Source organism: Alosa sapidissima, chromosome 12, assembly GCF_018492685.1.
Source record: "Alosa sapidissima isolate fAloSap1 chromosome 12, fAloSap1.pri, whole genome shotgun sequence".
Classification (NCBI taxonomy): Eukaryota; Metazoa; Chordata; class Actinopteri; order Clupeiformes; family Clupeidae; genus Alosa; species Alosa sapidissima.
In genome coordinates this window covers 9634615-9706703 of record NC_055968.1, presented here as the reverse complement: position 1 = coordinate 9706703, position 72089 = coordinate 9634615, and the positions used below count along the sequence as shown (strand labels likewise).

Here is a 72089-nt window from a genome sequence, read left to right as displayed (position 1 = left end):
GAGAGCAAGTGGACGGAATGGGGGTGGAGTTTACTTTAGAGATAATACAGTTTTCAGGCTGAACCTGTAAAGTCTACTCAGGCCTTGAAGGTAACCACTCCGCTGTCTTGCCGCCCCCGGCACTAGCTTTCTGTCCCCACCACACCCTCTCTTGGGGTTGGAATGGCTTGAAAAGCCTACCGCCTCCCCTCCCGGACGTCGCCCAGTGGACTTCAGCCTGAGAGATACTTCGCAACGGTTTTGTTATGCTTAGGAATTTATTAGACAAATGGTGTATGGTGGTGTCCTCAACATGTCTACGGGTCCAATACTCTACAGTATTCTGATATATATGGTGAGTTTATGCGGTTGGTACTAACGAGTTCGTATTAAAATTGTCAATGTTTAGCTTGTTTTAAATTAATGGTTTATCACAGAACTGTAGGCTACCCGTCGGCTACGTTGGCCGTTTTATTTGTCCGCTCAGTACACTTTGGGAAAGTACTGGGCATTTTTTTTTTATCCTGTTACGGTTGTGGCCGTTATTTAGATATTGTCAGCTTTGTAGGAATTGTCCGCTTGTCCACTTTAATCTTAAACTGCGTTTTCCCTACAAAGTTTGGACACACTGGAAAGTAGCCTACCTACCTCCAGTTGGAGAGTGGCCAGGTCTGGCCTGCTGATGTTTCAGATGGACTGGAATGTAACACTGGACTGTTATAATGCTTTTCTGACGGGCTACTCAACCACTTACGTGCCAACGGGTGACGCTATTCTGATGAATATAGGGTCTGGGCACTCATCGTTCGCAGTGCTCAGTCCGAGGGGCGGGATAATCAGTTGTCTTTCAAATTCCCTCTGCACGCAATAGGACAGCGGCGCTATGAGTCCCATGCGTTTCCCACCAGCAGAGCTAGTTGGCTAGTTCAAACGTTTGCCAACTTAATAAAAGCTTAACTCGTGTCAAACTGTTCGCCAACAGCAACATCTTATTTGTTTTCAAGTAGCAGGGAATTCAAGCCAAACCGTTGCAACTCTGCCATCAATCATTATGTTAAGCCCACCTAACGACTCTATACACAATTGCATTGGCCTGATTGAGTTTCGATTTCTGGAGTTCACAAGCCAACGGAGAGTTGCTAGACTAGCCCTGACAGCAAATGTAATTTTCTGCCGCTAGGGGCGCGTCTAGATTTCTAGGCTAGTTATGATGAGCAACAGTGCAAGTCGTTGAAGCACTCTTAGAGATACAAAAGGATGCAGGGTATCTGTTCCAGAATGTATATGAATGTGTTTTGAACTATTTTGGTTGGTGCGTGAAGCCTTTTTCCTCATGAAATCTTGGTGAATGGTCAACTATGGGTTTGTGTGTGTGTGTGTGTGTGTGTGTGAGAGAGAGATAGAGTCCAAATGGTAAAACTAGAGCATTATTATTGCATGGTTGTATCATCATTCTTTTACATGTTGATGCTTAGTCAGTAAAGGCCAGGCTCAAAGTAGCTCCATACTTCATCGGTAGACTTCCGAGGGCCTTGACATTTAAAACGAGACATGGAGAACTTTGAAAAAGCACTGGTAGTTTATTTACAAGACGATTTATACAGACAGTACCTTAAGGAATTTTACCGTTCGACGCCATCTTGAATTTAGTCACGATAAGTCGAGCGACGAGTACGAACGAACAGGTATGATAAGGGATCAGATTCCAAAAATAATTCAGTGGAAATGCATGGATTCAGTTGCTTCCAGTAGCAGCAACTGGAATCCATGCATTTTTACGGAATTATTTTTGGAATGAAGTATGGAGCTACTTTGAGCCTCGTAAATGGTGTAAAACAGTGATTTATTTGCATGGCTAGGCCGATGCCCGAGGCACCACAACGAAACACTGCGTTGGTAGCATTGGCTAACTAGCGCCAGATTTCTGAGTGCAGGGGACAAGCCGAGGTGAGCTATGAGACATACGTTCACACTCGGTATCATTGTGAAATACTATCAAAGCATGTCAGATGACATCATTCATTCTAGATGACATGTAGCAGCTAAGTCTATGCTCAGCTTGGGTCTTAGTGTGACAATGAACTGAATGTAGCATGATGGGAAGAATAAGACACTGTTAAAATATTCTCCTAAAAAGTTATCCAATTTACAGAACTCTCTCTCTATCTCTCTCTCTCTCTCATACACACACACACACACACACACACACACACACATGCGCAGGCATGCAAGCAGACAAGCTGTAGACTTGTAGACAAAAAGATAATCTGAAAAATATTGTAAGAGATTACCTGCCCCCACACTCAACCACGTCAGACAGACACAGAAGATATTAGTTTGATTTTTACAGTGAATGACAGATGCTCATAACCACACAAACCTCCTGCATGCATACTTTCTCTCTCTCTCTCTCTCTCCCCCCCCCCCCACCCTCTCTCTCTCTCACACACGCACACACACAAACCAATTTAAACAATAGACTGCAGTGTTCCAGGTTTCTCTGTGTTTTACTGTGCATGGTGAACCTTATCTGTCCATGTCTCTAATGCTTGTTCTGGCTCCACACCTAATGCTACAGAACAAATTAGAGTCCAGTTGCTTTAGAGCAACTGCTTTAAAGTCCAGATGCTTAAGTTTAAGAGGCTTGTGCCCAGAGTTTAGGGGTGAGGGTATAGGGAGTTAAGCAAAGTGAGGCAAAGCAACCTTTATGTAGTGCACAGAGGGAATTCAATGTGCTTCATATAAAAAAAAAAAACAATAATTATAAAAAATAAAAGCCTCAAAGGGACAATAGCTTTAAAATATAGCTTAAAATCAGTTTGGGTGAACCTAGACAAACCTGAACCCAACATGAACTAAATTTAAAATAGCTCTACAGGTCCATCTGGGAAGGATCTCATTGACTCCGGTTTCACATTGTATGACTTAGATGTGTAAGCAGCAGTGAAATTAAACTTAGATTGGTACATTAAACTCTGTAAATTAGACTAAACCAAATTATCTCAGAAGTGCAACACATCATTTTTGTAAGTAAAGGTTATAAACGCAGTTGTTTACTGAATTCCAAATAAAATACACGTCCATATCTGTCGCCATCAGCACAGCCACTGGTTGTGTCGAATACACACAATTGAGATTGGATCCTGGGTTTTTGGTAATTCGGGACTGGACATCAAAGTGATCCTTTCCAGGCTGACCTGCAGAGCACATTCAGATTTAAGTAAAGTGTAGTTAAGTAATAGACAGCTTAAGTAAAGCTACTTGAGACAAAGGTTGTCGGCATGCTCAGTCCTAAAAAGTCTTTGTCTTCACTGGTCTTGCCAGACCAGCTCTTTGGAGTCAAAATTATGAGTTAAAAGTAATAAATAGATATAAAAGTCTCCAGACCAAGACACTTCAATTAAAGATAATCTGTCTGTAAAGGACTCCTTCAGTCGATAAAGACTTAGGTAGCCGCCATTCTGTCAGAAGATAAAGTTAATTTTGATGAATGACAAAAGGCTGTGAGAAAGTGTACCTTGCTTTTTAACAGATGACAGACAGCTAATAAGGAGAGGCCTTAAGGACAAGCAGAGTATGTCACTCTGTCTCCTATCATGTGTGTGTTAATACCGGTGTGTCCTACCAGAAAGAGAGAGAGAGAGTGTGTGTGGGTGTGTGTGTGTGTGTGTGTATGCATGCATGCTTTGCACATCTGGGCACAAAAGAAAATAAAAGAGAGATGAAAGTCTCCAGACCAAGGCACACAGGTAATCAGTCCACACGTCCAGTCAGTAAAGACTTTCATTTAAGGAGTGCCTTTGACTTAGCCTGGCCTTGGCCTGTCTACGTACTTCCGGTCGATTTCTTTTCCCTACAGTACTCCGTCTGGAATAGGTTGATTCACGCTCGTTTACTTCGGCAGTTGGGCAGCCGACCAACCAGCGAACAGTGGGCGTCCCTGAGAGCGATTACGTACCCAGGCATGGTGTTTCAATTACTACGTCCCCGCCCCTGAAGCAGATCGCTTGGAAAACATCAACGTAGGGAGCGAAAATGACTTATACTTATGAAATCTTTGAGCAAATGTAAATAATAGTTTAGCCTATTAACAGGAGTGTCATGAACGAAGTCACAGTGGAGTAGGATGTTATATGTCAGCTAAACTTTAGTCATAGATTTTGTCACTAAAGGCTACGAACGTACCCGAGTCAAACTGTAGTTTAGTAGGCTACATGGTCGGGTCAAAATCGCTATTTTTCAAACACTAAGAAGGCTCGACATAACTTGAAACTTTGATCGAAGCATCATCAGTGTCTCTACATATGAACTCGAGCATTAAGAACATTGTTCGTGTACACATAGTTTACTAAAAAGAAAGATTTTGGACAACTCACTCCTTGCAAGATGGCAGCGAGCAGAAAAAACAAGTGAGTTGTTCAAAACCTCTCTTTTAGTAAACTCTGTGTACACCAACAATGTTCTCAATGCTCGAGTTCATGTGTAGAGACACTGATGATACTTCGATCAAAGTTTCATGTTGTGTCGAGCCTTCATAGTATTTGAAAAATAGCGATTTTGACGCGATTGTATCAAAAAAGTAGTAGCCCTATAGGAATCCCATTCAAAAGGTCATTTCACCCGAAAACGACAATGCATACAAGCTTAAAAGTGGCGCTTTGGACGTACTTATGCATTTAAATGAAAGTTTGACTTGGGTACATTCACAAAACACTATATGATGCATTTTGGCGAGAGTTACGCAGATGAAACGTGTGATTGTTTGCTGATAAGATGCACCCGTGCTTGTTATGGGCGTGCTGCAGAGAAACTTCTCTGTATGACGAAACGCCGGTTGTTAGTGATTGGTTCAAAGCGGTTCAAAGGAACTCCAATGATTTTAAACCTCAAAACTCTGCCCTCCCACCCGGAAATAAACGAACGCCTATAGATCTAGGCCAGACTCTCTGCGAAGTCAGAGAGTCTGGTTTCCAGGCTACCTTTGACTTTGTCAGTGTCATGAAAGAATGGCCTGAATAGAAAGGTACATACTTCAGAGACAAAAGAAGTTTTTATAGGGGCTCCCATAGTAGCTGATTTCATTGAGTAGATTAAGCCTGTATTATTTTCATTCAACCAACATTAAAGGCATGCCGTCAGTTTCCATTCCCTCTGTTTGGCTTTAGGATTTGTATTTATTAACCAGTGTCTGTGTGTGTAGTGAAAGAAGAATTTGGATATGCTAATGGTTGTTGTGAGAGTATGTTTTGTGTGAGAGTATGGAGGTAGAAAATGTTGAAGTTTTTTAAGCTTTTTAACATGACAGACAGCTAAAGGAAATGCCTTATAAGGACAGGCGGTGTATGTCGCTCTGTCCTAACGTGTGAGTGTGTGTGTGTGTTCATTCTAGGGATATAATGGTATGAAAATGTAACCTCATGGTTATAGTGACCAAAATTATTTTTGCTTATATTTACCAAAAATATAGGCAAAACCTTGTCAAAAGAGCAACTTTTTAACCAGGGACACTGGAACTTATTTTCACCTGGGGGAAAAAATTGTTACTGAGTAGATGTGATGCCTTTATTCTGGTGCATTTTAATGTGGCCTATTGCTACTGGAGAAGGGCATATTTTCGGTCACAATCATAGGCCTACATCCTGACTGCACAAGCAAACCTGGCTGAGCTGAGCATTCTTAATACATAGCATAACGTTTGTGTGTTGTCCCGTTCACTTCTTCCTTGGTCATGTTTAATTGACTATGTGCTTACATCTTAACTTACCCTACCATGACATGAAGTTTGCTATTTCTGTTATTTGGATCCAATGAGTGAGACCCAGTAAGTGTTCAAAATAAAACTTTAGGCTATTGTATTCTCTTGATAACGTGAGTGGAATGGATTTAATGTGGATGCGCACATAAAAAGACGCAGAGTGGCTACATGATACAGCGCACGTTTTGCGGTGAAAATGTTCCGCCTTTTAAAAGCAGCTGTAGCCTAATCCGAATCGCAGTTAAATCCATCAATTAGACAACAGAATCAGTAGAGTACCAGTTTTGTTTCATTGTACCAGGACTATGTGAAAAGCAGGCTCGGATGAAGCTGGGAAGGATTAAACACACAGTTTCCACACCGTGGTAATTAACCGTGATAATTCTGATATTTGAAATGAAAACGGTGATTGTTATCGTCAACATTTACCGTGGTGTACCGTTTCACCGGTATTCGCTACATCCCTAGTTCATACCAGTGTGTCCTACCAGCATGTGTGTGTGTCTGTGTGTGTATGTGTATGTATGCTTTGCACCAGTGTGTGCATGAATGTTTTTATGCAAGCATCAGGAGCTGTGCCCTGTGTGAATGTGTTAATTGGAAAACCTGTGACTGAGAAATTCAATGTCACATTTCCCTCCCTACAGTATGTTATCTGCTGATAGGTCTGAGCTAAGAGCAGTTACACCCTGATAAATGAGTGGCTCCTCTGACTCAGTGATCTGTGTTGTAAATGTATAGTCTAATACTGTGCTGTTAAAGCTGTCATGAGTTGTTCAAATCGTTGCTAGATGCACTCACATTAAGTCATATGATATAACATCACTCTCTTGCTGGTCCTCCTCCTTTCTCTACCTCTGTCTCAACCTCTCTCACTCTCTCTCAACCCCCCCCCCCCCCACTATCTCTCTCTCTCTCTCAAATTCAAATTCAAAATGCTTTATTACATGCATTTATTCAAAATGCATGACAAATAAGACAATCGTGTTGCCAAAGCAGTCATACAAAGTATGGAGGGAAAATGGAATAAGACACAGAAAAACTAGGTGTCTATGTGTAGACATATACATAGGTGTACACTATATCACAGTATAACAGTAACAACACAGAAACATAATATGTGTATATATATATATATATACACATATTATGTTTCTGAGGATATATATACATACACACATATATATATGTACAGATAACGTGAGTGGAATGGATTTAATGTGGACGTGCACACTGTGTGTTTAACTATGTGTTTAATCCTTCCCAGCTTCATCCGAGCCTGCTTTTGACATAGGCCTGGTACAATGAAACAAAACTGGTACTCTACTGATTCTGTTGTCTTATCTCTCTCTCTCTCTCAGGTCCTGATCCAGTGTGCACAATGCTGTGTTCCCTCCACTATCCAGGCGCAGGTGCCAGTTGAGGTGAAGGCAGGTTATGTCGTCTCTAAAGGTACATCTCAAACACCCTAACCTGCTCTCACAGCCCTCAAGCACAGCTGAATACTATGGATCCATTGTTTGAAACTGATACTATTTTCAGATCTGTGTCTGTTTAGTTCAGTGAGAGTTTGTGAATGGACATTCTCACATGTATGTACTGTATGTGTGTCTGTGTGTGTGTGTGTGTGTGTATTTTTGTGGGCAGTCAATGTTGGTGACTGCGGCGCGAGGAGATTTTACTTTTCCGTCTGTGACCCTGACTTCGCCGTCTTGCCGGACGGGACCATTGTGACGGCACGGGTCACTCGGATCACCTCGGAGGGCAAGTCCTTCTGTGTGTGGGCCCAAGACCAGAGGCACCACCGCTGGAAAGTAGATGTCACTCTCACTCACACTGAGCAGGTATGAGAGCCGTGGGAGGTGATACATTTACTGTAACATGGTGCACTAATGAGAAATACTTACATTTCTATCCAAAGCAGTGTTTTCTTTATAACATTATAAAGATTTCCCCCCATTTTTTACGTGTGCTCCAAGGCTGGATTTTGTCAATACCAAACATCAGGCTCATCACAATGGGAGCAAAGGAATTGGAACATTAACATTAAAACCATCTTAATAAACATTAAATTAATGCATAATGACAAAAAAATGTAAAAAAGCTGTGGTTCAAGAAAAAAAGCTTCTGAAAATCAAGCTCATCTTCATCTTCATTACAATTTTTTAGTCCATCTGGTGCACTTCTCAGATCTGAATTGAAATTCTACATCATCTAATCACTTGTGTACATCATAAAATAAAAAACAGCCAATGCTTTAACACTAGATAGACATATAGATAGATAGATAGATAGATAGATTGATTGGGGGCTTGAAGAGACATGACTCAGTGGAGCTATATGGCTTGTCTGCTTGGCCAGACCGCCGTGAGGGAAAGTGGGAGGTATGGCAGGAATGCTGTTCCTAAAGACTTTACCTAAACACACACAGATAAGGGCCAACGCCCATTGGGGGCGGCATTCTCGTCAATGGATTTGACGCTCAAGAGATAGAACAAGTTTTAAACTTTGGTGTTAACAGTGGACGTTGGCCTTAAGACTGAGGTGTGGGGCTCCAATCTGTAGAAACTGTTGCAGTCCCTTTTTGCCTGTAGGCACAACACCAAGCGCTTAGCTCACTAAAGCACATGTGTAACACATTTATAGATCTGCCACTGATTAACTTCCCTGGGCTCAGCCTATGGAGAGATTGCTGATGTTGACTAACTCTAGACACCAAGACCATATGCCATAGGCACTATATGCAAGTGTGTGTCAAACACGCAGGGGAGCTTATGTTTTGTTAGAAGCAGTGACACGATTTGTGTGTGTGTATGTATGAACTTCAGAGTTTGTGTGTGTGTGTATTTGTGTGTGTGTGTGTGTGTGTGTGTGTACACATGTGTATGCTCATGTTTGCATGTGGTTGTTTGCCTGCATGTTTTTGCATCTATTTGTGTTTATGCATGTCTCCCTTTGTATGTCCGCACACACACCCACACATGTGTGTTGTGTTATTGTCTGTACCCCCACATATTTATGTGTGTGTGTGTGTGTGTGTGTGTGTGCTTATGTGTATGTGTGTGTGTGTGTGTGTGTGTAGCCTCACGTGCCCCAGCAGAAGACTGGCGTTCTGCGGCGCTTCAGGAGACGCTGGAGTCCTCCTCCTATCTACTTACAGGAGAACGCTCCGCCTCCCTACCCTAAGGACCTGGAACAGGTGAGAGACCAACACAGCCAGCCTTACCACAGACGCTTACAGTAACAACCTGGAGCAATAGCACTGCTGGATTTGTCTACTTGTGTTGTGTGGTTGTCTGTGGTTGTTTGAGATTTGTATTTGTCACTCAAGTGTCACTCAGTGTTAGCAACAGTTGGCTAACTTTGCTGGGGTCAGTGGTTTAGCCCTCCTGACACATCAGTGCACTTTAGGTCATTCTGTGAACAGTGTCTTCCAGAGCACATGTGAAAGTGAATGTGCAACACTCCTAGCTGAGTCAGAGACTCTCTCTCTCTCTCTCTCTCTCTCTCTTGCTCTCTTTCTTACTCACCCACTTCCCTCTCTCTCAATCTCTCATTCAAATGGTGCTATACAATGGCCTGACACTGACACTAACATCTTTTTAAAAATAATAATAAAATACTCTAATGAACACATTTCTAAACTTCCCCATCTCTCTCTCCCTCTGTTTTTCTCTCTCTCTCAGATTGGGTCAGATTCCAGTCAGAACCAGACAGTGTACTACACCATCAGCGGACCGGGCGTGACCACTCACCCGAAGGACGTCTTCTCGTGCGATGAGCGCAGCGGCTTGTTGAGGGTCCACCGACCACTGGACCGTGAGGAGTTCCCTGTGGTTGTCGTGAGTATTGCGTCCCATCTCCAGATTCTGATTCTGCTGCTAAGACTGGATGCCTCTACCCCCCACCCACCCCTTCTCTCACTCAAATGAATCTCTAAGCTAACTCTCCAGCTAAATATGCAAGTTGTGTTGTGCAGTGTGCGTGTGTGTGTGTGTGTGCACATGCAGGAGAGAGAAAGAGACTCTTTTTTTATCTATTCACACACACGCGCGCACACACCACCCCACTGCGTTGAATGTGTTGTGTCTTTATTTTACTGTAAGAGTTGTATCATGTTTTGTTAACTCTATTTCAAACGTGTGTGTGTGTGTGTGTGTGCATGTGCATGTGTGTGTTTGTGCGTGCGTGTGTGTGTGTGTGTCCACATGTGTGTGTTTGTGCGTGTGTGCTTCTGTGTTTTGGGTTTTTGTGAATAAAGTGCTGTCACTGCTAGGAGTGCCCTGCATGTTTTCTGTTCACTGCTTCCATACCTGAATCAAATCAGTGTGCTGACGCACACACACACAAAATGAGATACGGATGGGAAATACATTCCCATTGATTGAACATCTGCCATGTGGAAATTCTCAATTCTGTCATCTTCAACAAATGGAGCATAGCATGAGTTCAGGCAGGCCACCGCTTTTCACTCACTTTTTTATTGCTGGACATCATTCAGGGCGCCCTTTGTAAGCTGCTGTAGCCTGCCTAGTCTTGCCATTTTCTCTGCAAGCCTTTTTGCAACCCACCTCCACCCCATACATCTGACTTATCAGTGTCTAGTGCTGCCATTGATGTGTGATTCTTGAATTTCCCCTTGGGGATCAAATGAATGTGTGTGTGTGTGTGTGTGTGTGTGTGTGTGTGTGTGTGTGTGTGTGTGTGTGTGTGTCCTGACTGAATTGCTAATTGAAGTTATCACTAAAGCACATTAGACAACATATAGTATATTTGTAATTATCTGAGCAACACCCCAGCATTCAGCATCCCCACTGTTTCAAACAGGAAAAGCTGAAAGCTGAAAAAAGTTCAGAGTTTGTTAACACCATAGTTCATGTGATATTGTATAGTGGCATTGTCAGAGCTATTGTATAATAGCATCTCATTCTCCCATAGTTTACAGCTCGAGTCTTCAACGTATTTACCCGCAAGGAGACAGATCTCCCCCTGCCCATCACAGTTCACATCGAGGACGTCAACGACAACGCACCAGAATTTGTTGGGTCCCTACTCTACAGTGTAGAAGAACACAGTAAAATCGGTGAGACCTTGTTCAAGGCAACACATAGCACAAAATTAAATAAATATTTTCATGCACACCCACACATATGCAAGAGAACTCGAAATCTCGAGTATTCAAGCACAATCATGTTTCCATATATAATCCCGTGTGTGTGTGTGTGTGTGTTTTCAGGTACTGTGGTTGGCCAAATAAATGCCACTGATAATGATGAGCCCAATACGTCTCATACCAAGATCAGATACATCCTGTTGTCCAGCACGGATCTGTTCTCCATACACTCCTTCACCGGAATCATCTCTATCAAATCAGCTTCTCTGGACAGAGAGGTACACACGCACTCTTACACACTCTCGCTCTTTCTCTCTCTCACACACACACACACACACACACACACACACACACACACACACACACACACACACACACACACACACACACACACACACATACACACACAAACAGTTTTGTCTGTACACAAGCTAAAATCAAACACATAATATAATCATGATTCTGAATTCTTTTGTGTCTGCCACGGGGGGAAAAACTCTGGCCACATAGTGCACAGAAGTTTAGAAGAGCACTTACAGTAATGTAGTCACCACAGTGAGCACAAAGCCCAACCCAAAACCAAGTGAGCGTAAGAATAGAAAAAGAATGTCAAATAATCTGGAGAGAAAACTCAAAGAATATTCCAGAGCTGGCCCTTATTGTACAAATGCACAAAATTCTGTGACATGGAAAGCAAGTCATGAATCTTGAATAAGCACACACATTTGTCTGTTTGAAAAGATGTTTTCCAGAAGCTGATTGATGAATATGTGTGTGCTTACACTCCCAGTCCTGTTGTTCCTCTGTCCCAGACTCAGGAGAAACACCTGGTCACCGTGGAGATCCGAGACATGGGTGGAGCATCCAACGGTCTGTCAAACACAGCGACTGCTACCATCTCACTGACCGACATTAACGACAACGCCCCTACTTTTTCTGAGACAAAGGTAAGTAGATACACCTCATAAACGTCAAAATACACCTACAAGAAAAATAGAGATGCTCTCATGCCTAGTATCACAACCTTACTTAAAAATCAAACCATATGAAATGTAAAAAAAAAAAAAACATTCTGTGGTTGAAAGTGGTTTGTTTCCTGGACATGGAAGAATGCTGGTCCTAGACCATATAGGAGAATTAGAGTGAAGATCTTTAACCCTAGGACTAGGCTTAATAAGTGTCAAGGAAACCCTTAAATTGAGTGAAAGCTGGCATTTTGAGTTATAATTACTTCTGAGGGCATTCATGTCAAAACAGTTCAGATTACAGGAACAGTACATTGGATTGATTCCATTTTGGTGTGTGGTAACACATTCCAGTTGTGTTTATTGCAGCATTGTGTCATATCTTGATTTGTGTGCATTTCTCAGTGAAGTTTTGGTTGGCAGCACAAACAGCAGTTCTGAACTAGAAAATGTAATTCCAGGGAATTACCATTGCATGTAAATGTAAAAACTGTTGTGTATAACATTACTTACAGTATGATTATTCAGATTACATACATGTAGACTTACAGTATTTTTGAAAACCACTTACTTGGTTAGATGTTAGCTTAGAGTATATGACAGTTAGTACAAATAAATTGTCAATTCAATATTGATCAACAATTCTTTGTTTTAATACAGTACTGCAGAAACAGCAGAATGATACTCAGAACACACTAATGAACACTTAACAACCAATGCAAGCTTGAAGTCAAAAAAGTTGTTGAAACCAATTTTAAAGTTAACCAATAATGATAAGGGAGAAACCAGATGTCTGAATTTGCATTCTTACAGAACTTGATGATGCCAATCATATTATCCTAAGACAGATCTATTTATCAGTTTTAATTCTGAACTGGCAGCAACAGCTAGAGGCCTCAGTTAATGATAATAGGTCAAATTTGATGGTGATATATACTGAAGAATAAAAGAGTCAGCCCTTCAGATGATCCGTTTTAGACAGAACTTAGGTTAGAATCTTAATGTTCACACAGCACAGCTCAGGTCTAAAAACAGAGGACTAACAGCACAGCTAAGTTTCACAGATGTTACAGCACAGGTATGATTCAAAGGTATGAATGGTTGACAAATATGATTCACAAGTATACAAGTTCAATATAGTTAGTATAGTCCTCACACAACAATATAGTTCTCAGAATGTCTTAGTGTAGATCTTGGATAAGTCTCAGTATGGTTAAATGGTATGTGCACAGATATGTTGAGATATGGTCACATGTTTGTAAGAATGTATGTTAGTAGGTATGTTTCTAGCAACATTGTCAGAGATTGGTTGACAGGTGTGCACAGACAGGCACACACAAAATGTCATACACGGCCATCACCACTGGTCTGGTCTGGAACCTAAAAGACAAAAGCAAACAAGTTTAACAGTTATACCAAAACAATACAAGGAATGTCTGCAATTGTACAATTGTTTAATACAACTCATTTATTTAAGTGAAGTTGTTACATTACATTAGGCTGACACATTTTTAACCTAATGACTAACATGGTAAACAGTTTAAGCTTTTTAAACAATTATCTCAACAATTCTAGGACAATTAAAAAAAAAGGTAGAGTAGGCCTACAATACAATTGTTGCACCATCAAGCTACTGGTAGTTAAATACTAGCCTATAATATTAAATTGCAAACAAAGCAGAATTCTGTGTTTTATTGTTTTCAGTTTTAGTAAAGGGTCTGTTGTTGCTGTTGATAATCATATGAGTAAGGACGGATCATTCTGATACTAAGTATCTTGATAACCAACTGCTATAACTTAAACAGCTTGCTAGGTCTGTCAGCCACATTTTTTCCTACAGATTTACAATGTACTACAACTGGAAAGTTTGATTCACGTGCCAGGCTACACTTTAATTTATAGACTAGAACAATGCAGAAATGAGTAGGCCAAGTAAACATTGTAGCCCATGTTGACAACACAAACATTATAGCTCAACTTCTGTTATGTGTTTTAACAAGACTTTAGTCGTATTGTCCATTTCCTAGCAGTAGCCTATTCATGGCTTTCATACGGTCCCTTTCCACAGGAGTATTAATAAAGCACCAATGCATTCATAATCTAGGTGCTTGATTGTCTGTTGAAAGGGACCTGATGAAACCCATCAATAGACGAACTATAGTATACCGTGATAGTGTTTACTTAGGCTACGTAAGAATCAGGAGTGTAGAATGAAACGTAGCCTGGCCTATTTGATACACAAACAAGCGGTGTACAACGTTAAACATTTGTTAAAATAAAAACAGGAGCATATATTTGTTAACTTTAACTAAAATGAGAACGGTAGAAGCTATAACGTTATGACCATCAACAAGTAACGTTAGCTAACGTTATTCATGCCATGAATGAAACCCATGATGGGTTTCATCAGGTCCCTTCACACAGCCTAGCCCTAGGCTATAATCAAGCACCACGAAGTCTGCATTCATAATCTATTCTAGGTGCTTGATTCTATACACCTGTGGAAAGTGACCTGATGTTGAATAGAACCAGAGCCTAGTATCTGTAAGCCTACTTCTCTGGTTTACGTTAACGTTCTAGTTAAAACGCTCCTGGTAGGTAGGCCTAATGAACAAATGTATCTTAGTGCATTACGTTTGATTGTCGTTAGCTATCGAAACCTACAGCTAATCGGTCACTGTAAAGTTGACGACATATTAACGTTGGTTAACAGTGGGTTTCCTTACATAATACATATCAACGTAGCAAGGTGCTAACGTCAACTATTTCACTAACGCTAACGTTACCTAACGTTATAACGTTAGTTTAGTTATTTGTGACCCATCATTTAGCAGTTATGCTAACTATGCTAACCATGTTACTTAGCTAACCTAGCTAATCATTTTAGCAGTTATGCTAACTAGCATGCTAACTATGCTAACCATATGACTTAGCTAACTTAGCTAATCATTTTTAGTAGTTATGCTAACTATTCTAACTAGCATGCTAACCATGCTAACCATGCTACTTAGCTAACTTAGCTAATCATTTTTAGCAGTTTTGTTAAAAATGCTAACAATGTTAGCAATGCTAACATGCTAACTAGCTACAGTGGGTAGGAGTCATAGTTGATGACAAGTAACAGTTACAATGGCTGAACAGTTAAAAAGTTCAGTAGTTTAAAGGGTTAAATTGTTTAACAGTGAAATATTGTAGTGCAGACTTTTATTTTGAAACAGTTTTTTGACAGAGGAAGCAGTTGAACAGGATGTGTAGTCTTAATAGGGCCAGTTTGTATGCTTAAAGCCTGAGACTGGCAGTTGATCCAGGTGGCCGGAACACCTGCCATAGGATTCTAATTGCTTAACGGCTCTATTGTGATGTCATCAGCCAATGTTAAGTCTATGGGGAAATTTTGAGTACCGGTAGTTTTTAATTAATAGTTTAAAAAGTATAAAATTACAAAGATGAAAAATACATTGCCCGGGTGTCTAAAGTTTGAATGAAGTTTCTACGTTAAGCGGTTGAAGCTGCATTAATTGCGTTAGAAGAAGAAGAAGAAGAAGCCTAGGAAGAACAGTACAGTGCATTTTCATGCACTGTAATAAGAAGAACAGCGATAATAGACCATTGCATTTACATGCAATGCAATAAGAAGAACAGCGATAATAGTCCATTGCATTTACATGCAAAGCAATAATATTAAGAAGAACAGCGATAATAGTCCATTGCATTTACATGCAATGCAATAATATTATTGTGTGTTCAACAAAGAGTCGAGATAGAAACTCCCTCATGGAGATTTAGGAAGTGAACCCTAGACATCTTTCTTACTGTGCCATCCATTTCAATTTGCTAATTTGGACCACCTGCAGGCATAATCAACCGTCAGCCGATAGACTTTCAGAGTCAGTGATTTACACTGCACTGGCTACTGGGTTCGCTGCAAAATTTTACTTGCCACAGCATCCTGCGGGTCAAGTTTAACAAACAGCAGCGTCAAACCATCCTTGTGTGTGTGGTGCAGGCCATTGGACATAATTGGTTTCAGAAGGCAACACTGTCATTGTTGTGTTGTATTTGAAAGAGCCATTTAGCAGATAAGCTAAGAAGCTTTTTCAATGAGGAGATACAATTAAACAATTAGAAAATACAATTGGTTTCAGAGTAGACATTTATCTGACAACACTATCTATCTGACTCTCACATCTCTGTGTGCGCTGTGTGTGTCTGATAGTACAAGGCCCGAGTTGAGGAGAACAAAGCGAACATACTGGTTCTGCGGATCCCGGTGGAGGACAAGGACCTGAAGGGAACACCCAACTGGAAAGTAGTCTTAAAGATCGTCAAAGGAAATGAAAAAGGATATTTCAGGGTGGACACAGACCCTAAAACCAATGAGGGCCTGCTCTACGTCATCAAAGTGAGACATGCACATACACACACTCACATGCACACGCATGCACACACACACACACATACACACACAAATACACACACATACACACACACACACACAAAAGTTACTACTGAATTACAGTTTCTGGTTTGATGGAAATTCTGATTTGGGGTCTGGTTCAGTGTTGACCTGCGCAGTTAAAAGCCCTGTTCAGCTGTGACTGTCTGCCTATCTCTAATGTACTGTCTGTACTCTTAATCACCGTTTGCGTTTCTGACTTAGCTGGCTACAGCTAACGAATGTACAGCTCTGTTATGGCTTCAGAACACCCGTTATTAATAGGTCCTCTCTCATCTCGGACGTGCATGCTGAAATGAGCTCACCTCTCACACCCTGCTCTCACACACACAGACGCAGACACACCCTGCCCTCACACACACAGATGCACAGACACACCCTGCTCTCACACACACAGATGCACAGACACACCCTGCTCTCACTGCTGTGCTCAGGATGCCATAGCATTGCAGCTCGTTCATCAAAAGTGAAATTCACTATCTTCAATACATGCCGGTGACGCTTTGGGTTCCTGTTGATTTGTTCATGAATTGTTTTGGCAATGTTCACCACTTCCATTTTTACATCATATAAAATATTTAAGTCATATAAAATCTCTCTCTCATATAATCTCTCTCTCTCTCTATCACCCCCCCCCCCCCCCCCCCCCCCCCCCCCAATGTCTCTCTTCTGCCCCCCTCTCTCTTAGCCTCTGGATCATGAGGAAGGAGGTCACCTTATGCTGGAGATTGTGGCCGAGAACGAGGCTCCTCTGGTGGGCAGTGGTGCCTGGATGCAGGTCCCTGTGGAGCTGACGGTGGGGGACGAGGACGAGGGGCCTGTGTTCTCGCCGCCCCTCCTCCGTCTCAGAGTCCAGGAGAACATCCCCAACGGCACACTCATCGGCACCTACACGGCCGTAGATCCAGAGACTAGGAACAGCAATGGCATCACGTAAGGATGTGTGTCTGTCTGTGTGTGTGTGTGTGTGTGTGTGTGAGAGAGAGAGCGAGAGAAAGAGGAAGAGCAAGAGAAAGATGGAGAGAGAAAGAGTGTGTAGGATATGTGTGAGTAAAGATTGTGTGTGTGTGTGTTTGTGTGTGTGTTTGAGGGGAGAGAGTATCAATCATTGTGGAATATTCATGATCATGATATTCGTATCATGATATTCTATCTTCTATTTAAGCAATAAGCCCCAAGAAGCCGTAGGTTACAGTGATTTTAAAACAGCTAAGGGGCTTTGTCAGTACCTAAAACCCCCCTTAGCTTTTCTAAAAATCACTGGAACCTACAGACTCGAGTTGCTTATTGCTTTTCTAAAACGGATACCACATATACCAGGCAAGATTTCACAGAATAAAGGAATGGCAATGAGAAATGTAACGATTTATTCATAGATAATCATTCTTCTGCCAAGCAATGTCGAGATGCAAAATCACTTATGAACACAAATCACTTAATTGTGAACATTTTCAACCATATGCTTTTTTATAGGTCAAGATCACTAACTACTGGTGTGATTTAATTTCCCTGTCCAATCAGATACTATGAAGACACCGATCCCGCCTCATGGATAAGTGTGGATGAGAACACAGGAGGGCTGAAGACCACAAACACGATCGACCGAGAGTCTAAATTTGTCTCCAACGGCATGTACAACATCACGGTGCGAGCTGTGGACACAAGTGAGTAAGGAATGTGTTAGGGCTGCAGCTATCGATTCTTTTTGTAATCGATTAATCTAGCACTTTATTGATCGATTAATCGGATATTTTTTTTTTTTTTGCATTTTTAAACAACCAAAACAAATAATGCATAATGAAAATGACATTGCTGTAAAATGATCAAGCAATTAGCACAGAGGTATTTATTCTAACTCCCAACATAGGGCTCCAAAACTAAGCCCATTTATTGCAATTTACCCATTTAGTGTTTATAAGTGCCAGTGCCAACAATTAAATAATGTTCAAAATGCTCTCTGTAAAATTGCAACCTCTTGTGCATGACTTTTCATGCTGTTTCCTGACATCAAAGTAAATATCTGTTTTATGTAGATTTCTACACCTGCAGCATTTGGCATTAGGCTACTAACAAATAATTTTACCATTACTAAAAAATAGCCTACCATTAGGCTACTAACAAATAATTTTACCATTAGGCTACTAAAAAAAAAATTCTGGAGTGAGCCTATTTGCTATGGTAACCTAGCAACCTGTGTGTGTACGTGTGAGGGAAGATGAGGGTACATGCATGTGTATAAGAAGGGGTTCTTTTTTAGTCATAGGCTACTGTCTTGCAATTGAACGTGAATAAGTTTACTACTTAAAAGCATCAAAGCTAAACATTATATCACGACATCACTACAAATACAGTATGTGATTAAAATCAGCCAACATCAATGTAGGCTATAGGCTACGTACAGTAGATAGATAGATAGGCTAGATCAGTGGTCCCCAAACTTTTTCTTCCGAGGGCCAGCTTACTATGCCTGGTTGTAAGAGAGGGCCAGAGACTCAGAGTTTATCAGTAACCATAAATAGCTTAGTGCTGTGAACAACAGCAGTCTACCTTAGTTGAATATTCCATTACATTTAATCTATAGGCTATTGCAATTTAATACCATTGTTAGCTGTGTTTATATTGCCGTCATGCCATATCGGTGTAAAATGTAACTCAAATTAAATAATACTAATAAAAAGACTTTTGCATTCCCAAAAGTATTAGCAGGTAGTCCCAAAAGTATATTTAATTAAAAATGTGTGAACTCTGAATTTTATGAAGTGCTGAAGTGGTCTGAAATGACCACCATTTTAACTTTCACTCACCTGAACTTGTGAACATTGTATGAACATTTGAACCAATAAAAATAATTATCCCAGAAAGTCCCAGAAAAATGACTTGAATATAAGTTAGTTAGTTATTAACAATTCATTGATAAACTTTTAGAATACTTTGAGCACTGATGCAGTCAGCATAGGCCTCTTACATTGTTTGCAGATAGGCCTACACTTCATTCCGTTTTTGATGGCAAACGCGAAACAGCGCCAAAACAACCACCAGTGGACAAAAGGAGTATTACATGTGTACTGTTAAGACTCGCCATAGAGAATGAATGGGGGAAATTGCGGAGGTTATAGTTTGACGATGTCGTAGGCCTACTCCCGTGCAGGCCGGTTGCTATATACCACGGACATGTTTTGGGGGGCCACCCAAAATGAGGTGGCGGGCCGTAGTTTGGGGACCACTGGGCTAGATAAATTGATAGATAGCCTACTTTATTGACGCTTGGTGAAACAGCATGGAGTGGATGTTTTCGGTTCAGATGCTTGTTCTTTTCCTTTTTGAGTATGTAATGATCCCAAAACTTTATTTGAAAACTTTTTCTGCAACTCTCTTACACATTCTCTGACATTTATGGACATCTTGACTCCGCAATCGCGCCAGCTAATAATAATTCAGATGTATCACGATTTACGCGCTAGTGGTGTGCTTCCTGAACAACGGTCCGTGTGGAACAATCAGATCCCTGCGCGTATAGTGCGCGTCATAGGAATTTAAGGAGGCTTCGAGGCAGGGTTTTTGCTTCAAGTAATTTTTGTAATCGAGTTATTCGAGTAACTTGATGAATCGTTTCAGCCCTAGAATGTGTGTAAAAGGGTCAGCCCCTTGTAAAACTGTCAGAGCACAAACAAAGGGGACTGTGTCTTTTCTTTCCAGAATCTGTCAGGTGTTTAAGAGGTGTGGTGTGGTTGTCGCTGTAAAACAATTTCATTTGTTTGTGGAGAAATACATTCAGTAGGCTTTTCTCCTTAATCACCCTTAATCTATGCACATTTCTACTTTAAAAACTACTTAATTATAGAAGGGCTTTAAGGTCAAAAGTAAGACATTTATAAGGGGTGAAATGAAAGGGTTTTGTTTCAAAGTGATAAGAGTAAAGGGACTCCCTGTTCTTTACGTGCCATGCGCTCTCCCTCAGTTAAAAAACAAGGCATTGGGACAGTGCTGATTGTGATTGACGATGTGAACGACAACAACCCGAAGATCACCACCCCGGACCAGATTCTATGTGAGAAGGAGGGTGAGCTCGGGTCCATTACACTTCACGCTGAGGATGCTGATGCCAGACCATACGGGGAGCCCTTCACATTTGAACTAGGAGAGGAGGCAGATGGCAAGTGGAAACTGAAGGATGCCAAAGGTAAGCTGCAGGTTACCATGGAAGCAAAGTTTTGATTTAGGCCCTTTTGACAAACTGGCAAACAGATGAGAAGCTTTGACATTGTGACTTCTACATTCGGTCACATATTTTTTGTTGTCCAACAATGACATTACATTTCATATGATTTGGAACAATCTACACAGGGCATACAACTCAATTCCATTCACATTCCAAAAGCATTTCATTTGTGAAGCGTAAAAATCGTTTTTGAATGTGTGCAGTGCTCTCACATCTGGTGTCGCCAGTTTCATTGATTGTAATTGAAACTAATTCATGCAAACTAATTCACTCCGCAAACACAATGCTTCATTTGTGTGCCCAGTGTATGTCACCAGCTAGGCAGGGCCATAATCTTAACAAGTGTATGTCACCAGCTAGGCAGGGCCATAATCTCAACAAGTGTATGTCACCAGCTAGGCAGGGCCATAATCTCAACAAGTGTATGTCACCAGCTAGGCAGGGCCATAATCTCAAGAAGTGTATTATATGCAAATGCTGAGAGATGCGACAGCCAATCCAAGTGAAGACAACATGACGTACGTTGCTTGAAACTTACCTCAAAAAAATTATCTAAGATGGTGGAGCAGCTCATAGATGGTGGCATTTCTATATAAAACAAATATGTTCAGGGTTTGTAGAAATTAGCGAGAAAGAAGCACTATGACAAAAAATATTTCGGGCGTGATGTACAATCTATCTAGCCTGGCAAGCCAAACTCAGTGAATAGAGGTCAGTATAATCTGGTCAGTAGAGGACCGTTTTGAATCGTTTAATAGCATGGTGACAGGTGTAGACATATTGTTTACTTTGAACGTTCACTGTGTGCTGTTTGTGTTTCACTAATTCACCGATTGGGTTAAATGCAGAGATCAAATTTCCCTCACGGGATCAAAAAAGTATATATACTATACTATACTAATCACATTGATCAGGGATTCCTGACTTTACTTCCTACTTTGCCTAAACTTTACAAACAGACAAAAAACACCATTGGTAGTCAGGAAACAATCAATGTGAGCCTACCTTTGCTGTAAATAAATGTACACATTCTTCCCACTGCAATTTTTGATGTTTGCAGGCGTTGCTACTACCTTTTACTACAACCTCTTTCGGTTTCGAATCTATAACGTCATCTCCTCTTGTCGCTGATTGGGCAGGTAGTCTGCTGACCTAAGGGAAGCATTAGTGAACTGTGTTCCAGACTAGTACAGACTAGTATCTCCCTAAAAGGAGAGTAGGTAGGCGTGGCCAGGCTACGATCTATCTGCCATCTATCTGCACAGTCTTGTTTATAAGCTAGGAACACCCAGTCAGCAGCAAGTTGCTGGTTGTCTTTGTCTCCTGTGACTGCAGGGAAATAGAGTATATATTGTGCCAACATGGGACCTTGTTGCCCTCCATATAAAAACAGTTGGCCATGAGATAATCCACCATCCTCACCAGATGACACAGTCTTTTGGACTGAGATCGTGACCATGATGGATAGAAAGACAGATTGTAAATAATCAATCACTCTCCTCTTTCTTTCTTTCTTTATTTCTCTCGCTCTCTCTTTCTCTGTTTCCCTCTCTCTGCATTCTCAGGCACTTCAGTGGTGCTTCAGCAGGCCGTGGCTCTGCCTTTAGGCCTCTACAACGTCCCTGTGGTGGTCAGAGACCTGCAGGGCATAGGGGAGGTCCAGATGGTCAACGTGAGAGTGTGTGAGTGTGTGACAGACACGCCGGGAGAGGAGGTGTGTGCAGCGCAGAAGCGGTCAGCTGTTTTGGGGAGCTGGGGAGTGCTGGCCATGCTGTTGGCCCTGCTACTGCTGCTGCTGCTTGGTGAGTGACCCTCGCAGGAGACATGTACTCAAGCTCACACATACACACACACACACACATACACACACACATACACACCACTCAAACACACACACATAAACACACACACACACACACACCCCACTCAAACACACACACACACACACACACACACACACACACACACACACACACACACACACACACACACCACTCAAACAGACATACACCACCAAAACACACACACACACGAACACAGAAATGCATTGCACACACAAGCACACACACACACACACACATGAACACAGAAATGCAAATCTTTAAAGCAAACATTCGCCTCACATTATAAATACTTTTGTCATAATATGACATTTTGGATACATCATGTACACACTGCTCAAAACCTAAAGCTATTCTGTCTTTTATAGGCATTATATATGTATTTCCATAGAAGAGTGAAAGTTATAGTATCTACAGAGAGAAGTTGAAATATACAGTAAAAATGCAAGCAATATTGAAACCAAAAATAGTGATTTCCCCCAAATAATTTGCTGTTGCGAATACAGTATTTTACAGCCAGCAAGAAAAAAACAAAGCAAAATACAATGACCACCAGATGTAAATGGAGTTTTGAAAAAGCTGATTTTGCCTAAGACGGAAATGACTGACTACTATCAAATTACTTTGCTTCTTCCAAAGAAAAGTGTGTGTGAGTGTGTGTCTGTGTGTCTGTGTATGGGGGCGGGGTAGGTCTATAGAAAAATGTATTGAGCTAATTGGTAACTTGGGGAGAAACAAAAATAGAGTAAAAAAGATACGTTTTACATAAAGTCGACTTTTTGTAGAACATTACTGTAAGCTAAAGTCCGATTACTGCAATTTTCCTTTCAAAGTATAGCATTGGTTCTGAACATTTCAACCGGAAATTGAGATTGAAAGGGTCCATACCAGGGCTTGAAAACAAAATTATTTTTCAAACGTTCCGTTCCGAACGGTTCAGGTAGGCCTATGTTTAACGTTTTTGTTCTTGCATGCGTTCCGCCACCAACATATCGGTCCTGAACCGGTTCGGAACGCAAAATATTGTTCGTTCTTAAACTTCCGCCAGTGTTTGGCGGGCCTATCAAGTCTATTTTTGTGGACTTTACCTTAGAATAGACGTACTCATTATTTCCCCTTGATTTAGCCTATACCGTAGCTATGCCCAAAAATAATAAATCACAGGCGGCATCCAAAAACATTCAGATGGGCTATCCATCCCATAGCCTACAGACTTACTCTAGGCCTAACCTATGCCTATAAATAATTTCTTATCAAAAATATTTCTGGATACGTGCTAAACTCCTTACCTGGTTGTAGCCTAAGTTTTATCCATATGGAGATCTTCAAAGGCTTGCGCTATAATGCCAACCCTGTTTATAAACGAACCTGTCTGTTGCTGACAAGGCCTATCTCAAATTTCCTGTTTAACTCTTCTACATAGAATAGGCTATAATTGCGTAAACATTTCAAATCCCGACTTTAAAACTACAAGGCGTGGACAGGCAAAATAGGCTATTACGCATAGGCTACAAACGATATGCTTTTGTGAAATTTTATAAAATATATAGAGAACGGAAAAAAACGTTATTAACCGGTTTTGTGGATTTCAGAATAACGGTTCTGTTCCGGAACAGTTGAAGACCATTTTGTTTTCGTTTCCGCTCCTCGTAAAATTCCGTTCGTTTTCGTTTTTCGTTTTCGTTCCTTGAATCGGTTCGGAGCCCTGGTCCATACCTATACTAAGCCAATGATTGGATGGCGTAATGAGTGTTTACACATGTGAAGAGAGAGAGTGAAGCACTGTTGATTTAGTGTGGCATTTTGATGGGTTGTGTTTGAAAAATGAAATCAAGTTACTTCCTGTTAGATTTTTGTGTGTTAAGTAGAAAATTGCGTGTGGTGTTTTGCAAAATGTTTTTTAGTAAATTGAAAACTGATTCAAACACTGAGAATTAGTGTATGGTTTTGCAGATTTGGTGTGGGGTTATGATGTTTGGAAGACATGTTTAGAAAATTGTGTGACAAGCAAAGATTTATATCACAAGCAGTTGAAAAAAACTGTAAATGATCAGTCTGATTGTTCCATGTTGTAGTCCTGCTCTTCGTCTTCATCTGTTCCACTAAGAGGGAGAAGCTGTACATCGATGATGGTAGCGGAGGCATGCTGCTAAAGTCTAACATAGAAGCCCCAGGAGAGGAAGTGGTGAGAGAACTCACACACTTACACACACACACACACACACACATGCACTTACACATGCACAAACACACACACACACACACACACACACACACATGCACAAACACACACACACACACAAACACACACACACGTGCACTCACACACACACATTCTTGGTTTTAAAGAATCTGGAAGGTGTAGGTGTAGGTACTGACAGGTGATTGGTGTTAAAGAATCTGTAATCATAATTTGGGTCTAGCACCAAAATGTGGGAAAGCGCATCCTTTAAAACAATTAACATTTTCTGTTTTGTCATATCACTTCTTCACTATCTTCTATCTGATGACTGTTAACTGTGCTGTTGTTGTTTACACATTCAACAGAAGACAGACCCATTTCTGCTGGTTTGCCCCAGTCCCGTGGAGGCGGTGGACAGCCAGTTAAAGGGGCAGGGGGTCGGCCTGGGCGGGGGAATAGGCGGAGGTATGGGTGGGGGTCTGGGCGGGGGTATGGGTGGGGGTCTGGATCAGCAGCACATGTACCAGGAGAACGCTTTCCAGACCTCCAACCGGGAGTTTGTGACCGAGGGACATACCAACATCTACACCTCTGGACAATATGGCCAGGGTTTCTATGGGGATGCAGGCTTCGTCAACTACTCTGGGGCGCTTGATATGTGGAGGAGCAACGAGCTTTACCTGGACAAGGTGAGCAAAACTTTCACATGCTGCACGTTGCAGTCTCCAGTAACAATTTTGTACAGTTAATACAAATACTCATCCCATACTCATTTAAAAGGGAAATCCGATGTGAACATTCATTGGGGAGCAATAAAACACTAATCCGATGCTTTCTAAACTAGCATGTTTTTAGCTGATGCTAATCATGCTAAGCATGTCCAAAATCCATTTTACACCGGATTTTTCCTTTAAAACAGACTGTGATAAAGTTGATAAGAGGTTGACTGACTGATGTCACAAGTTTGATGAAGTCGACAATAACAGTGTCTTTCTTTGCTCTCTATGATGCCTGAGAGGGCAAAACTGACCTTTCAATTCTCTAATGGACACAGTTTTGACTTGGCAAGATTCTATCTTCTCTGACTGGGTCAATTCTAATTATCCTATTTAAAAGTGTTCATTATTGTTTTTGCAAATAGGTCCCCTTTCACGTAAATAAATATACAAAAATGAATCATGGACAATGACACTGGGTCAATGGGCAAAAAAGTCCTAAATAAATGCCCTGTTTTGTTGATTGTCTTTGTTGATGTTTGTCTTTGTTGTTGATGTTGTCCGGCAGAAACTGGTCTACTTCTATGAGGAGGCGGACGGGCGGTATGCTGATGATCTGCTGAAGGATTATGGGTATGAGGGGGAGGGCTCGTCGGTGGGGTCGCTGGACTGCTTGAGCCAGATGGGCATCGAGGAGGACTCCCTGGACTTCTTGGACACGCTGGGTCCTAAGTTCCGCCTTCTGGCACACGCCTGCACACGCACGGCCGACGACGAGGAGGAAGAGTGAGGAGAGAGGGTGTCGGAGGAAGGGAGCAGAGGGAATGAGTTGGAGGAAGGGAACGAGGGAGTGCATGATGATGAGAAACAGATGAGGCGTCTGTTTTCACGGAAAACGACTGCGGAGGTCAGAGAGGAGTGATGTCACCGCGAGAGAGATATCGGGACGCTTTCTAACCAACATGCTGACACACACTGGATTCAACAGGCTGCCTCCTCAAACTACTTGCTTGTGTGTGTGTGTGTGTGTGTGTGTGTGTATCTGTATCTGTAAGTGTGAGTCAATGAACAAGAGGATAGAGAGAAAGAGTAAGAGAGCATAAAGTTGTTTTGAGTGTACCTTTTACTGTTTCTTTTTTTTCCCCATGTGAATGATATTATGTGACTTACTGACTTTAATGACTCTTTATTAGTGCTTTCTCCAGAGAAGTGAAGGAATAAATCATGATCAAATAATTGTCACTCAGTCCCAAGATGATCATCTACTCAAACATTCAAAGCTATTCAAAATAGCTTGTGTGTGTGAGTGAGTGTGTCTGTGTGTTTGTGTGTGTGTCTGTGTCTGTGTGTTTGAGGGTGTGTCATGCAACTCTTCTCTATTTGTATTAGATACATGAACACCATCTGTGCATGTGTGTGTGACTACTATGTGTCTGTGTGTATGTGTAATCTGTGTAGGCGTGTGTGTGTGTGTGCGCGCATATCTGTGTGTTTCCTCATAAGAGTAAGTCTGCTTGAGAACACCATGGGAGTGTGTACTGTGGGAAGGGGGAGTTTCCTGTTCGAGACGTGCGAGTACATTTAGCTCTCATTGGTGTTACAGTCATGAACTTTGACCCCAAGAATCCCACCTTCTTCGTTAGATTGAACTTTAACTTTAGCTGCGAAGCCTGCAGTTTTATGTGGGGGAGAATGTGGTGTGATTTGGCTGCATTGGTGTGTGCTTTTTCCTTGCCTTTTTATACAATAATACTTTCACACTGGTAAAGCAGTCAATATATGTAGTTTTTTTTCATGCTGGACTTTCAAATAAAAAAGACAACTTGGTTGATTTCGAGCCTTTGTATTATTTTAGTAATCAGAGACACTAGCTGCATTTATGAAAACTTCTCACTATGTGTAGTGAGACTCAGCATGCTTGCGAGGGAGTCATTTCTTAAATAAAAACTTTGATGTTATAGAAATGTTATTTATTGACCAATAGATTGATACATAGATTGATATATTAATAATATATAGATATAGATAGATAGATACTTTATTGATCCCCAGGGGAAATTCAAGGTCTCAGCAGCATACAGACAACACAAACACATTCTTTAAAGGTGCCATGTGAAAGAACTGAGGTAAGAATATCCAAAAAAAGAGCTACACACATCAAAAGAATGAGAAGAAATAAGGGTGATGTCATTAAAAAAATGACAAGGTATAGTGCTGCAGAGATATCAACCTGAATTAGCATGCTAAATTACTAGCCACAGCCCGACAGGTGTCATAATACCAGTTTCGGCCATGGGAGGCGGTATGCGGGCAACATAACCGCCAGCCAAACTGCAATACACGTTTCTTGGTTGTTGTGCATAGTAAGGTATGGTAAGGTGCTCTGTGTGAATGAGTGTCATGGTGGTAGTGCAATGGTGATAGTGCAAATGAGTAAGTCCAACAGTGCAACAATGCAGAAATAGTAAAGTAAAGTCTATATATCTATATATGTCACAAAACTCCTCGATAACTGGAAGGTCCACAATCCAGTCGACTCATGACACTTAGCCTTACATTATGACTCTTGTCGCTCAGCCGCACAACACCAGTTTGTTTTTCTCTGACCTTCTCTTCCTCTTGGAGTTTGGAGTAACCAGATAGCCTGTCCACACCCTGAAGGTTTTCTACTCCACACTCAAAACTCTTCTCTTTGGCACTCTAGTGTGACTCTAGACAGTATCAGGCAATGAAGGGCTTCTTTCCAATACATACTGTACATGCTAGTGTGTGTGTGTGTTAGAGAGAGACACTGTGACATGACCATAAAGTACATGTCTGATGCAGCTGTTTCTGTACTAACTCTGCCCTCTAGTGGCTCATCTGTGTACAACACACAGCACTAATCCACTGCATTTACCTATACAGTTCTCTTTCAAGCATTCATTTGGTATCTCACTATGGGACACGCCCCCTCGAGTTCCCCAGAAGCCATTATTTCATTACGCCAGCCACCATTGGCTGGACGACTGACGTATGCGACGTGGAGGAGGTACTTCCTCCTCCCTTATATTCTACGGCGCAACGTCATTGCTAGTGTTAATTTCGTCAGACGAGACGAGAGGAAATATGTTCGTCAACGACCTTTTTTTTCATGACTAAGACGAGACGATGACGAGACGGCAGTAATGTCCTGAAACACTGACTAAGACTATCTTAAGATGCATTATTGTTGACGAAAAAAGACGAGACTAAAATGTTTTGCATGAAATAAAAACTAAGATAAAATCTACCTTCATGTTCGTCTACAAAATGAGAAGACAGAATATCTAGCTGTTATGTTTTCAAAATATTCCGAATGAGTTTATACGCAACAGCTTTCCTGGAGGCTAGTCTACGTGCTGCTGCTGCAACCCTGTGGCTGCAACACGAAACTACATGGAACAAGAACACTGGAGATTTCTGCCAGAGTTAGCAAGCTAACTACCTAAGCTTTATGCCACAATGCTACATACCCAGAAGTTGAAGCTTCTCTCATACAAATTAACATCCCCCAGAATGTCCATACGAAAATGTTCAGCATGTAATGTCAACTATTCATCTAGTTAGACTGATGATGCAAAGTTTGCTAGCAAGTAAGCTAATATGGAAAGTTTGCTAGCAAGTTAGCTCTGGCTAAGATGGAGAGTCTGTTTGGGGAATGTGTTGTGTTTGGGCGCATATCGCCATCTAGCGAGGCGGAGTAAAACATTAATAGTTTGGCCTACAACAGTGTTTCTCAAACTTTTTCAGTTTCAGGACCACTTAACTAACCCTAGCTAAAAAAAAAAGAAAAAAAGATTAGACCTACTTCAACAGTAGCCTATAATTAGTCTACACAATAGGCCTACTCACTGAACCACCTTGCTTATTGTCTTTGCACTTTGTCAGAGGATTCATACTGGCTTAAATTGGCATATCTCTATAACTGTTTGGATTTACATACAAGTTATATTGCAAACAATTCATCTATATTATATTTTACCACGTCTGCTCGCGGACCACTTGGGATAGCTTGCAGACCACTAGTGATCCCCGGACCACACTTTGAGAAACACTGGTCTACGAATATGACAGTGGTCCAGTCAAATCTTTTACTGTCTATGGTCAAATCCCAACCAAGCTATAACTGTAGCTCGACTTACCTGTGCATGTAAACATACTGACTGACAAAAAATCAGAATGAGTAATTATAACAGACGAGTAGCCCTGTGGACACACAATGTTGTTGGAAAATTGAGATGTGTGAAACACTATTTGACTCAAATGGTAATCAGAAATAATTTGTTATAAAAAAAGACTAAAATGTGTTGACTAAAACTGACTAAGACTAAGATACCTTTAGTTTTCTTTTGACTAAAACTAGACTAAAATGACGAGACTTTTAGTCGACTAAAACTTGACTAACAAAAATGATATTTGAATGACTAAATATGACAAAGACTAAAAAGGACATTTCGTCACAAGACTAAGACTAAGACTAAATTAAAAATAGGTGATAAAATTAACACTAGTCTTGCTTCAGTCTAAAACCTCTTCTCGCCCCCAGAGGCTTGCTCTCTCGTATACAGGTGCTGTGGCTTGGTGGCTTAACTGTTCATTGATCGAGGTAATGACTCGGTCCCCGAACGCTACCTTAACGCCGCTTCATCTTTGAAGAGCACTGGTTTGGACTTGGCTAGCCTGTCGCCAAACAGTAGCCTCTCCCTTGCTAGCCTGTCGCCAAACAGTAGCACGCTAGCCTGTCTCCAAACAGTAGCCTCCAAACCCCAAAGCTAGTCTGTCTCCATACAGTAGCTCCAAAGCTAGTCTGTCACCAAACAGTAGCAACCGCTAGCCTGTCCTCAAACAGTAGCGAAACAACATGTTGACGCCAGTGCCCCCCCTCCCCGTGAGGAAGTGCAAAGCCCCGGCTAGGATGTGTTTGTGTGGGAACAAGATTTCGGCCGCTGACACCCACCAGGTGTGTGCCGCGTGTCTGGGGCTGCAACACGCCCAGACCGCGTTAACATCCCCGGAAGTGTGTGAACACTGCGCCCGACTTTCCCTCCGGTCTCGCCGACGTAGGCTAGCACGCCTAGCTAGTCTCACCGGCGACGACCCCATGCTAGGAGCAGATGACCTCCCTCCCCTTGAGTCAGCAACCCTTTCCCAGGAGCCGGCCGGCGCTGGAGAACTGGGCGCTAGCTGGGGCGACCAGCTCGACGCTCTATCGCCTATATCCGACACCGAAGACAGCCCAATGGGGATGCTAGGTGCGACTGGCGAAGCTGAACTCATCTCAGAGGATGACTCCGTCGGCCTACTATCCCTGGGGGATGAGGATGGCGACGACTTATTCCTCCCAGCCACTCAGGCTGCTCGCCCGAGCGGCGTGAGAAGTGATAGCACCGCCACTGAGGCTGATGAAGCCGCAAGCGTGGGCCTTCACGACGTCTGCAAGAGAGCAGCTGCAAAGCTCGGCGTTCCCTGGCCTGAGGCCCAGAAGGAGACCGTGTCCTCTCGCTACGAGGGAAAGAGGCTCCCGAAGGCTAAAAGCTCCACCAGACAACTACTGTCCATCTTCCCCAAGTGCCTCGAGGAAGCCACACGCTCATGGAGCAGCCCATTCTCAGCGAAAAACCCGGCTCAAGGGCTCGCGGCGCTGGAATGGCCAGACATGGAAAGCAGTGGATTCTCCCATCTGCCCCCTGTCGAACCGCTCCTGGCCTCCCATCTCCACCCCACCCAGAAGTCTGCGATGACCCCCTCGGGACCCGCATTCCCCTCCAAAGCTGACAATTTCCAGTCCGCCGTGACTGAAAAAAGCTACAAAGCAGTGGCGTCGGCGGTGAGAGCTCTCAACGCCTCATCTCTGCTCATGGCCTACCAAGCCGAGCTGGAGGAAGACTTCTCGTCCGCCCCCAACCAGCCAGCTGTGTGGGACGAAATGTGTGTGGTCACAGACCTCTGCCTACGGCTACACAGGTGTGCGGTGCAAACGGCGGGACGGGCTATGGCCCTCATGGTCTCTCAAGAGAGAGCTCGCTGGCTCAACCTCTCCCACAAGGAGAAGACCCAGCTGCTAGATGTGCCCGTGGACCCCAAAGGCCTCTTTGGACCAGCCGTGGCCACTATGCAAAAGCGGTGTGAGGAAAAGAAACGGGACGGTGAAGCGCTGCAGCTGTGCCTCCCCAGAACCCGCTCCCAAAGCACCCAGACAGACGTTCTCCGAGGCAGCGGCACGCCCGCCGCAGTACCGGATACCGAGACGTCAGCTCCCGACCCAGACTGCCATTCAGAGCCTTGGTAAGACCCCCGAGCTCAAAGGTGCCTGTGCCCCCCTTCAAAAATAAATGTTTCGGTGCGCAGCCAGGCCGAGGGCGTATCCGTCAAAAGAATGCAAAAAATTGTCAAATGAACCAAAAAGCTCTCACAAAAAGTCACGAGCCATGTTCAGTGGCAATGGCGTGCAATCACTCCCTAATAACGCAACCAGGTGGAGCCAAAGCTCCACCGGGGGCGATGGGCAACATAAGCACGCTAGCGTTGCAGCCCACGCCAGCTCGGTCGCGCCAGTTAGCGCCAATAGATGGCGTCATTTCGCCACTGACCGAGCGCATCCAGTACTGACGGATGCACGTGAAGTCAGACTGGATAATAAAGATTATAGCGAAAGGCTACCGCCTACAGTTCGCTACACCCCCACCCCCGTTCAATGGGATTGTACAAATAATTTCCCTGTTAAACAAACAAGCGATCAGGGTAGTCCCCATCGAGCAAAGCCGTCACGGTTTTTACTCGAGGTATTTTCTGGTCCCAAAGAAAGGGGGGGGCTTGCGCCCGATATTGGACCTGCGTGCACTGAACAGATACCTAAGAAAGAACAGGTTCAGGATGCTAACCAACGACGCATTAATGCACTTCGTGCGCCCGGGCGATTGGTTCACCTCAGTGGATCTGACCGATGCGTTCCTACACGTCCCGATCTATCCGCCCCACAGAAAGTTCCTCAGGTTTGCCTTTCGAGGTGTGGCCTATGAGTGGCTTGCCCTCCCATTTGGCCTTGCGCTCAGCCCCAGAGTCTTCGTCAAGGTCACCGAAGCAGCTATCGCGCCGCTCCGGGAAAAAGGTTTACGTCTGGCTACTTTTATCGACGACTGGCTGGTGGCCGCGTACTCATACCAGGAAGCGCAGCAGCACACGGCTCTCCTAACGGAGCACCTGTTGTTACTAGGCTTCAGAATAAACTGGGAGAAAAGCGTGCTGCGCCCGTGTCAGATCACCACCTTCATAGGGCTGTCTCTAAACTCCGTCTCATTCAGAGCGCGCCTGTCAGCGGAACGAGTCAAAGCGTTCCGCGCATGCCTCGCGCTTTTCCGCAGGGGGGCTACTGTGAAATTCAGGGTCTGCCTCAGACTCCTGGGCCTCATGGCGTCAGCCTTGGTGGTCGTTCCCCTCGGCCGTTTATACATGAGGGCTGTTCAGCGATGGGTGGCGTCGCTGGGATTGAATCCCTCGCGTCACTGTCATTGCCCTGTCGCAATCTCAGCAGCCTGCTGCGCTGCGCTAAGGCCCTGGAAACGCGTCACTGTCATTGCCCTGTCGCAATCTCAGCAGCCTGCTGCGCTGCGCTAAGGCCCTGGAAACTCTTCCTCACAGAGGGAACTACGATGGGTGCTGTCCTACACAGGAAAGTAGTGACGACGGATGCCTCGCTGAGCGGCTGGGGAGCTACTCACGAGGGCAGGTCGATAAACGGGGTGTGGGACTCACACATGCAATCTTTGCACATAAACCGTCTAAAACTAATGGCGGTTTGGCTCACACTCAGACATTTTCTGCCCATCCTGAGAGGGCATCATGTCTTGGTCAGAACAGACAACACCACTGTGGTGGCTTATGTCAACAAGCAGGGGGTATGACTGTCTCGTCATATGCACACGTTGGCACAGACTGATCTTATGGAGCAGCACACGGCTCCTGTCGTTAAAAGCCACACACGTCCCCGGTGTATTGAATTTGGGTGCAGATTTATTTTCCAGGGGCAACCCCCGCTACGGAGACTGGAAACTCCACAGCGATGTGGTGGCTGCTGGTTGCGAACGGGTCGAGCGAAAGTGGACTTATTCGCCTCAGAGGAGAATGCGCAATGTCCGGTGTTTTTCTCCCTGCGCGATCAGAAAGCCCCGTTAGGGATAGATGCTTTGGCACACCAGTGGCCACACGTCCTGCTCTATGTCTTCCCTCCGTTGGAACTGATCACTCCAACGCTCGCCAGGGTGCGGGAACAGAGCCTCTCACTCATTCTCGTAGCCCCGCGCTGGCCAGGGACACCCTGGCTAGCAGAAATAATCCCGTTACTCCACTCCCCACCGTGGCCGCTGCCCCCCTGCAGGGACCTGCTGTCCCAAGCGAACGGGGAAATATTTCACCCTCATCCAGAGCGCCTGGCCCTCTGGGTCTGGCCCGTGAAAGGCTGAATCTGACAGCTGCAGGACTGCCCTGCAATGTCATAGCGACCATTCAGAGCGCTAGGGCGTCATCAACTAGGACGTTGTATGATAGCAAATGGCGTGTATTTAATGACTGGTGTATTAAAACAGGGACGATAGCCTTCCAGTACTCTGTGGACGTTATCCTTACGTTTCTGCAAGACTTACTGGATAAAAACAAGTCCTTCTCCACTGTCAAAGTTTACCTGGCTGCCATCTCGGCCTGCCATGTAGGCTTTGGGGACAAAACAGCGGGCCAGCACCCTCTCATACGTCAATTTATGAAAGGGGCTCGACGCCTCCGCCCGGTTTCTAAACCACTGGCCCCTTCATGGGATCTGCCGATGGTTTTGGATGTTCTGTCTCGCCCTCCCTTCGAGCCATTACAACAGTTGGATCTTAAAGTGCTCTCACTCAAGACGGCTTTGTTGGTGGTTTTGGCTACGGCTAAAGCGATATTCATGCCCTATCTGTGAATACAGCCTGTAGGCAATTTTTCCCGGGTGACTCGAGGGTTGTATTAAAACCCAACCCAGCGTTCATTCCGAAGGTTTTCAACCCGTCACTGTCGTGTCGGCCGATTGAACTATTTGTGTTTAACTCACCGCCTTTCGCCTCCCCGGAGCAGGAGCGGCTGAATGCGCTCTGTCCGGTCAGGGCGTTGCGTGCATACGTGGACAAAACAGCGGAGTTAAGGAAAACGTAACAGCTGTTTGTGTCTTGTGCAAAGTCACATCTGGGTAGACCGCTCACTAAGCAGCGTCTATCACAATGGATTGTGGCGGCTATTGCCCTGGCCTATACGACTAAGGGGTTACAACCCCCAGTCGGTTTACGAGCCCATTCCACTCGAGGAATGTCGACATCATGGGCTTTATTTCAGGGCTTCCCCATAGAGGATGTATGCTTGGCAGCGTGTTGGGCAAACCCGACAACGTTTGTCAGGTTTTACAGACTTGATGTCACTGCCCCGACTTTGGCACATTCAGTGTTAGGCACTGGGACGCCGGGGGCGCACTGATGTTGTTGGGGATCGCAAGCTTGTCTGGCAATCCGGGAGTCACGATATCCCATAGTGAGATACCGAATGAATGCTTGAAAGAGAACTTAAGGTTACTCACGTAACCCCGGTTCTCTGATAGCATGAGTGAGGTATCTCACCAGACTACCCTCCTTGCCGGTGGCGAGAAGAGGTTGGTTAGCTAGACTGAAGCAATGACGTTGCGCCGTAGAATATAAGGGAGGAGGAAGTACCTCCTCCACGTCGCATACGTCAGTCGTCCAGCCAATGGTGGCTGGCGTAATGAAATAATGGCTTCTGGGGAACTCGCGAGGGGGCGTGTCCCATAGTGAGATACCTCACTCATGCTATCAGAGAACCGGGGTTACGTGAGTAACCTTAAGTTTCTTATGAATGTTAAACACTGACAGTTATTCCTAAAGCAAAATTTCTGAAACCATTAATACTTGTAGCCAATCCACTCACCAAGTTTGCCAAACTGAATGCACATTTACTGCTTTACATTTTGTCATTTTTTATTTTATTTTGTAGACCCTTATTTCAACAACTGTAAACACAACTCACTGCTTTACCCTCAGTTTGCAATTTAATAATACACTTTATATAATACACAGCGTAACCCTGGGGGGCAAATATGCTATTTTGAAGTAAATTGCTTATTTTCACCCTTAACAGGCATATAAATATTATTATCAATGTTTGTAAATAGGTAAAAGGCCTGTACAGAAATATTCCAGTGTATATTTACCTTCTTTATCTTAAATACCTATAAAATGCCCATTGTAGTGAGTGACACGTTGCCTAATCATTTTTGGAGCAGACAGTGTTTACATTTATTTTCCTCTTCAGTCTCCCAAATCCTGACGTAGCCTAACCTTTCATAGTTCATCTATCACTGAGGACAGGTTAAACTTACTCGATGGCAAACATTTAACTGTAACTTGTATTGCGTTGTTAGTAGGCTATTACTGTATCATTATTATTAACAGACATCAATAAACCCTTCCCAAGTTCCCATAATGTATGGTATTACTCTATTTTTCCTATGTAATTTATTATCATAAGTCGAGGAGAGAAAATTACATTTACCTCACACAATCAGGCCCGGAGTGGGTAATCGGGAGAATCGGGAGAATTCCCGGTGGGCCGCTTCACTTCTGGGCCGGTCGATGGAAAAATATTGACATTTGCCGCGTTAATCTATCTTGTCTTAAAGTTGGCTACACACGTTCGCATTCTATGCCTAACACCGCAGCGTTTGCATGGGTTGTTCTCCCCTCCCAAGAAGAGTTAATTGGTTGGGTCCATATAGCCCGTTTTTTCTAAAAAAAAAAAATTCTCAGTTACCAGCCGGGCCGGCCCTAAGCGTCAGGGAGGTGGGTGGTAGAAAGAGGCCATGAGGGACTGAAAAGGCCAGGTAAAAAATACGAAAAGTATTGGAGGAAAATGCTGCCAAATATGCCAAGCTTCCAGCTTTTGCTTTGAAGAAGACATAAGTGGCATCTGTTAAAGAGAGATAGCCTTATTATAGCGGCATAATTATTGGGCTAATAGGCCTATGGACGTTGTAGCGTTGTCTTCGCAAGCAACATATTTAATTACATTATTAGCTTTTTTATATCATCCCATATGGCGATTCATAGACTTCGCAAATATTATGCAAATATTGATAACAAAACTCAAGCTTGATCTGTGTGCAGTAGCCTAGGCAAAAACAAAAGTAGCCTCTGAGCAGCATATCAGCCAGTCCCCCGCTAAAAATGATGAGCCCGAAATTAGCTATGACTAGGGACAAGTAGAAAGCTTAATAGAGTTAACCATATGAATTAAAGTTATTTTATGTAAGAACAGTAGGCTATGACAGCAGTAGGCTACATGATCAACCTATATGTCTTGTTTGCTCAGAAGTGGGTGTAGTAAAGGAGAAAATCACCAAACAACATGATAGCTGACCCATGCAGAAAAAAACATGTAAACAATACACAGTAAATCGGCCAGTGTTAATTTTACTCTATGGGTGTTAATTTTAACACTATTCCAGAGTTTATATAATCCTCACTCATCAGTGTTAAAATAACACTTGCCATAGTGTTGCCGTATTAACACTAGCCTAGTGTTTCATAATTAACTCTATTGGAGTAATTAATTAGTTTCTAGAGCCATATATTTATCAAAATAAACATATTAAACAAACCACAGCAAATTAATTACTTTTCTTTTTTTATTAACATTTGCCATGATATGGCTCAAATCAATGTGCAGAGGTACAATATATATGTCAAAGTTTGGTCCATAAGCCTTTTGTTGAGCAAAGGCCTTATACTCATACAAATCATTGACTTTAACAATAAAACAATGTTCCTCACAATCCATAACCACATATGCATGAAAATGCTCTGCAACACTGAGTAAACATTTCATAAACAAGAAATAAAACAATATAATCAAGAGTTTTTTACAATTTCACAAACTTGTTTTGCTTCAAACCTATTACTAGAGATGTGCAATAATGGGCCAATTTTCCATAAGCAAGACAGATCAAAGTCAAAGTCAAAGTCAGCTTTTATTGTCAATTTCTTCACATGTTCCAGACATACAAAGAGATCGAAATTACGTTTCTCACTATCCCACGGTGAAGACAAGACATATTTTTCCAATTTAAGTCCACAGACAAACATAACATTCAAGTAAACAAAAAAGTAAGTAAATAAGTAAATAAGAGGGCACATATAATAATGAAAAAATAAGAGCAGCAAAATTTGGTTGAAATTGTGCGTAGACAGTCAATAAAATACTAGTGCAAAGTCAGGCCAATAAAAGGCTTGGGTAGTTCTGTTTGACCTAAGTAATAAAGAAAGTGGCATAGTGGTGCAAGTTATGTAAGAGCAGCAGAAGTGTTGTGTTTTCAGGACAACAACACCAAGTTGTAAAGTGTACAAGTGTGCAAGTGGAGTAGTGCAGGCGGCCATTGTGGGTCCAATGTCCAGGATGTTATGTAGCTGAGGGTGGAGGGGGGAGAGGAGGGAGAGAGTTCAGCATCCTTACAGCTTGGTGTATGAAGCTGTTGGTGAGTCTGGTAGTGCGGGAGCGCAGGCTTCTGTACCTCTTCCCAGAGGGCAGTAGATCAAACAGATTGTGAGCGGGGTGACTTGCATCACTCACAATTTTGGTCGCCTTGCGGGTGAGGTGGGTGGTGTAAATGTCCTTCAGGGAGGGGAGTGAAGCACCAATGATCCTTCCAGCTGTGTTCACTATGCGCTGCAGGGCTTTCCTGTTGTATTCAGTGCAGCTTCCGCCCCACACAGCGATACAGCTGGAGAGGATGCTCTCAATGGTGCCTCGGTAGAATGTGGTCATGATGGCTGGTGGAGCACTTGCTCGCCTGAGTTTCCGCAGGAAGTACAGGCGGCGCTGAGCTCTCTTCGCCAGTGATGCAGTGTTGGTGGTCCAGGAGAGGTCTTCGCTGATGTGCACCCCCAGGAATTTGGTGCTGCTCGCTCTCTCCACCACAGCACCGTCGATGGTCAGTGGCAGGTGTTGGGTGTGACCTCTCCGGAAGTCAACAACAATCTCTTTGGTCTTGCTGACGTTCAGCAGGAGGTTGTTGTCCCTGCACCACGTGGTCAGATGGTCGACCTCCAACCTGTATTGAGTCTCGTCGCCCTTGGTGATGAGACCCACCAGAGTTGTGTCGTCAGCAAATTTCACTATGTGATTGTTGCTGTAGGTTGCAGTGCAGTCATGCGTCAGCAGGGTGAAGAGCAGCGGACTGAGCACGCAGCCTTGGGGGGCCCCTGTGCTCAGTGTGATGCTGCTTGAGGTATTGTTGCCAACACGTACTACTTGGGGCCTCTGACAGAGGAAGTCCAGTAGCCAGTTGCAGAGGTAGGTACTGAGTCCCAGTTTGTCAAGTTTGCAGATGAGTTGTTGTGGTATTATGGTGTTGAATGCAGAACTGAAGTCTATAAACAGCAATCTCACATATGAGTCTCTTTTTTCCAGGTGGGTGAGGGCTGGGTGGAGGGCAGAGCAGATTGCATCCTCTGTAGACCGCTTGGCTTGGTATGCAAACTGGAAGGGGTCCAGGGTGGGGGGGAGAATGGCTTTGATATGTGACATGACAAGCCGCTCAAAGCACTTCATGATGATGGGTGTCAGTGCCACAGGGCGGTAGTCATTGAAGCAGGATGGAGCAGTTTTCTTCGGCACAGGTATGATGGTGGCAGCTTTGAAACATGATGGGACGATGGCTTGCTTCAGGGAAGTGTTAAAGATGTCTGTGAAGACATCCTTAAGCTCCCCTGCGCAGTCCTTCAGCGCACGACCTGGGATGTTGTCTGGACCTGTTGCCTTACGGGTGTTGATAGCAGCAAGTGTCCTCTTCACGCTGTCGGCAGAGAGGCACAGGGGCTGCTCATATAGAGGGGGATGGGTCTTCTGTGGGCAGGTGCTGTTTTGTGCTTCAAAGCGAGCAAAGAAGCGGTTCAGGTTGTTGAGCAGAGGGATGTTGCGCTCACAGCTCTGTGGCGCGGGCTTGTAGTCCGTGAGGGCCTGAATGCCCTGCCATAGGCTTTGTGCGTTCCTGCTGTCTTTGAAGTGGGTGGTTATCTTGTGAGTGTATTCCTTTTTTGCTTCCTTGATGCCACGGGACAGGTTGGCTCTCGCTGTTTTCATGCCAGCTTCATCCCCAGCTCTGTAGGCTTTGTCTCTGGCCCTCAGCAGCCTGAGGACATCCCCTGTCAGCCATGGCTTCCAGTTAGCCCGAGTGATGATGTCTTTTGTGTGGGTCACATCATCGATGCACTTGGTGATGTAAGAGGTTACAGTGTCTGTATACTCCTCTATGTCTGTCCGGTTGTTGTAAGTGGCTGCCTGCTTAAACATTTCCCAGTCTGTTGTGTCAAAACAGATAATGCACCATGAAGTGATGTTACATGTGGGTATACCCAAAGTCCTTTTAGGCAAGTCCCTCCACTCAGCAGCCATATTGCAACGCATTTTGGGCACTTTTGGCAGGCTTCACAACACCAATCTTGCTCCAGCGGCAAGATCACAACACATGATTGGCACAATCAATGTCTTCACAACACACCACATGATTGGCTCAATGTATTTACATGTCCACGTTTTGCCACGGAGGGGGGTGTGATATATGTAGACAACACCATACGTTACAAACTAACCCCATGCATTTCTATGGAGGATTTTTTGATTGCTGTGTCTCCTCATTAGAAAGTCTACCTCCTTAAAAAGCTCATGGTGTTCATGTATTCCAAGGCTCCCGAGCTGTTCTTGACCAAACGCTGCGACACTCGTTGCTTTAGGCGCCATGCCAGATAGCCCGTCCCTCTTCCAGCATCGTAGAAGTGTTCCTGCAAAATAATGTGGGCAAGAACTATGATTATCCAGATCAATAGTTGAACATTATTATTATTATATATAACCTTAAATGGAAATGAGTAAAATCTTACATAGCCATTGGTGGAGTAAGGATCCCTGAGATTAGGAAACAGTCACAATGCCGAGTGCATATCTTTTTCCTTGACTTCGTACTGGTATCCTAAAAACAATAGGAAAATTATATTAGATATATTCAGACAACATTACAAGCTATAAAATGGAAGAGTGATTAAACATGGATTATGGATAAAATATAGACTTAACGCTTCTTGCCACTAAAATATGCTTAAGTAATATTACATTACATTAGGCTAACACATTTTTAACCAAAGCGACTAACATGGTAGCAGTTTAAGTTTTAAAGCAATTCTCTCAACAATTTTAGGACAATTTAAAAACAGTAGAGTACAGTAAGAATAAGTGCATCAGTGAGTGCTGTTTTTAAACAGTTGAGTGTCAGTTCAAGACAGGTGGTAAGTACTAGGATCAGCAAGACTTGTTGTAAGTAGTGCTATGAGAGGAGATGTTCTCTAAAGAGCTGGGTCTTCAGGAGTTTTTTGAAAATGGAGCCACTGTGTAGTTGGTAATAGATATCCCTACAGCTAAGGTTCTACCTTATAGCATTTATCAACCCCACAATCACCAGTTCAATATTGTTTTTACACAGCAATTCTACTACCTAATACCTGGATTAAAATACATTAATTTAGGGTTTTCTTGTCACTCTGCAGGCAGGTTGTGTGAGGCTATATGTGCACAATAATGATTTTTCATTTTATTTCACATTCCATTATTCACCCTATTACAAGCACTCTATTTTTCTCACTCAAACAGTCAATTGTGATGTTATGTTACAATGTTCTCTCACTTTGAATGAATGGAATGATAACATTGGATCAATGTAAAAATGACACTACCACTGAAAAGTCTGAGTAGGGATGTCCTGAGATAACCCCACCCATGGAATCCCTCTCGTTCAGTCAGAAAAGAGTTAATAGTTTGACTGGACCTAACTGTTGTATACAATTAGATTAATTTATTCAAAACAAAACATACCCATGGACCAGGATATTCAGAAGATGCCTTCTTGTACAGTGTGTCAAGGTGCTCTACTATACTCCTCCATTATTTCCTCTCCCATTTAACTCTTCTCCAGAACCTCCTGGACCATCTATGCGTAAAAAAAGAAACAATAACAGTGATACACTTGTAAAGAGAAAACTTACATGCACCCTCTAAAAAGTGTAAATCCAGAGTACAAACAAGAAAGCTAAGGGGGCAGCTAGAACGTCAAAAAACAAATGCTATTTAATACCACTGATAGTGCTCAAAATATAATTACACTTCTGTGGTTGTGTGATGAGGGTCTCTACAGACAAACAGAAGTATTGTAAACTTGGAAAGCCAATGTAAAGATTTAAGAATGTGTGTGTGTATGTTTAGAGTCATATACAGTGCAGGACTACAGGAGTATCACTTCACAGGAAACCCTGTGCAATACAAAGGTTGAGAGCAAGTGATTTGTTAAATTGGATCTTGAACTTGTGTTGAACTTTTTTCAGTCTGGAGAATCAGCAGTGCTTCAGGGTGTCTCTACCCCCTGCTCTGGATGTGTATCTACCCCCTGCTCCTGTATGTGTATCTACCCCCTGCTCCTGGATGTGTATCTACCCCCTGCTCTGTTGAGCATGTTGTCAGTTCTTTCATTTCCTGTGTGGTGTAGCAAAACAGAACAACCCTAGGATCTGCAGAACAATAACTATGTAGACATTAGATTGAAATACTTATTTTACTTGGATATGTTAAACAATCCATCTGGCCTAAACATGTTTTTTTAAGTGGAATTATATTGCAATAATGAAAACTACTTCTCCACTTGTTTCAAGTTCTATGAATGCATACATTTGGATACATGTACACTGGCACATGTAGACCATGTAGACCCATCTATTTACAGCTTTCCTCTCTGCACACACACACACACACACACACAGGCGTCGGAGGGTTTTTCAAAGTGGGTGGGACACTTACAGGGGGTCTGGGGGTCCTCCCCCATAAAAAAATGTGTGAACTAGTCGATATTTCCTGAATTTTGGTACATTTTAACAGGTTGTGCCTACTTCTAACAAAGTAAAACTATTGACTCAATGACTAATTCGGAACCAGCTTTAATAACCTCATGATATATGCATACTGTAGTTAACCTTGCATGCAGTTGAAATATCTGTTAAATGAATTTATTTAATGTTTTGAATGCAGGCCCGGAGAGGCTAATCGGGAGCTTTGAGAGACGTTAACGTTTTGGTCTAGGTAGTGCGGTCGTAGCCCCTTACTCGCAGTTACACAAATATTAACAAAAAGTAGCACTCACAAAAACTGTTCAATAATGTTAGCAGTGTTTTATTAATTTAAATACAGTTTTAACGTTACCTAGCATTGTGTAGTGCCCCTGTAATCAAAACGAGAAGGCAAAGTGTTTTGAGCTGTATGTAATATTCCAACCTGAGTAGCTACAATTTGACCACCGCTCGTGTGTGTGTGTGTGTGCATAAATCCGTGTTGAGTGAAGCAGGTAGCAATGAAAACCTGAGAGTGAGATGGAGTCATTTTAGCATTTGTAATGAAGTGGAATGGATTTGACATGGTCGTCGGAGCTATGATATGAACAGTTTTAAAACAGCACTAATATTTCGCCTGACAAAAAAAGGGGGGTCCAAACTAACAGTTATAAAAAGTGTGTGGGACACGTCCCACCGTCACATAATGGCTCCGACGCCCATGCACACACACGCACGCACACACACACACACACACACACACATCTCATGTTCACAAGATGAAGAAACCAAGTGGGTTGTCTTGCACGGGTTGGTTGCTCTGCAGATGATTGCGAAAGTAGTTCCTTCCTCAGAAGGACTCTGTTTCCCTGGAGAGCTCATTAAAACATGCTTAACAGATCTCTCACACTTTTAACTATCACCGAGGAGAACTTGTGCGTTTGGAAAACACTTAGGCCTTAAAAGGCGGCAAAATAGTCTTCAGAGAGGCTCTCATCAGGAGGAGATGGAATTAGTCTATTACAGAGACAGAAAGAGGGAGAGTGCACAGCAGTACACTGGAGAGAATTCACACTATTGGACTTTACTTCCAAGGTTGCTATGCAGGAATCATGATTCATTTACGATAGCTAGTAGGTTGTGATGGAATATGAGAGTATGAGACACACATAGTGTGTGTGCATGTGTGCTCGTGGTATATCTGTGTGCTATGCTGTGTCTGTGTGCATGTTCTCCATATGGGTGTGTGTGCTCTGTGCACATAAGTGTGTGTAATTTAGCATGTAAGTACTGTATGTGTGACAGGGACGTCGGATTGAAAGACGGGGGGGGGGGGGGGGGGGGGGGGGGGGGCTACCCATATCTGGGAAAGTATGCTTGCATATATATATATATATATATATATATATATATATATATATATATATATATATATATATATATAGGCATAGGCAATGTTATAGAACTGTTTGGATTTACATACAAGTTGGTTCGATATTGCAAACAACTCATCTATATTATGTTTTACCACGTCTACTCGCGGACCACTTGGAATAGCTTGCAGGCCACCAGTGGTCCCCAGACCGCACTTGGAACACTGATTAAGATGAAAGATGGAGGATTTACACCTATGAGGCAGACAGACGGACGCACATCTCCATACTCATTCATCGTGGTGGAATATCCCACAAACTCTTCTCTTAACACATTACAACCATATAGCAGAATAAACAGCAGACCTTACTGAACACAAAGGTGTAAAGCATTCCCCTGAACAATTAGCCGTTCCAGAGTAATCTGACTTTGAAATTGTAGCAAATCTACATGGTCTCCAACATTGGGCTGATTTCATAAAATGCCAAATACAAGGTAAATGTTAAAAATCTCACCTACTGTAGATAACTGATCAAGTTGGATAGTTGGATTATAGGATGCTCCAAAACTCACACGGAGCCACACCACTTTTAAGACAAGACACTATGGCATATGAATGCTGTTGACCTTTAGTTTTGTTGCTACTGTGCATGGAGGACAGGCCAATTATGAGTTCTGTCCAACATTGGTGGTAGGTTTAGAGAAAAATTCAGCACATTTTAATTGTATCGCAATAATGCTGACAACCGTGATCATTTTGGTTACTATAATCATATCATATTTTCATACCGTATCTCTAGTGGCTGGTAAACATGTTGACTGGCTGGTAGATTTTTGGAATCCACCAGCCACAGTGGCAGGTGGACAAAATATTTAATTTTCATCCCTGGTCTGTACCGATTTTTAGCCAATTCACGGTGCATTGTTACATCCCTACTTGTTACAGAGTGGAAAATTGTATGCGGTTACATATCTGACAGAGAAAGGGAGTGCAAAGGTGAGATGATCTCAGTTAAGTGAAGTGAAACCTGATTACAGAACACTGACGTGACTTACACAATAATCATCTCTTTAGCCATCGCTTACTGGAATCCATGTGTAAATTGCAGAATAGGCTACTATTGAACACAAAGCAGATGTACAGATTGAGAAATTACGCGCTGCCTTCTCTCTCCGCCCTTTCTCTCCAGTAGCATTGGATTAGTGCTCTCTTTAAGTTGAACTAGGGTAGTGCTTAACTAAAGCTACTACAAACTACTGTCAACTTATGTGATCATTCAATAATCAAACAATCATCAAACAATATTGAAACCAAAATAATTGCACCCTTGACTAAGCTATGACACGTTTTAACCAGATAAGTCATATATTAGTCATTTGAAGCCTATTTTCAGTGTAATTTTACTATTAGGGTCATTGTAAGGGCCATCTATTATGTTAGGCTATATCGTTTTCAAGACAATATAGGCTACCCATATCTGGGAAAGTATGATGTGCATATATCTTATGTCAGCCTTTATGTCAAGGAAAAATAAGTTATGTCTGTATGTGATTGTTGCATTCATGTCACCTAAAGCATGATGGTTGAAATATATATTCAAAAGCTGATTTGTGCATGCCATGATCAACTTTTGATTCTTTGATATGGAAACCAAGTTCATTATTTTGGGCTGCTATTAGGCTACATTAGAATTTCAGCCCAAAGTCATACCATGTAGAAGGTTGCTGCAATTTCAAAAATCGGAAACGGCTTAAGGCTACTGTACAGAAGAATGCTTCATATCGTTGTGTCCGGTAAGGTCTGCTGTTTATTCTGATAGCATGTATATGATTTACCATGCGTTGAGTTCGTGAGATATACCACTAAGAGTAATGGGTGTCATGTATGTCCAACGTTAATTTTCACCCCCCCCCCCCCCAACAAATAAATAAATAAATAAATAAAATAAAAAATAGGCCTAACAACGTCCATGATGTGTGACCTATCATGTCAGGCTTAATGAATGCCATATACATCTTTATTAATGTGTTTATAATGGCTTATGCATAGGCCTACTGGTTGATTTATAGAAAGTGGGTGTTACCAATATTTTATAGAGCACCTTATTTCATAAAATAGACAAGAATGTAAAAACATGTTTGTTTTGAGTAGGCTATAGCCTACCTCTAAACTCTTAAAGGCTTTTCCTCTACTAAGCAAGACAATACTGAAGTGGTGGGGGCGAGGCGGGGCGGGGGCAGGGACGGATTGTGCAATCATATTGCATTTAAACGGATAGACAGGGAGAGAGACACACGCATTTTGAAGTTCAAGTTGTGTCGGAAAACAAAATTGGATCTCCGGGATTATAACAGCTTGCTCCGGCCTCCTCCAGCATGCATCTTTTTGCGAAATACATTCTCATCCTCCAAATTATTATCCTTTTTGTGACAACCTGCCAGACTCTGTTATGCATTCCTTGTCATAAAGTGACATGCAAGGATCCAGAGGATTGCAAAGGGGGGCTGGTGCGTAGTATTTGCGGGTGCTGCAATGTTTGCGCCAAGGTGAAGGGAGAGGACTGTGGCGGCCAATTGGATCTGCGCGGGATATGCGACCAGGGGCTCAAGTGCGTGTACCCGCCCTTCCACTCGTTTAGAGTGGACGTGTTTGGAGTTTGCCAAGGTCTGTATAGTTGACACCCAGGGGCATTTCCACCGTTATGTGCATTATGTGAAATTAATGTTTGCGATAGCCTAAGTAACTCTCCCGCATCTATTTCCTAATAATAGGCTATGCTACACGACTGATTGTAAATGTATAGGCTAATGTTCGGCCCATTTGTATAGAAAAGACATTGTAAAACGCTCTTGAAAAAGTATATCATGCTTATGCCGTGAAAAAGTTGAATATGACATAACATGACGAACATGCCCATAAACACAGAAAGTAATCAAAAGGGGAAAACAGACAGGACTTATAATTCTTAAATATTAGGCCTAATAGAGGTTCGAAAGCAAGGAAAGTTGTTTGTTTATGACGTCATTATCCTGCTACACGAAGAGCACCCTCTCGTGGATTTTAAGTATATAAGTAGCCTATATATAGCCTATTCTTTTGATCCGGTGAGGGAAATTTGGTCTCTGCATTTATCCCAATCCGTGAATTAGTGAAACACACTCAGCACACAATGAGGTGAAGCACTATGGCAAGCCATTTTAACATTTACCCGCTAAGTTTGACTATCCGGAATTAACATTGTAGATATCAACAACGTCTTTCTAACTAGTCGCAATTACATTTTGGATAGTTGGAATTGTCGTAATGGAACGTAATTGTGACTAGTCAAAACGTCAGATAGAGATATCTGTAATTTAGTTTTGACTAGGCAAAACTGAATAACAGATATCTGTCATCACATCATTGAAAACAACATTCAACTCGTCACACATCTTAAATGACAATTGCAGATATCTTTAATTCAGTTTTGACTAGGCAGAATGAAAGGTGAAGATCTCAAATGTCATTATGACTAGTGCAAATTATTGTGCAAGACGTTGCTCTTTAGATCCGTAGCAGAGCCCGTCTACTTATTTGACATTATCTGTCCGTAGGCTAATTTCCCCTCCCCAACATAATCGAAGAAGAAGTGGGCTTATTTCCTTATTTCTATGAATGGAAGAAGAAGAAGAAGCAGTCATGGCTGTAATGTCTCGTTGACATCTAAAATAACTAAAACTCAGGGACACCGTGTGGTTTATTGGACTCTCACGTTATCAACTGGCTTGATCTCTGTTTCGTAGCCTACATAAATTAGTAGGCCTAGGCTACTAAATGCACCAGCACCATCTACAGGAAACTTACTTGGCTGTAATTGAAAAAATCAAAGCAACATTGAATCATCAATTCTTGCTGCCAGCTCCTGTCTTGCATAGGCTGCAGCATTAAAAAGACGATTAAAAACTCCTTCGCCCTCTGGCTGCTCTGACATGGTGCTAGTTGCAACCCGGTCTCACGGCTTATCGTGAAGTCATCACGAAAATGAATGTATTCAAACGTGCTGCGATCACGATAAAGGCCCTTCTTTCGTGATAGGACAAGGGTTCCCTGCTATATGTATTTTAATGGGCAGTGCGTAACACCGCCCCTATCGGCGCCATCTGTGGTGACTGAGGGACACTGATATGGGAACCTTTGACTTAAGGATGGATCAGGAGGACATTCCTACAAACATTTTTGTAAGGCACTCATTGGAAGTCACACTTTTGTCAGGCAAATTAACTATCTCTATTCAAACAATGGTTCATAGGTGGGCCCAGCCAATCTAATCAACACACAACCTATTGACACCTCTGGATTTCCAGCTATGATAAATAAAACTTCTGGATGTGTTCCACAATGTAACATGTATGAATGTAACATAATCATGATTTATATATGTGCATAGTTGGGACAGAAAGTGAGAGGGAGTACTGTAGATATGGGGTGTGATCAGCAAACAGCTGTGGATGAAATTCTGCAGCCACTTCTACAGTGTTCTTCTTACCATTCATTGTAACCACAACTATGGACTGTCCTGCGATGACACTGGACTGCACTGCACCTTCAGGAGACAGTCCACCAGACATGGCACACAATATAAACACATTACAAACACACAGGGACAGACAAAAGACAAGACAGAGAGGAGGGGGGAAGGGAGGGAGGGAGAGAGGGGGGTGAGAGAGAGAGTAAGGGCTTCTACATACCTGACGCACCCGACCGGTAGCGCGACAACGTGACGTCAAAATTACGTAAATCTTGCTGGCGCGCCAGGGTTGAAGCCAGGTAGCGCGAGGTAGCGCACCACTCATTTTTTTTCAGACGAGCGCGACAAGGCGGAAACAGGAAGATGGACTAGTTCGAGGGCAAGTGAGAGTTGCAGTCGTGAATTTTTAATAGTTTGCTGGATAAGTTAACAAAGTTACTAGTGAGAGTTGCAACACATGGAATTAAGAGGAAATACTGTAATAGAAACGATTTATTTTCAAACAAAGGATATCTATTAAGGCCTGAACAAAATCTCTTTCCACTTCAGGAAATTACACAAACTCAGCCAGCTGCTAGCTAGCTAGCCAGCTAACTACACCGTTTAAATTATTAAAATTTCCCTCGGGATGACTAAGATATCTATCTATATATCCATCTATCTATCTATCTATCTATCTATCTACCTGTGCACACACCTTGGAAACTAGATGATAATGATTAGGGCTTTGACTCCGAACTTCGTTATTCGAATATAATTCGATTATTTTAAAAATGAAAGATATTCGAACAAATTTTAGGGATCTCTTAATATTCGAACCTGTAGCCTATGGAAATATATTTTTGTAAATGTATTTGGTTGTAGCCTAAACGTTGTTTTCAATTCAGATTCCGAGGTTTTTTCACGCCTTCTGAAGTGAAATCGCGAGCTCATTAGCAAGGCTATTATTGGCCATCTGGGCTCCTGTAGGTTAGCATCCTGGCTGGTTCGCGCTTAGTGAGCTCAGCTCCCACATAGACATTTTTATTTTAAACTTAACCTTCCTCTGATTTTAATCACCTTAGTTTTCAATCAAAGCAAACAGGGAAAAGAAATGGCAACACAATCATTAAAAACACTCAAATAAATAAATGTGCAGATAAGTCTGAATGAAAAGCAGCACTGGTTGAAGCCTGGAAATATTGTAAACAAAGTAACGTTAGCTTAATTTGCTAGTTTATCATAGTCTATGGTTAGACTGTTCAGTTTCCCCACGTGTGTTTAAGTTTCAATTGAATACTTTTTCTCCTTGGGACAGGCCCGTTTGAGTCTTGGAAAATACTTTTCCATTTGCATTGGGATTGAGATGATTAGAATTTAGCAGTCAATTTGAATGCAGTAGTTTTGAACAAATTCGTGCAGTGTGCTAATGATGCTAACCGGATTTAATAGCAATTTAGCCAGTCGTCTTGCAAGATTAATGTTTGGATTACATGTGCATGCTGAGGAGGGATGCGCCTGTTGAGAGGGAGAGAGAGAGAGAGAGAGAGAGAGTGAGTGCACGGGGCAAGGAGAGTCTGTGTTGAGGTAACGTTAGGCCTACTTCTACCGCCTACTCTGGTAGAGTTTGGCATACTACAATGCAAGATATATTTAGCCTATTTTATTTATGGACAACATAGGCAGGAGGTGTGTGTTGCTTTTAATTATGAATGTTCTATCGAACGTATTTTTTATTGATATCGATTACATGTGCGATACATATCGCTATCGTTTTATTGCCCAGCCCTATGCTCAATAATAACAATTTTGACACACGCATAAATACTCAGCCTTTCATGCACGTAGTCTATTGACATTGACTGATACACTGCCCTCTGGTGGACAGAACAAATAGAACTTAAGTTTGATACCAATATCGGTCTTACTGAAGACATTTAATGGTTAAAATATTATTAATACATATTCGAATTTTAATATTAATAAACAAACGAACTTCGAATATGATTTTTGGGCAAAAGTCAAAGCCCTAATAATGATGATGGTAGTTGTGAATAGTAGCAACCAAAGTCTGAAGTACCATCAGAGGCTAGCTCTGTTCAGGAGAATATTGTAACTAGTGTCGCGACCACCACACGCGAGTATAAATGGTTACGGGGTTTCTGTGACGTCACATTGTCGCGCTACAGGTCGGGTGCGTCGAGTATGTGGGACGTTTAAGACAGCAGGAGAGAGAGAGAGAGAGAGAGAACACAATACAACAGTAAAGAGAGTAACAACATACAAGACAAACATGGCTCTAAAACAAGTCTTTGTGGTTATGGGATTTTGCAGACACCTTTGTCCAAAGCAACACACAAATACAAAAAACAACATAATATGTCGATTCAATCAATAGCCTAATAAAATAAGCAATGAAAATGAGGGGGGAAAGCAATAATAAACAATAATGTCCATTCAATCAATAATATAAAAAAAAACAAGAACATGGTAAGACTACATTAGGGAGAATATCAATAATAAACAATAATGTCAAATTAATCAACAGCCTAAAGGAAATAAAACAATATTTAACAAACCATAACACATAAGAACTAAGTGCATGTTGAACAGGAATGTCTTTAGACCCCTCTTAAACGACACAAAACTACCACAGGAACGGAGAGCACTGGGCAACTCATTCCACCAACATGGAACCACTAAGGAAAAGAGTCTTGAATTAGACCTAGTGTTTAAGACTGGTCGACATAAAAGACGCTCATCAGAAGGCCGCAGTGGGCGGTTGGGGATATACGCCTTGATTTTTGAGTTAAAATAACTAGGAGCAGATCCAGTCAGTGTCCTATAGGCCAAAGTGAGACATTTACATTTAATTCTAGCTACTATAGGCTACTACCAAGTACTATATTTTTATGTTATGTAGATGCTACTAATAAGTATTTGAAAAGATCAAGGGCTAAGGAAGCTGCAGAGAAAGAGAAAAACAAATAAAAATAGAATATATCACCAAACTACATATTAGAATATGAATACTAGGCTAAGAAATTAAGTAAATGCTGCTCTTGTTCATTCATGCAATCACAATAGCATACAAAATGACTTTAAAATGAAGTCATTGTGTGAGCAGGGGTTCTATCATAATATTTTGAACACATCCTTTGGTCTGGATGATTCAAATTGATGAACGAACAGGAACAACATAGAAGCTAATCAGAGTACTTGTATAAACTTTACCTTTCCAGACTTAAAGCGTTTAACTAAGTAGTACATGAACAGGATGTCAACCATTTAGCAAAAGCCCATGCCTGTGTGGCAAGTGGTAGAGATTTTACACAATAGCCGACTACGCCACGATGGGACTTTCACCCAAAGATATAATTCAGAGATTAATATCCTTAACCCAGTAAGGCACTCTGACAGAGACATGGTTCCATAAAAACTATTATTTATTTTTACACTGTAAATTCACATACACATAAAACAGGAAGAGGGCTGAGGCTTACTGGTGGGAGGGCAGTGGATAATAACGAGTATCCGAAGGAGGCACCCAATCACACGTGCTTGGTCACACACACACACGCGGAAATGATACACTCAGTGAGAGACAAATGTCACAGCACACAAAGATGGGAACCCATCACCACCAGGAACTGCTCCCACTTTCGGCTCTCAGCACCTAAACAGAGGTGGACGGACAAGGATTACAGACAGCTCTCATAATAACAAAGTAAATCAAACAACCAATAAAACAAACAGTCACACTAAGGATCCGCAGCTTCACAGCCTCCCCTTAGTGAGGACAAAACGATTAGTGCAAACAGAAAGACAAATCACAAAACAAAGGTCAACACTTTGGCGATCAACAGCACTAGGAGAAACGGCCTCCAGTCAAGTGTATAAGAAACAAAGAAACAGACAGACAAACGTAGGCTACAAACACAGACAATAACAGGATGCAACGCAGAACAGAGAAAAACTATCCATAAAATGGGGTCCGTTCGTCAAGCACCCATTCCTTCCTAACGAGCGCTATAGCACCCCCGAATGAGTTCCAGTGGCTTTCTAGTCCAAGGCCTCTATGCGTAGTCCCACTAGCGTAGGCTACGACAAGCTAGCTGCAGGCCACGTTAACCGCGGGACCAGTGGTGCTGATTAGACGGGCACATGAAGTCGTAGGCTAAAAATTACGTAGGCAAAGCAGCAGAGTTCTTATCAATGTAGCCAATTGACAGCCGCTCCCCTGCTACATAGTGATCCCTGGAACACACAAAATACTCACTTAAAACGGGAACTACTTGAGTACTTCACTTCGTACAAATGGATATAACATACCTGGGGACTGCACTGGACGCACATCCAACCAGCGGGAGGCCAATGCCGCACAGGGAGGGAAAGACTCTACGACAAAGCACTAAGTGTGAGTAACAATATAAAAAGACTTTACCAGTAAAATAGCACAGGAAGCGTGATCATACCTGCGGCGATGGCAATTGTCAGGGCGGTAAAAAGGGGCGGGCCTTTGACGTCTGGCATAACACAATTAGCCATTATCACGCTGATACGATGTACTTCCGCATTCGTGATTTTTGTGCACTGCCACTTCCGGTGAATTATTCATCACTCTGGCGTATCCATGATGGATGAGCGCAAGTTTACTTATACTGCATCCCTGGTAAATTTACCTAAAATAACTTTTTCTGACGTACATCGGCTAACTGAACAACACTCCATCACAGCCCGCTCCAAAGTGGACAAGGGATACAGTTTCTTTTTCGAGAACTTCATCTACGACTATGAAGGTGAGTGGCTACTAGCTAACATAACATTACATTAGCTAGGTAGGTTAGCTTATGCTAACGTCAGTTCGGCGTCAGCTCAGATGTTTGTATGGTTATAAGGTGTTTAACATACGTTAAACCCAACTAAAGTAAGATTATTCAGCTTTAAATGAGGCTGAGTCAATGCACCCATTTCATTTATATTCTGATAGGAAGAACTTTAGCCTCTGTCAGTGTCAGCTAGCTAACGTCAGCATACAAGTGTCTCTTGCTAGAATCATTGGTACATCAACAAACACAGTACAAGTTAAAAATCACGATGGTACCATGAGAGATGTTTTTTTGTCTTTATCTATGTAATGTTGAATCACAGTATGCATTAATTATAGTTTTGTCCACCAGTGTCCAACATCATTGACAGGGAGGTGGCTGTCAGGTCTAGGTGTTACAGGTCGATGAAGAAGCGAGAACAGCCCCATTATTTGAAGGTTATTTTAGGAAGCTAAGGCATAATGGCAAAAAGTTTAACCCCTTCCACTGTTGCCTGTTTATATTAAGTCAGTCAACAGCCATGTGCAATAAATTGCTATACCTTTGTTACATACATACGGTATGCAAACATCATAATGTAACTTTGCATTTAAATTCTTTAATATCCTGTTTGTTGAATCCAACATGTTAATGGTGTAAGGGGTTAACTACTCTACTACGGTTGCAGATTTCCTAGGATTTTTGGTTAATTGTAATGCTCTTCCTTACATTTCTATATCATTTGCAACAAGATTTTCCTTTTAGTTTAACGTTATCAACTAAAACGATTAGTGTTGTGTCTGTAATGTAGATTGTTTTTCAAGCTGATGCAGCCGAATTTCAGGAAACCTCATGCAGCTGTACAGCAGGCAAGGTTCTTTGCAATCATCTAGTGGCCTTGTTGTTCCAGAGTGCCCATTACAGCATGTTGCAGGTGAGGGCTGTGGTCTGGGATGACGTTTACATGGGCAGGTTAATTGGAGTGACACTGGTTCTAGAGGTCTACCTTCGATTGTTAACAAGCACATGCTCAATCCCGGTTTGCTCTTCTATCTCTTGATCTGCAGGTGAGAGCTGTACCACCACCTGTGGCCTGCACAAGCTCTCTGCAAACATGGCATCGACCAAGGACAAAGGTAACATTGTAGCCGCACCATATTAAATAGACTTCCAGTCTATTTTTCAGCCGCGGTGTGAGCTGCCCCGTGTGCCCTCATTCCGCAAACAGTGTGTCCCAAAGTTACGCCTGGGACACAATGTTCGCGGAGCAAACCGTGGCGGCACACGGTGCAGCTGAAAAATGGACAGGAAGTCTATTTAATGCAATGCGCTGTGCGTCTCTCTACATTGGTTAACATTGGAGTGAATTGGAAGCGGTGCCACTCCGCATGGCTACGTGTTTACACCATTACAAGCAAGATAGTATTACAATTATGGCTACTTGTTAATATCATTCCCAGGGGATCCATGCAGAGCCGGTTCAGGACTTGGTTGTTAGGAAACCAAAGCCATCCGCCAGGAGTGTATGCAAATCAACACTCTATCAAGCATACACAGGTAATGTTAATACTGTAACTAATATCATACTGTTGGCTACCGTATGATATAGAACACTGCAGTGAGCAATTCTCCAGAGACTCTTGACATCAGAATTGAAACCAAAACAGATGTGTGGATAATTTAACACTTACTGTTTTTAATTTTACGTTTTAGGATCCCTCCCTGACCCGCAAGTCTTGTCTCTTGGAAAAGGACTGAAAAGCCTCAGGCCGCAACCACTAATATCATCAGTGCTGCATGGCTTGTCTCAACTCACCATGGTCGACTCCAGGTTCGGACCTGTGCCGCGAGGTTCACCCCTGTCCTACCAGTGCCCTCCTGTGGTCAAACACGGAAATTACGTCCAACACCCAGATGCACCAAAATTCCCTAAACTACCTTTAGAGGGGTCAACATTTTCCACTACCTTTCCGAACTTTGAACCAAACTCCCAACAGTTTCTCCATTTGGACAGCTTAACTGTGACACACGAAGTGGCAGCTGAGAGAGAGGAGCAGACACGTGAGCAGTCTGAGTGCCCATTATGGCAAGCATTACGTAAACCTAGAGTAACAGCTAGTAGGTTCTATGAGGTTAGCCATGTGAAAGGGCCGTCTTCTGGTCAGACCCTGGCAGGGCGGATACTTAAGGGAGTACGCCAAACTCCCGCCATGAAGAGGGGCCTTGAACGCGAGCCACAAGTGCTGGAACAATATTCAAAACATTTCAATGTAAATGTCTCACGCTGTGGATTTGTTATCCATCCCGACGCTCCTCACCTCGGGGCTAGCCCCGATGCAAGGGTATATGACCCTAGTGCCATTCCGTGTTTTGGGCTTGCTGAAGTTAAATGCCCAGACATCTCTAGCATTTCTGAGGCAGGACATGTAAAAATGGTGAATGGTCAGGCAAAACTGAAGCAGAATCATAAATACCACTGGCAGGTTCAAGGTCAATTGGCTGTAACTGGATTGAGTTGGTGCGATTTTGTAACAGACACTGAGGGAGACTTCACAGTCGAAAGAGTCTGGAGGGATGATGAAATGATAAAATACATGAAAAAGAAGGTGGACCTGTACTTCTTTGGTACATATATGAATGTGTATCTACAGCAGAAAGTGAAATTAACTGTATGAATAAAGGATTTTATTAATTCCCTTTTTCTGAGTATTTCGCATTATTTACTACAGTATTACATATTTACATTATTTACATTATTACATATTTATTTACATTATTTTGAATACTTGGATCGGGGGAAACACTACTCAACAGGGATGTAGCCTTTTAAATCAAGTGGTCCCTGGAAGTTGGTCATCACACAACAGACAGTCCACAGCTGGTTGACTGTCCCAGACAAGGTTAGAGGGAGAGTGTGTTCCCAGATGCGGTATTCCTTGACTCTGCGTATTGCTCTCTCCACGAGGATTCGAAGTCGGGCGATTGCTTGAGTTTTTAGAGCATCCTCTTTGGTGAACTGCGCTGTGGTTAGAGATGAAATAAGTTAATTTCTATCATTTGTGTGCACATTTTAATGATTATCATTTTTGTCTTAATGTGTTAATCTGTTTTAATTTGAAATGTTCATTCCTTTCATGCCTACCTGTCATCTTGAAGGGTGGTATAATCAGCGTTGCCCCACGATCAGCTAGTAGCTTCGTGATGGTGAAACCCTTGTCTGCCATGCAGCCATCTCCTGGCTCCAGTAAGTCGAGCAGTCCACTTCGTTCAGTCAACTGAACGTCAGAGATGGAGCCGGTGAAGAGACTTGATACGAAAGTCACAGCACTACATGGGGCAATCCCAATTAATCCCTTAAAGGTTGTCGTGTTTTTGTACGATGAGAAAACCTCTGACTGGAGAGTGAGGGATGATGGATTCTGGCATCGCACCTCGGTGCAGTCGATGATAACCCGAACATCTGGACAATACTGCACAAATTTGCTTGGCATGGTGTCCTTGACTTGCTGTTTACTCATCCAGATGGGAAGGGTGCCAAGGAGCAGGTAAAGGTAGTTGGCCCACGTTATAACAACACGGGAGACAGTGGACACACTGACCTGAAACATGTCAGCCAGCACCTTCTCTTGCAGGCCTGCAGCAACTCGGCAGCAGAAGAGAAAAAACTCATCAACTAGTTGCAGTCTACGCGTTGGACTGGGAGAAATGGGTGCAACTGTTTGTCCCTTTTTCTGAGCTTTCGACCAATAAACCACCATGGAGGCAGATGGTTGAATAGCCTCCCAGAAGGCACAAAAAACATCTCTTGATGTGAATCTTGTGTAAAAAAGGATGTCCTTGTCTGATACACCAAATCTGTTAAAATGCACTCGACCCACTTTCAGCTGTGATAGCTCTGTTGTCAGCTCCTTGACTTGGTCTTCCAATTGCTGTATGCGTGCTGCAGCAGCATCCAGTGCACCTGTATGAGATGTGAGAAAAATGAAAACAGATTGTCTGTGACTTGCATATTGGAAGTAGTTTGGACCTCTAAAGTTACATGAAATAGCATTTTATAGCTCAATATTCACCTTTACGTTTAATCAAGTAAGATATAAAATGCAACGTTTGTACTTGTGATGAAGCTTTTCAAATTGTAGTATTGGTCAAATGCTGGGACATCAATAACACTAAACATTTTGTGCCAGTGTTCTAAGTTGACCTACCTCCTCGGTATGACCTACTAATAACACATTCTGTGCTAAAACCATAGGTAGCACATCCTGATAGACATTTCTTACCTGTGAGGGTGTGCTATCTACGGTTTAAGCAAAATATAATGAGCAGTAGGGCATTCTGATAGACATTTCCTACCTAACAGCAGTGGTGGAGGAAGTACTGAAACTCAGTACTTAAGTAAAAGTACAAATAAGCAGAGAAATATTTACTCTAGTAAAAACATGAGTACGTACAAATACGTGGAACATTTACTTAAGTAACGTTACACAGTAACGAAGTATTTGTACATAGTTACATTCCACCACTGCCTAACAGGATGTGCTACCTGTGGTTTAAGCATAGTATGGGGTACTGGTAGGTCATCATGAGGAGGTAGGCCAACATTTCAGAACATCGGCAAACACTAACATACCTGGTTTAAGAGCAGAGCCGTAATCATGTTCTTTCATCACCACCGAAGCTGCGACCTCCTCCATAGCCTCTTCCTCACATGGCAGGGGGTGCTCCAGAGGAAGGGCAGGGCAAACGTCATGACCTAAGCGAGTTGATGCTCTTTTATAAGCGGACTCCCTTCTTGGCAGTCCCCAGTTGTTCCACTGAAAACGGGAGGGCACAGACCCGATTTTCAGACGCTTGATGCGACCCCGATTGGTAAAGTTAGCCTCGTTAGCTAACGCTAGCCTGATAGCACCTGTAGCGTTAGTGTAGTCTGATTCACTAAAGTGCCGGCTACAAACAAACGTGCTACCTTGTTTTATTTTAAAGTTTGGCCCTTCATCCCGGCGAACCGCTTTAATCCACTTCTTCCTTAGACTCAATTCAGTCGGGAATCCATGGAAACTTAAGTAGGGTTGGCGTTGTTTGTTCGATGTACAAAGTGGAACAGAGCAATGACATCTAGCCTTCGTTTCAGCCATTGTTGAACTGCGCCGGAAGTGGACGTGCACAAAATTTAAAAATCCCGCCCGTGAAACCCGGAAGCGTGATAATCCCCTATGAGGGTCCTTGAATTTAAATAGAGGCACTGTTGTACTGATTGGCCCATATCTGGCTACCGAGAGCCACTCACGATGCCGCCACCTGTGCTTGAATAAAAAGTGGGCACTGCACCACTTCATTCTGCTACAATCGGTTGTCCAGTTGGCAACCACTTCAAAGAGTTCATGTTGAGCCCTAAACACTGGCGCAGAAATGAGGTGCAAATGTGTTACACACACATATATATATATATGTATGTAATATCTGGCAATGCCAAAAGTATATGTCCAAATCAACATCAATAAACCAAGAGCTCCGAATTAGCTAGCTAGCAAAGGCTCTGGCTAGCTACTTTGCATTTCATTTTGATGCAACAAAGTTGTGTTATCTCAGTCTCTTACTAATACAGCTCTTACAGTGGGGGTAGAAATCAACAAATACGACATGTTTGGGAGAGTTTTTTGCCCATAACTTCGTCATTTTGGACATGTAAATGCTTATTGATTTTTCTTGCTTATTTGACTGCTGTACCAGAGCCCGTCTACGGAGAGCCTGACCACTCCGTATTAAGTCCCATTGTACCGAATTTTGGTTGCAGTTCCACCAGAGTTCCACTGGGGGCGATCGTCATGAGTGCAGAATGAATGGGAGTCAATGGAGCTAGACGGCTAGATTTGTCTCTTTCACCTGGTTGTCGTTGACAAATCTCAGATTTGATTGTAGTTTGTATAACTTCAACATGGGTTATAGGTCAAAAGATGAATGAACGAGTACTTATGTCCTTTTGCTTTCTTACAGGTTGGGTCGTTGTTGCCCATAACACGCTAGCATTGTGCTAATGAATGACGTCACTGACACGTTTGAAAGGCTTTTTAGAACAATTAAGTGACTTTAAAAAATATAATACTCAACCAAGTGTATTTTCTTTGCCTCCCCTTTCGAATACAATATTCAAATTACTTGAAAAAAAATATATATCCCGAGAAAAGTGGATTTTGAGGGGTACAGCTCCATAGACCTCCATGCATTCTGCACTCGTGGACGAGCGCCCTCTTGTGGAACAACAGAAGGAACTGCAACCAGTTCAGAAACCGGAAGTTTTCCGAGAGTGGCAGTTCTCCCCTTATTAGACATTCTCTGCTTATAGCGTTCCTAAACAGCAACGATAGTCTGTAGAGTAGCCTTACCTTTGATGAAGGGATTTCCTTAATGTTAAATAATAATTTGGCCCTTGCTGCTAAAACGATGCACAAATTATTAGCCAATTATTTTGTTCATATTCACTCAGACTTGTGGCATTATAGGTTTCTGCATTAGGTCTACTGTTGGAACAAAATAAGCCCAGAGAGTTCATTGATTTGTAGGCCTATTTTATTCTTGTAGGGTAGGCTAGGCTATATGAGAAAAGGCCAAGAGTTTCTTAAGCACCTTTATTTCGGTATTGTCTTACCTCAACAAGGCTACAGCTCCTTTTCCGAGAGTGGCAGTTCTCCCCTTATTAGACATTCACTGGCTGTACTTACCGTGGAGTCGCGCTGGGCAATGGTTTCTGGGATCGTCGCACACAGTGACGCGTGGCACAAAATTGCGCCAAAATATCAATCATAATGAAAAAGTACTGTCTTAATATTTTATATCCTTGCAGTTGCAGCTGGTTTGAGTTGCAGTTACAAAACATAACTACACAAAAAATATTAGATAAGTAGGCCTAAACAAATTGGACCAACCCCCTAACCTCCCACTTCCCAGTTGCTCATGAACGCACCATGAGGTTTTGTTTACCCATAGCGACGGTTGCTATACATGGCTGGTTGGATGAGAACGTTAGAGACACAACCAAGTACAGAAAGGCAAACTTGCCATTGTAAATTTAAATACTATCGACAATTATAAAATATCCTTCCTAAATTAAGGCATGTTTAAAGCCTACACAAATATGCAGTCCTGTAACTCCTGTAATGTCATTTTAATGTAGCCTAAAATGATTTATAGCCTATATATATTTTTTTTTTCAAGTCGATTCAGACAAGAGTTTCTGTCCCACGAAAATGTACCCTAAGAAGGTCACCGCACCAATGAATGTAACAGTCTAACACAGTAAGTAAATACAATAAGCAAATACAGTTGTTTATTTAAGATTAGTGAGCGTTTAGTCAGCAAAATCTGCGAAATAACGTGATGGTATCACGATAGAATAGATTAATTTTCGTGATAGCTAACGTTACCACCATCACGCAACGAACATGTCATGCCCACCTTTGCAAACGATGAGGATTTTCTAATAGGCCTATTGCATACATTCACTCATTTATTCATTCATAGACTACAACTGAAGTGAAAATCACATGCACTGTTGCGACATCATAACCAGCGTTATCAGGTCACGACTTTTCTCCGTCTCACGGCTTTTTCGACCTGTTTCAACCCTAAGCTGAGCAAACAAAAACGACAAGGAATCAAGCCATTATTATTTTACTTATAGCGGAAATGTGTAGGCCTATTTTCACAATAAAAAAGCGTCATACAACAAGGCAACTAAAGGCACAATCTGCATGCAGGCCTAGGCCTGCAGAAATGGCTTAAAACAGGCCAAAACCGCTGCAGAGGCGAAGTACAAAACCACTGGTAGATTTTTACGACGCAAATTCACATTAAATTGATGCAAAGACTGTGAAAATATCTCTTTTAGGCCGCAAATTTATCTCCTACATCTGTCCCTCAGTCACCACAGATAGCGTCGATAGGGGCGGTGTTACGCACTGCCCATTAAAATACATATAGCAGGGAACCGTTGTCCTATCACGAAATAAGGGCCTTTATCGTGATCGCAGCACGTTTGAATACATTCATTTTCGTGATGACTTCACGATAAGCCGTGAGACCGGGTTGTAATTAGCACCATGTCAGAGCAGCCAGAGGGCTAATTAGTGCGAATTACAAAGTTAACAGTTAACAGGTGCTATGTGATTTAATGATTTGAACAACAACACGCTCTGCTCCGCCTAAAGTGAGATGCGGGCCTAATTTGCATAGCAATACAGATATCGCTAACGTCATTTCGCCTAGTCAAAACTCTAATTCAAGATATCTACAATGTCATTTTGCCTAGTCAAAAGTTAATTCAAGATATCTGAAAAGGAACATGTAGATATCTTGAATTGAGGTGAATTAAAGATATCTTTATGGCTAGTCAGAATTAAATTGTAGATATCTCTAACTGGAATTACGGATATCTACAATTCAATTGCAGATATCCGTAATTCACATAGTGGATATCTGCAACTGAATTGTAGATATCCGTAATTCACATAGTGTATATCTGCAACTGAATTGTAGATATCCGTAATGATAAATCCCATAGAAATGAATGGCAAATGTGGCGTCATTTGTCCTAGGAAGAATGTCTTTGTGGATATCTGAAATGACAATTATGGATAGGAAGAATGTAGTTGCGGATATCTAAAATGTTCGTTTTGACTAGGCAAAACTGAATTACAGATATCTGCAATAGGCCTACATATCCAGTCTAGCAGGTAAATGTTAAAATGGCTTGCCATAGTAGCACACACGAATCCCGGCGCAGTGAGCTGCCTGCAACAACAGCGGCGGTTGGGGAGCAGGAGCTGGGGAGCAGAGGGGTTTGGTGCCTTGCTCAAGGGCACTTCAGCCGTGCCTACGGTTACAAGTCCGAAGCGCTAACCAGTAGGCCACGGCTGCCACCAAAATGCCACCATTTTTTAAGGTTTACACTAACGGTAGCCTACCCAGACCTAAACCTGTGATAGGTATGTTTGGAAAAGGCTGCAATTGCTTCCTTCTCTCCTTCAGCAATAAATAAGTTCTCTTCTCTTACAGTATCAGACTAGTTGAAGAAGAGAATGAAAGTCCTTACATGGGTGAGTAGGCCTATCTCTTCTGGTCTGAACACAAGGTTGGAGTTAGCAGATCTTTCACTTACAGTAGATTCCATTCTTGAATGCTTAAAAATAAAACCATTTTAAATGTTTAATAAAACTATTTATTATTATGAATGATTTTTGCTCTCTTTTTGTGGGTAGCCTAGCTAGCTTTTTAAAATATTTGAATATTCAATGTGAATTACAACTGTGAGGGACAGCACATACCAACTTTTACACCACTAATATGTTTATACAACACATGTCTTTCTTTCTTGTCAGATTCAAGAGGAGCCCATCCATGGTCTACCCAACATGTGATTGGTGTGAAAGGAAAATCTCTAGACACTACATTAACCAGCTTTGTTAGCTTACGCTTGCTGGTCATTGAAAGACCACTGTACCACACCACAATACAAAAAGTCAAGACTGATTCAATAAAACACCGGTAAAACAAAGTCATCAGAGTCCTGCACACACTAAATGATTTCATTTTCCACAAAAAGAAAAGTCTCTGTTGGGCCTTTTTACATGCAGCATCTGTGTTACTCTCAAAAGATAGTTTGCTGTCAATGATGGTTCCTAAATATTTATATTCATCTACCATCTCAACATTCATGTTCTGAATGACAGTTTGAGAAACATTGTGCTGTGTTCTACGGAAATCAATAATCATATCCTTTGTCTTGGAAACATTGATAGACAGATAAAAGTGTTCACACCAAGCAACGAAATCATCAACTACAGGACCATGCCCCACCTCATCCTTGTTCAGAAGGCTCACTATAACAGTGTCATCTGCAAATTCCATGCAGTGCCTATTCTCATACTTACTCCTACAGTCATTTGTGTGTAAAATAAAAAACAATGGTGAAAGAACACAACCCTGTTGAGAGCCTTTGGAAGAAAGGGCTTTTGAGGATAAGACACCATTAACTTTAACACACTGCGACCTATTTGACAGAAAGTCCAGTATCCAGCCAATTAAGTTAGGTCTCAAGTTAAAAAGAGCCTGAAGTTTCCCAGCCAACAGGTAGGGCTGAATGGTATTAAACGTTGAAGAGAAGTCGATAAAAAGGAGCCTAGCATGAGTTTTTGAGGTATCCAGATGTTGATAAAGGGAATTTAACAATGTAAGTATAGCATCCTCAACACCTCTGCTAGCCAATGAGGTGAGAGCTACAGGTCGAAAGTCATTTAAGACCTTGGGGTTCTTACACTTAGCCACAGGAATGATTGTAGAGTGTTTCCAAATCTTTGGCACTGTTTGAGTCTGGAGAGATTGAATGAAAATCACTTTGAAGATCTCACTTAACTGACCAGCACAAGACTTGAGAATTCGACCACTGATGTTATCAGGGCCAGGACTTTTCCTAACCTTGGTTTGTTTAAATAATGATTTGACCTTGGAGACATCAATATCAAAAGCAGAAGAGTCACTGACCAAATTGTCACTCATGTGACTGCTTCTCACACAATTAATTTGTGATACTACCAAGGGGACTATGCCAAGGGGATTTTCGACTGACTTAAGTATGAAGTGTCCAAAGTGTGACTTAAGTTATGAAGAAGTAATAATAAAATCATCTTCACATATGGAAAACACCTTAATACCATACAATAACAGACATCCAACAGAAACAAAGAACCTAGCATTATTGGATAAATACTACTGTACATCAAGAAACAGACATGGCCTATTCATCAAATATATCAGTAAACGCAGAGTGAAGCACCGCAAAAGCTCATGTCCCTCTACTCTGCCCCATGATGAAATGTTGTTCAGAGACAGAGGTCTGTGTACATACTTTAATCATTCACTCAACTTCACTCATGTTGTGTTTGACTCGTCAAAGATCCCTTCATCATTGTACTGACGACTATACATGGAAATGCATTTCTTCTCTCTGATTAAAGGCCTCCTAAAGAGTTTTTTTTTACCTTAAAATGTTGACCTTATAATTTCAATGGCACATAAACTCTAGGGCGAATGGCACTTCTGCCATTCTGCCAAAAGTCATAAAACACTTGCGTACAAATAATTAAGGATAAACAGTGTTGTTGTAAGTCTTGTTTATCTGGAAGTTGGTTAGAGGTGAATTGCATGGCAGGCAAATGCTGCTTCACCATGTTTGGTTCTGACAGTGTGTATTTTGAGCTATTTTTTCTCCTGAGAGATCTGGGGGGAATACATGGTTCAATCATATCTGACAAGTTATTTGGTCCCAACCCATTAAGTGATTCAAAAACAAGCAACAGTAGCCTATCTTAAAATCAATTATGTTAGTTACATGGAACCAGTATAGGATGGGGGTGATATGGTCAGATCTTTTTTGAGAGAGAACCCTTGCAGCTACATCCTTTATGACTGTTGGTGGTCTTTTTGGGAAGGCCTGTAAGGAGTCATTTTAGTAGTCAACCCTACTGGAAAATAAAAGCATGGATGAGGTTTTCCATGTTACGTTGTGTCATAAAATCTGTAAGTCTGGCAATGTTTTTAAGGTGATAAAAGGCTGAGTTGGTGATGACTTTCATGTGGCTGTCAAAGTTAAGATCACTGTCAATTATGACACCACTAGGACTGTTGTTTTGCCTGCATCTGTATTGAGGCCAATGTCATTTAAAACCTTTCAGAGCTGTGATTTGCCCGAAAACCAGACTAAAAGCAAATCAAAATACCCATTGATGTTAGAAAGGTGGTTAGTTGATTAAAGACTACTTTTTCAATAATTTTGCCAATAAAAGGTAGATTGGATATGGGCCTATAATTGTTTAGCATGAGGCATCCAGGTTATTCTTCTTGAGAAAGGGCTTTACAACAGCTGTTTTCAAGGACTTGGAAAAATGTCAGGCTGCAGTGTGAAAACATGTACACTTACAATGTGAAGGACATATGCCGGTATACTGTAAGATGAAAAACAGTTTTAAAGAAATTGGTAGGTAGAGTGTCTAAGCCTCATATGGAAGAGTAGAGATTCTGTATCATTTTTTTAAGAGTTTCATATTGTGGCGATCAAACCTGACCCCCTATAATAAAGTAATATAATGAAAACATGGCAGCTACATACGGAAGATGGTCAGCGTCTATAAAAACAGCCCAGGTAACGCTGTCTCCGCCTATCTCGTTTCCCTCTGCCGGTGTTTCGTCTGCTGCGTGTTTGGTTCACTGGGGTTTCCCTGCGTAGGCTGAACGTGACGACAGGTAGAGTGTTTTGCCTTGTGAGAGCGGCCTGGTTTGGTCCTTGTCTCGGACGCTCCGTGAGTATTGCCTAGCCTCAAAGAACTGTCTTTCCATTGTTCGGCAGGTTGATAACTCCACCGAGTTGTTCAGAGTTTTGTGCGTGTTTGGTCTAGCCCAAACCGAGCTCCGTGATCACTTTGCAATAACGAACTGTTTTATCATTGTTCAGCAAGCTATCACGGCAGCAAAGTTGTTGTTCCTGGCCTGTCGGCCTGTCTTGCCCCATTCGTTCCGTGATCTCCTTGCGCTGTAACTGTCTTATCATTGTTTGCAGGAGTCACGCAACGTGGGTAAGCTAGTAGTTTTGTGCGAGTTGTTTGGTCCTTTGGTGTGCACTCCATTCGCTCCGTGATCTCCTTGCATTAGAACTGTTTTACCATTGTTTGCAGGAGACACGCGACAGTAGCGAGGTTGTAGCAGCTGGCCCACTTCTCTGTGATGTCCTGTGCTCTTTAAAAGAGCTCTTGTTTAGTCGTGAGCGGTGCGACTTTAAGTTGAATATAGATTACATAGGCTACTGGGGAGGGATATTTTTATTTCTACATTTTCCTTTCCTCCGGCGCCGGCCTGCCTTTATTGTAATCTAATCTAAACTGTAAACTGAAAGCAATCCCGTTTGTGCTCTAGTGTTGGAGAGCTCTTCTTTTTGTTAAGTGATTTTGCTATTTAATGTTATTTTGTTAATTGGTTTATCCACACTGGGAGCTTTGAAGCAGTCGGCTATGTTATAGTAGCCAATTAGTTATAGCCTAAATAAAAGGTCTTGTTTGTGCTGCACTTGAGTAGCTTGTAATAGCAGCATAATTTGTTTAACCTGCTACATACTGTTTGAATTTATTGTGGCCTTAGGCCGAAGAGGTCTTTTTTTAACCGAAGATACTTTTCCCTCTTGTTTTTGGACCTTTTTGCGTCTTGCCTTTTTGCATTTTTGTCGAGGCTACCGCCTCCCGCCTCCTAGTGGCCTGACCTAAAAATAGGCTGAATGGACTGCTACTGCTGTTGTGGTGATTTGTTTGCTTGTGTGGTGTTCATGTGTGTCCTGAACAATATATTCCATTTTTGAACACACCTGTTTGCATTTCTTGAAGTCTTTTAGTTAGAGTTAAAATAATTTAACGTTTTGTGGTGCTTTATAATGCCTTTTAGTTATTATTTCTTAACTTTAGTTTATCTTCACTCTGTCTGAGTGGTGGTGGATAAATCCACCTGGCGCCCAACCGTTACGCTACCCCACTACCGCCACAGTATTCTATCAAGCTGAACTCTGACATGAAGTTAAGTTTCCCACCCTTTGTAGCTGGACATTTCGGAGGTTATAGTTTGACGATGTCGTACTCCCGTGCGGGCCGGTTGCTGTATACCACGGACATGTTTTGGGGGGCCACCCAAAATGAGGTGGCGGGCCGTAGTTTGGGGACCACTGTTTTAAGCCCTTTGGTTTCAAGGAGAGTGGTTACTCTAATCCTTTCATCCCTTTTGGCAAATAAAATTACTTCAGTCTTGTCCTTGTTCAGCTGAAGAAGGTTATGAGATGTCCAGTTGTTGTTTTTGGTGGACACATTGACAGAGAATCAAGGGGACCATAGTCATTTGTGAAAAATATGGACCTTCATCTTGCATTTTTAAAAGATTAAACACTGTCCAGCTATTTGTTTGTAGAAAACAGTCTTTTTTTTAACAAACTGTTTTAAAATGGCTGTTACATATACAATTTGCACATCTACATCAGTCTGCCCCCACACACCAAAATCCTGGACCTTTTGTAAGGCACCAGAGTGGGTGTCGCCCAATTAACAAATGTACACAAACACCTGCAGACAGTTAGTCAGCTAACATGCAGACAAGAACATGTGCAAAAGTGCATTGAATTAAAAACCGTGTCCTAAAACAGGGAAGATGTAGTCATGTAGTTTTGACTTGTTAACCCTAGTCAAAAAAAAACAGAATGTGCAAGTCAACAGTGCTTAAAACATCAATTCAAAAAGTCTATCAGGTGACTGCCAGTCTTCATTCCAAGATCACTCCTTCTTGGCTCAACACTGCACTCTTTACAGCATACATAGCCCATCTGAAACTTCCTCATCCAGGCCTCCAGACTGCCTGCCACATCGCTCAGCCCTCTGCAGTCCCAGCAGATAACAGGCTCTCTGAGCACCGGCCTACTCCCAAGGCCACAGGCCAGTCTGCCACTGGATATGTTCAGGAAATCTTCAGCCACTACTGCTTAAAGGTGTTTAAGTCGTGATTCACTCGGATCTTTCACCCGTGTCTTTAAATTAACCCATGAGTCGCGAGTCTCTAGTATCATTAACTCGGATCAGTTGAGTCCTACTACAATTCAATCTAAAACGATAAACAGCGCCACACACAACCCTCTTGCAACATTAGCTAGCCTCCTAGCCCTAGCCATCGTAGCTGCCAAAAATGTAACAATTTCGTAGGCAACCACAACTCCACAAATTAACTCAAGCGACTGAGTGAGCAGGCAGTCCGAGATAACTGGTTAACTTCCCGCAGAGCCGGAAACATTGCAGACTCACAGACCATGAGACTCAGATTGGAGCGGCTGAGTAGCAATCCGGGTTAGTCGGATCAGCCGGCCGGTTAAGCTACGTTGAGTACGAGTCAGTCGAATCAGCCGGCTACGTTGTCGTGAGTGGATCTGCGAGAGCGAGTAGCTCCTCCTCGAGGTGAAAAGCAATTCCACAACAAAAGCCATTTTTCCACTTCTGAAATAACATTCAATGTAGCCTAGACATAATTAGATTTGGTGTATAGATGTAGCATATTAAAATGCAATTAGGTCGTGCAGACAGTCCGAACTGCACGCTCATGGAGCTGCTTGAGTATCTACCTGGGTCAGTCGAATCAGCCGGGCGGTCGGTTACGTTGTTATGAGTGCGAGTCAGCCGAATCAGCCGGCTACGTTGTCATGAGTGGATCTTTAGAGCAGCGAGTAGCCTAACTCCTCGTCAAGGTGAAAAACAAATCCACAACAAAAGCCATGCTTTCACTTCTGAAATAACATATGTTCTGCACGCATAGCCTACTATAAAATGCAGTTAGGTCGGAAAGACAGTCCGAAACATTGCAAGCTCTGTATGGAGTTGCTTGAGTAGGCTACCGGAGTCAGTCGGATCACCCCGGCGGGCCGGTTACGTTATCTTGTTATGAGTGCGAGTCAGCCGAATTAGCCGGCTACGTTGTCATGAGTGGATCTTTAGAGGGGCGAGTAACTCCTCGTCAAGGTGAAAAGCAAATCCACAACAAAAGCCATGCTTTCACTTCTGAAATAACATGTTCTGCACGCATAGCCTACTTTAAAATGCAATTAGGTCGCGAAGACAGTCCGAAACATTGCAAGCTTTGTATGGAGAGTAGGCTAGCCTACCTGGGTCAGTCGGATCAGCCAGGCGGGCCGGTTACGTTGTTGTTATGAGTGCGAGTCAGCCGAATCAGCCGGCTACGTTGTCATAAGTGGATCTTTAGAGGAGCGAGTAACTCCTCGTCAAGGTTAAAAGAAAATCCACAACAAAAGCCATGCGTTCACTTCTTAAATAACATATATTCTGCACGCATAGCCTACTTTAAAATGCAATTAGGTCGCGAAGACAGTCCGAAACATTGCAAGCTCTGTATGGAGTTGCTTGAGTAGGCTAGCCTACCTGGGTCATTTGGATCAGCCGGGCGGACCGGTTACGTTATGTTGTTATGAGTGCGAGTCAGTCGAATCAGCCGGCTACATGAGTGGATCTGTAGACGAGCGAGTAGCCTAGTTTCTACTCGTGTCAAGGTGATAATAATAATAGGCCTAATGAGAATAGTAGTAGTAATAATAATAATAATAATAATAATAACAATAATAACTAGAAAAGCATTTCCTGAAGGAAATACAGTGCATGAAAATGCAAAAATATGACGTAAAAAAATCATACAGAGTAAAAACAAACTATATTGGTTGCTAAGTAGATGAGGTTTAATATAGTTGGAATGACTGAACAGTTAAATAGGTGGATAGTTTAAATGGTTAAATTATTTAGGTAGATAGTTGACGATAACTGACAGTTACTATGCTAACCACGTTACTCAGCTAACTTAGCTAATCATTTTTAGCAGTTTTGCTAACTAGCATGCTAACTATGCTAACCACGTTACTTAGCTAACATAGCTAATCATTTTTAGCAGTTTTGCTAAAAATGCTAACTAGCATGTTAACATGCTAGCATGCTAACTATGCTAACCATGTGACTTAGCTAACTTAGCTAATCATTTTTAGCAGTTTTGCTAAAAATGCTAACTAGCATGCTAACATGCTAGCATGCTAACTATGCTAACCATATGACTTAGCTAACTTAGCTAATCATTTTTAGCAGTTTTGTTTAAAATGCTAACTAGCATGCTAGCATGCTAACTATGCTAACCATATGACTTAGCTAACTTAGCTAATCATTTTAAGCAGTTTTGTTAAAAATGCTAACTAACATGTTAACTATGCTAACCATGTGACTTAGCTAACTAGCTACAGTGGGTAGGAGTCATAGTTGATGACAAGTAACAGTTTACAATGGCTGAACAGTTAAAAAGTTCAGTAGTTTAAAGGGTTAAATTGTTTAAAGTGAAATATTGTAGTGAGGACTTTTATTTTGAAACAGTTTTTGGCAGAGGAAGCAGTTGAACAGGATGTGTAGTCTTAATAGGGCCAGTTTGTATGCTTAAAGCCTGAGAATGGCAGTTGGTCCAGGTGGCCCGAACACCTGCCATAGGATTCTAATTGCTTAACGGCCGTATTGTGATGTCATAATCATAATGTTAAGTCAATGGGGAAATTTTGATTAGTTTTTAATTAATAGTTTAAAAAGTATAAAAGTTACAAAGATGAAAAATACAAAGCCCACATGTCATAAGTAAGACCTACGTAACATAGTTTGAATGAAGTTTCTACGTTAAACGGTTGAAGCTGCATTAAGTGCGTTAGAAGAAGAATAATAACTAGAAAAGCATTTCCTGAAGGAAATACAGTGCATGAAAATGCAAAAATATGATGTAAAATATCATACAGAGTAAAAACAAACTATATTGGTTGCTAGGTAGATGAGGTTTAATATAGTTGGAATGACTGAACAGTTAAATAGGTGTATAGTTTAAATGGTTAAATTATTTAGGTAGATAGTTGACGATAACTGACAGTTGGAATGGCTCTAATGTTTGCTAGCAGTTATGCTAACTATGTTAACAAAGATAATAATGTTAACCAAGTTACTATGCTAACTAACATGCTAACAATGTTAAAATGTTAAGTATGCTAACCATGTGACTTAGCTAACTTAGCTAATCATTTTAAGCAGTTTTGTTAAAAATGCTAACTAGCATGCTAACATGCTAGCATGCTAACTATGCTAACCATGTGACTTAGCTAACTTAGCTAATCATTTTTTGCAGTTTTGCTAAAAATGCTAACTAGCATGCTAGCATGCTAACTATGCTAACCATATGACTTAGCTAACTTAGCTAATCATTTTAAGCAGTTTTGCTAAAAATGCTAACTAACATGCTAACATGCTAGCATGCTAACTATGCTAACCATGTGACTTAGCTAACTTAGCTAATCATTTTTTGCAGTTTTGCTAAAAATGCTAACTAGCATGCTAGCATGCTAACTATGCTAACCATGTTACTTAGCTAACTAGCTACAGTGGGTAGGAGTCATAGTTGATGACAAGTAACAGTTACAATGGCTGAACAGTTAAAAAGTTCAGTAGTTTAAAGGGTTAAATTGTTTAACAGTGAAATATTGTAGTGAGGACTTTTATTTTGAAACAGTTTTTGGCAGAGGAAGCAGTTGAACAGGATGTGTAGTCTTAATAGGGCCAGTTTGTATGCTTAAAGCCTGAGACTGGCAGTTGGTCCAGGTGGCCCGAACACCTGCCATAGGATTCTAATTGCTTAACGGCTCTATTGTGATGTCATCAGCCCATGTTAAGTCTATGGGGAAATTTTGACTAGTTTTTAATTAATAGTTTAAAAAGTATAAAAGTTACAAAGCTGAAAAATACATAGCACCCATGTCCCAAGTAAGACCTACGTAACATAGTTTGAATGAAGTTTCTACGTTAAACGGTTGAAGCTGCATTAAATGCGTTAGAAGAAGAATAAGAATAAGAACTAGAAAAGCATTTCCTGAAGGAAATACAGTGCATGAAAATTCAAAAATATGATGTAAAATATCATACAGAGTAAAAACAAACTATATTGGTTGCTAAGTAGATGAGGTTTAATATAGTTGGAATGACTGAACAGTTAAATAGGTGGATAGTTTAAATGGTTAAATGGTTAAATTATTTAGGTAGATAGTTGACGATAACTGACAGTTGGAATGGCTCTAATGTTTGCTAGCAGTTATGCTAACTATGTTAACAAAGATAATAATGTTAACAAAGTTACTATGCTAACTAGCATGCTAACATGCTAGCATGCTAACTAGCATGCTAACATGCTAGCGCTAGCATGCTAACTATGCTAACCACGTTACTTAGCTGACTTAGCTAATCGTTTTTAGCGGTTTTGCTAAAAATGCTAACTAGCATGCTAGCATGCTAACTATGCTAACCACGTTACTTAGCTGACTTAGCTAATCGTTTTTAGCAGTTTTGTTAAAAATGCTAACTAGCATGCTAACATGCTAGCATGCTAACTATGCTAACCATGTGACTTAGCTAACTTAGCTAATCATTTTAAGCAGTTTTGCTAAAAATGCTAACTAGCATGCTAACATGCTAGCATGCTAACTATGCTAACCATGTTACTTAGCTAACTTAGCTAACTAGCTACAGTGGGTAGGAGTCATAGTTGATGACAAGTAACAGTTACAATGGCTGAACAGTTAAAAAGTTC

At 42.1% G+C, this 72089-nt stretch overlaps 3 protein-coding genes and 2 long non-coding RNA genes across 5 annotated transcripts; 3 read left to right on the top strand and 2 right to left on the bottom strand.

The window, feature by feature from the left end:
• Positions 1-28: 28 nt before the first annotated feature.
• Positions 29-27057, top strand: LOC121677663 (desmocollin-2-like). The gene is made up of 16 exons (XM_042056558.1): positions 29-334; positions 7096-7186; positions 7382-7578; positions 8817-8933; positions 9421-9576; positions 10673-10817; positions 10971-11125; positions 11660-11794; positions 16029-16214; positions 16957-17201; positions 17790-17932; positions 20227-20448; positions 22053-22289; positions 24404-24513; positions 24876-25199; positions 25795-27057. The coding sequence occupies exons 1-16, from the start codon at positions 269-271 to the stop codon at positions 26014-26016; spliced, it is 2751 nt and encodes a 916-aa protein (XP_041912492.1). The 5' UTR covers positions 29-268; the 3' UTR covers positions 26017-27057.
• A 12593-nt stretch (positions 27058-39650) lies between these two features.
• LOC121677672 lies at positions 39651-41523 on the bottom strand. The gene is made up of 3 exons (XR_006021060.1): positions 41196-41523; positions 40211-40299; positions 39651-40111 (listed from the first exon to the last, which is right to left on the bottom strand). It is a non-coding gene; the product is annotated as an uncharacterized LOC121677672 (long non-coding RNA).
• A 4335-nt stretch (positions 41524-45858) lies between these two features.
• LOC121677675 lies at positions 45859-62416 on the top strand. Its single transcript, XR_006021064.1, has 3 exons — positions 45859-46235; positions 61917-61957; positions 62240-62416. It is a non-coding gene; the product is annotated as an uncharacterized LOC121677675 (long non-coding RNA).
• Positions 52636-55555, top strand: LOC121677666. The gene is made up of 6 exons (XM_042056563.1): positions 52636-52856; positions 53238-53323; positions 53677-53799; positions 53933-54001; positions 54326-54422; positions 54579-55555. The coding sequence occupies exons 1-6, from the start codon at positions 52691-52693 to the stop codon at positions 55538-55540; spliced, it is 1503 nt and encodes a 500-aa protein (XP_041912497.1). The 5' UTR covers positions 52636-52690; the 3' UTR covers positions 55541-55555.
• Positions 55534-56799, bottom strand: LOC121677669. The gene is made up of 2 exons (XM_042056566.1): positions 56008-56799; positions 55534-55886 (listed from the first exon to the last, which is right to left on the bottom strand). Exons 1-2 carry the CDS (start codon positions 56621-56623, stop codon positions 55669-55671), a joined length of 834 nt encoding a protein of 277 aa, XP_041912500.1. The 5' UTR covers positions 56624-56799; the 3' UTR covers positions 55534-55668.
• Positions 62417-72089: the final 9673 nt, after the last annotated feature.

What these genes read in the sequence shown, in the direction of transcription:
- LOC121677663 (XM_042056558.1), top strand. Translation starts at nt 269, where the DNA reads ATGGTGTATGGTGGTGTCCTCAACATGTCTACGGGTCCAATACTCTAC. An exon ending in ACAGTATTCTGATATATATG is followed by an intron (nt 335 to 7,095) that starts GTGAGTTTATGC and finishes TCTCTCTCTCAG; the next exon opens with GTCCTGATCCAGTGTGCACA. An exon ending in GAAACTGAAGGATGCCAAAG is followed by an intron (nt 20,449 to 22,052) that starts GTAAGCTGCAGG and finishes CTGCATTCTCAG; the next exon opens with GCACTTCAGTGGTGCTTCAG.
- LOC121677666 (XM_042056563.1), top strand. Translation starts at nt 52,691, where the DNA reads ATGATGGATGAGCGCAAGTTTACTTATACTGCATCCCTGGTAAATTTA. An exon ending in AACAGCCCCATTATTTGAAG is followed by an intron (nt 53,324 to 53,676) that starts GTTATTTTAGGA and finishes TCTGTAATGTAG; the next exon opens with ATTGTTTTTCAAGCTGATGC. An exon ending in CCCATTACAGCATGTTGCAG is followed by an intron (nt 53,800 to 53,932) that starts GTGAGGGCTGTG and finishes CTTGATCTGCAG; the next exon opens with GTGAGAGCTGTACCACCACC.
- LOC121677669 (XM_042056566.1), bottom strand. Translation starts at nt 56,623, where the DNA reads ATGGTGGTTTATTGGTCGAAAGCTCAGAAAAAGGGACAAACAGTTGCA. An exon ending in ACCACCCTTCAAGATGACAG is followed by an intron (nt 55,887 to 56,007) that starts GTAGGCATGAAA and finishes CTCTAACCACAG; the next exon opens with CGCAGTTCACCAAAGAGGAT.